General features: G+C 37.1%; 1 protein-coding gene and 1 pseudogene across 1 annotated transcript; one reads left to right on the forward strand and one right to left on the reverse strand.

Moving 5' to 3' along the window:
• Positions 1-7,316: 7,316 nt before the first annotated feature.
• On the reverse strand, positions 7,317-31,497 carry LOC129904928 (mitogen-activated protein kinase homolog NTF4-like). The gene is made up of 6 exons (XM_055980340.1): positions 31,149-31,497; positions 30,872-31,001; positions 30,228-30,365; positions 28,149-28,481; positions 27,469-27,649; positions 7,317-7,812 (listed from the first exon to the last, which is right to left on the reverse strand). Exons 1-6 carry the CDS (start codon positions 31,379-31,381, stop codon positions 7,637-7,639), a joined length of 1,191 nt encoding a protein of 396 aa, XP_055836315.1. The 5' UTR covers positions 31,382-31,497; the 3' UTR covers positions 7,317-7,636.
• Positions 31,498-61,552: 30,055 nt separating this feature from the next.
• Positions 61,553-61,672, forward strand: LOC129871792 (5S ribosomal RNA; annotated as a pseudogene).
• Positions 61,673-72,089: the final 10,417 nt, after the last annotated feature.

The following is a 72,089-nucleotide window of genomic DNA, read 5'->3' on the forward strand; positions in this document are numbered from 1 at the left end:
CTATATCACATGACTTAAGGGTGATGAAAAGAGTGAAGTTTCTTAAACATCTCGTAGCCTCATATTCATAGATGTGGTGCACTTCACACTGATAAATAAGACTCTACTTAATGCAGTTTGTCAGACATCCTAGGGAACTTGAACCTAATACTCTGATACCAAGTTTGTGTGAGGCCTCAAAATTTGAAAATTTGAGTTGTAAAAATGAAACCTAAGAAAACTTGGCCTGAAGCTCGCTAAATGGAACTAGTGACTCACCAATTATACTTTGGTGACTCGCCCAAGGGGAAAATTACTTGCCAAACCTGACTGAAATATTGACTTAGGAGAAAAGACTGATTGGTAAAATGAGAAAAACCTCAGTGACTCACCAAGTGGGTTAGAAGAACAAGGATACCCCCCAAAAAAAATGTGCAGAAAATTTGGAATGAAAAAAGAATTTAAGTGAGGGAAATGATCACATCGACTACTCGACGAACGAACTTAGCGAGCTGAATGATCTTGCAGAAAACATCAGACTCCTAATCAAAAGGCAAGGCAAGTTGGCGAGTAGAGAAAGTAAAGGGAGACTCACCGAATAGGTCGGCGAGCCAAGTCTTGTTACCAAAATATTCAGAGGTTTTTGATCATATTACTAAGGAACATTGGTGAGAAAGCCAGGAGGTCAGCAACTCACCAATTGAGAAGGTGAGCTCGAATGACCTTGCAAAACAGGACCTCGATAATTTTAAGTATGGATATTTCATCCTTTTTGGATCGTTTAATTTTGAGACTACGTCGTCTAAAGCCTATTCCTAAAAACTACCCAAACCCTTCAAATTTCCCCCATTCCATCTCCAATCACTACTTACAATATTTCTCTCTCTAAAATACTCTCCCACGGATCAATCTTTAGGTCAAGGCTAGGGCTTAAGTATTCAAGTCTCCTTTTCAAGATTTATAACTTGGTTTAACAAGGTATGTTGGAAATTCATCCATGGATCATTTCCATCCATGGAGACTAAAGACTTTCTCTCTTTTTAAATTGATTTCAATCCAATAATTTAAGAGTTTTCATGAGAATGCATTGGGTCAATTCAATTATGATTTCCTTCTGTAGTAATAATTCAATTGTGCTTGATTCAAGTTCAATTACATGTCTTTAATTGTGTTTTTCATAGACCCATGTATTATTCTATCTTTAAGTATGAATTTATGAAGCTATTACCATAAATTGGTGAAGTATATATATGAAAGATTATGATGATGATGAATTATGATTTCAATGATGTTTAAACTAAGTATAAAGGTTGTGAAAAGTTTCCTTACACACTCATGTTAAAGATAGTGAATGATTTTCTCACCAACTCACGGATTCATAAAGGTGAAAGGTTTTCTTGTATGAATCATCATATTCATGAGCTACTCTTATGATTATTTTATGATGAGGATTGGTATTTACTATAGCTTTTCTTAATGATGCTAATGACTATATTTTCATGAATTTTATTGGGATATTGACTAAGCACCGAGAGGACTTTGAGGTGGGACTTAGTCCAAAAGCTCAAGTAGCAATCCAAGGATACTCTAATAGCAACCTCTAGTCCCTAACTACGTTTTCCGTATAGAATTACCCTTATGGCATAGCTAGTAGATCCACAATTAGCTCAAGTTAAAGATATTCTCACCGAGTCTACCTTGACAAGTAGCCTCTCTCTTCTTGATATGGGAGTTACATCAGATTTCATGTTATAGCTTGCATGGTCTTAAGTGTCGGTTGACGGTTATATCCCATAAATAAATGATATTTTCTTCTTATGAGCCCTTATGATGATTTTAAAGGATGCATTGACCACATGTTTGATTTATGATTCCTATTATTAGGGTTTTTAAATAATTATTGGTCTTGCATCACATGTTTTTATACTCATCATGTTTTCATGTTTACCTTATGCATATTTCTCACATACTTAGTGCATTTAATGTACTAATGCATACTTTTTCCAACATTGTATCATAATGTAGAATTCGACGATCATCACACTCATCCTCCCATTTGTGGCTAGAGTTCCATGTAGATTTATTCCTCTAAATCTCCATATAAGAAGGTTGTTTTAACATCCATTTGATGGATTTCAAGATCGTACACTGTGGCTAATGCTATTAACATTTGAATTAATGTAATTCTAGTTACTGGTGAGTATATATCAAAGTAATTAAAATTCTCACTTTGTCTAAATCCTTTGACAACAAATCTTATTACATATTTGTCAATATCATATTTCATTTTTTTTTGAAAATTCATTTGGAACCTAATGACTTATTTTCGAGAAGAATATCAATTGATTCCCACATATAATTATTCATTATGGATTCAATCTCACTATTGACTATCTCTTTCTAATATTGTGCTTTCGAAGAAGTCATTGCTTCTTTGACAGTTTGAGTTTCAGATTTTAATAAAAATGTTAGAAATTTTGGTCCAAAGGAAGTAGAGATAATTTGAAGTTTGCTACATCTTGAATTTTTCTTGTTATGATCATTTTCCTTTGTTTCTTCCCAAGATCGTTTATATCCTTCGTTAGATGACTCACATTTTATTTTATGCAGATATATAATTTTGAATGATTCAGCATTATCTGAATCAATTACAGTATTAATATGAATGTCAAGATTTTCTTATTTATGAACCAGCAATCAATATGCTTTACTATTCATAGCATATCTTATGAACACACAATCCACTATTTTTTTCTTATTTCTACCTTTAAATTTATGAACTTGCATCTTAACCAAACACCCGTACATTTTCGAGTAATCAAGATTAGGCTTTCTTCTTTTCCATTTTTGTAGGAATAGATTATGTTTTATTATGGGAAATTGATTGAGTATTCAACTAGCCATAAGGATAATTTCACCAAAAATTTCTGGTGTAAACCAAAACTTATCAACAAGGCATTCATTATTTCTTTAAGTGCTGTATTTTTTCTTTCCATCATTTCATTTGATTGTGGCGAGTAAGAGGCAATTATTTGATGAATAATACCATATTTCAAACATATTTTTTTAAAAGGAGATTCATATTCTCTGCCCATATCACTCCTTATCATTTTGATCTTTTTGTTAAATTATATTTCGACTTCACTTTTGTATTGTTTGAATGCTCTAATTTTTTTATCTTTACTACTAAGTAAATAGACATAGCAGTATTGCATACTATCATCAATAAAAGGTAGAAAATACTTTTCCACCGCTAGATGGTGTTGACTTCATGTCACATATATCTGTGGAAATTAAGTCTAAGGGATTTGAAATCATTTCAACTAACTTATAAGGATATTTAACACACTTAGATTCAACACAATTTTGACATTTTGATTGTTTACTTTCAAACTTCAGCAATAATTCAAATTACTCATTTTGTGCAAGATTTTATAATTGACTATTCTAAACATGAATGTCATAAATTATTTGACTCAAACAAGTAAGAAGAAGATGGAAGTTTAGTATTATCAATAGCCATTACATGCAGTTTGAAAAAGCCCTTAGTGAGGTAGTCTTTTTCTACATACATCTCATTCTTACTAATTATAACTTTGTCAGAAATAAAAACGCACATAAATAGGTTCTTGACTACAAGACCAAGAGAAACTAACTTCTTTCTAATTTCAGGAACATGACAAGCATTGTTCAGTCACCACTTGCCAGAGGTCATCTTCATAAATACCTTTTCATAGCCTTCAACCATTGTTGTTGTAGGATTTCCCCTGAAAATAGTCTCATCGGGTGCAACAGAAGCATATGCTACAAAGGCTTTTCTAACAATATAACATGTTGGATGGCTCCAGAATCAATCCACCACTTCTTGGAACTCCCTACTAAGTTGCATTCAGACAACATAGTACGTAAGTCTTCAACGTCCCCATTTATTTCAACCATGTTGACTTGAACTTTTTTTTCCTTCTTGGGTTCACGATATTCCATAGTCTTGTGTCCTGCTTTCCCATAGTTGTGGCAGTCTTCTTTAAAAATTTTCTTGATTGGATAATTCTTTGGTCTAGAGGGTTCCTTTATCTTTTTTAGATTAGTTGACCAGCCTCACCAATGTTTGCTTCAATAATTGTTGAGTTTTCTCTTCCTTTCTTCTCAACAACCTTGTTATCTTTCTCGATCCTTAGTCGAATAATGAGATCTTCGAGTGTCATTTCCTTGCCCTTATTTTTTAAATAATTTTTGAAGTCCTTCCATAAGGGAGGCAACTTCTCAATCATTGCTTCCACTTGAAAGGCGTCATTCATAACTAGACCTACATAAAAAGTGATGTAATTATTAACAGCATACTTAATACTTTTAACAAAGAAGATCATGAATAATCACTTGTAGTTCCTGAACCTGAGTGACAACAAATTTTCGACCAACCATCTTGAATTCTAGAAACTTAGCAACAATAAACGTTTTCAACCCAATATATTATGTTTTGTACTTTTTCTGTAAAGCATCCCAGAGATCAACGACCTCATATTATTGCACACACTATATAGATGATCCTCCAGCCCACTTAGTATATAGTTTTAGCATAAAAAATCAGAGTACGTTCAGGGTTCTGTCACCAAGAAATGTTCATTATTCAGAGTTGATTCCGACATAACTGGAACATCTTCTTTAATGAACCTTTGTAGGCTTAATGTAGTCAATCAAGTCAAAAAATATTTTATGCTGCCAAAAACTTTTTTGATTTTTCTGTCGGTGCCAGTGTTGGTGGAGAGAGATCGGAGGGGGTTGTATTACTAGTAGTGCCAACCATAGGAGTACTTTATGTTCCTGTCATATCTTTTATAGAAAAAATAAAAATATTTATCACTTGGTGAATATTTTATTTCTTCGAACCAAATAAACTTTTCTTTTTTCTAAAACAAAATTATCAACTAGTAAAGATTTTATATCTTCGAACCAAATAATCTTTACTTTTCAAGAACAGATTTACTATTCGATGAAGTTTTTATATTTTTCGAATCGAATACTAAATTGGATTAGAAAAACCATAAGCTTTTTAGTTTCCAAACCCAGAAAAATAGATGAACACAGAAGAGGAAAAATGTAAATTCCTTAAGCTTGATGGTTACTGTGTTCAACAAGAATATCAAAAGAACAAAATAACTGAAAATTAGAATATACTAAACGTAGTAAACAAATATATGACACCACAAAATTCACTATGTGTCCTTAAGTAGTTTAATCCCCGCACTATACCCGAGGTTGTGGATTATTTCCTCTCAGGATAAAACATATATACCTATAAAAAAAAGTAGCAGCACCTCAAAATTCAGTAACTTCAGCGAATTAAAAAAATAGCAACAAAATCACACAATGACTCGACTTTATTTTTTGAAAAGTGAGATAATCCTCTATATTTATAGCCAACAATATGGGTTGAATATGTGCGAACTCACCTGGTATCTTTTGGGAAAGGAGATGTTTATTCCAAAGAAACATGTTCTTTATGAAAATATTCTTTGAATTTTAAATTAATTTTGCGAATTAACTAACAAATAATTTATAAATTAATTAATTAATAATCTGAAAATTAATTAACAAATAATTTTACGATAAATTGTTTAGGAAAAGGAAAATTAATTAATGAGAATATTAAGTAAATTTTGTCTAAAAAAGTATCAATTAAATCATTTGTCAAAGACCAATTTGAGACGACGACGATGGCGCAAGGAGCCACTCTTTTCTTAATCATTTAAAAGATAAATGAAGTGTTTCTTAATATAAGAACAATATTTTTTCCTCTATTCTATCAATGAGGGACAAATGACTTTTCATTTTCTCTTCATTTGATTCCCCACATTTTCTAATTCACATTACACCCACATTTCTCAATGCATACCTTACACAAAACCCAACATTTATTGCATAAAAAGAACAGGATGCAGGCTATCGAAGAGAGAAGCCCAACGAATGTCAGATACAAAGCCATATTTGCGTTTCGATAACTCTATAAATAGAGTAGCAATTTCTAATTCAGAAACACATCAAAAAGTATGGAGAGAAAGCAATAGAGAGTAATCCACCGACTATGTTCTATAGTTTGTGAGAAAAAATCGAGTGGAGTAATATTATAGTGAGTTGTATGAAATAGAAAAGTATTGTTACTTTTAAAAGTGCAGTAATCTCTTGAGATTATCAAGTATAATAAGCTGAATTATATTGCTCCTTTTGGGTATTATATTTTTTGTCCGTCAAAGAAAAAAACAAATTATGGTGTCATCGTTACTCTCGTATTCTTGCTACTAAGCGTGAGTATTATCTCTGGTTGAGATTATTATTTCCAACACATATTACACTTGTTGTACCCCTATTTGCAAGTATGAACTTGAGATGATGCAGAGAGTTCGTGAGAAATTTGGATATCAACTGTTGTTTCAATATTGAGTTGTCAGCTAGTTCATGATAGCTTAGAGTCATTTCTATTTTGTATTCCAAATAGATGATGTATTATTCATACTAGAGTTGTATCTGATCTTATTCCTAGTAGTTCACGACTATGAACTGGTTCTTGGGGTGAGTATATTAGCTTATTTATCCTTTTAATAGATATCGCGGAAAAAAACTGCAAGCCCATTTTTGTTGTTTCCTACAAAATAGCATCTGTTGGAAAGTGGCTGCGGTGAAGTGAGTTTAGCTGTTAATGAAGATGGAGGAGTCTGGTTTTTTTTTTTAAATACAGGTGGTAGATATGAAATGTTGACTAAGAAAGACTGGCGTTTGTGATGGAAAAATTGTGGACCTGGGTGGTGAAAATTGTCGATTCAGAACTGGTTGTTGCAAAGAGGGTCATCCAGATGACAGTTGGCGAAACTTCTAAAATCAGCAAAAAGTATTTTTGGTAAGAAGCAATCAGTGTTTAATCACTTATTTTCTGTCAAAAGCTTGATCAAATAGGATATCAGTCAAAATTGATCACCTCCTTGGAGGAGCGGGGTTGGGGGGAGATCAAGGATTATTAACTAGTCAGAGTTCTGGTTGCAGCAACCGAAGGTGCTCTTCACTATGGTAGCTATAGATGTCAAATGGGAGCTGATTGGTTGGAGCGTAGATGTAGACTCTGGTGGTGATAATTGAATTGGAGCTGACTGATTGAGGCATAGATAGTGACTGATCAGTGGTGGAATTCGTTGGAAATGGTAGTTTTTGAGTGGTAACTGGTAAATAGAGAGTAACAAAAAAAGGAACTCACAAACAAGTGTGAAACCATAAAAAGTTAAGACTTTTTAAACCTGCATGTACAATTAAGTGTCAATTTAGGAAGTTGCATCAAGTACAAAATAATATGGAACAAAAACAAAGCATGAAATTGATCGACTATTGGCAAAGAAATAAGAATGTCAATGACGATAGGATTACATCTGATACAGACATCGTCCACCAGAGTTTCATTTCAGTCAAAATAAAACAGAGACCATACAAGCGATCCACCTCATAAGATACATCAAACAACTCTTCATGCATAAATCAGCTTTATAACTAAGCGTTTGCATAAGAAAATCATCCATGTTCCCGGACGGAATGCACACATATATACATGGAGGGATAAATTGTCAGTTACACATAACATGTAGATCAGACCCGGCAATAATCTACCAGCGATTATTCACATCCGCTGGTATTCAGGATTAAATGCAATAGACTCCCTGTAAATCAGCTCCTTCATCTGTTCCTCCGTAAGGGCATGTTGTTCAAAATCGAAGCTAAAAGGAGTCGTGCAAATGGGCTCGTCACTAATATCATGGAGCGATGTTAGGTAAGGATGTGCAAGAGCGTCTTCAACTGAAAAGAACAAAGTACAGAAAAGGGATCAGTACTTGGACCAAATAGATATATAAGTATTAAAGAGAAGACTTGTAGGATGCAGAAAGACCATCTAATTGCAGCAGGGCAGCAATTTGTAAGCATGGAAAGAAAACAATTACTATTAACCAATGAAAAGAGCTAAACACTGAATTCTAGCAAAATGTGTTATTCAAACTCCTGCACATAATTTGAAAGCAATACCGGTATATTAATATAAAGTACAATTTCAATTCATACAGGCCGAGAAATCGACTCAGTATCCAGTATCCACCATCCACTATCCACTAAAGAAGCGGTGGTAGCACTTCTCCTAAGAAACTTTAGCATTTACACCCATATATAGCCCAAAACTATGTTGCTCGGACTCTTCAATAATGTTGAGGTGTGTGCATTGAATCCTCCAAAAGTAGTACATTTTTAGAGGATCCAACACAAATGCGGCAACTACTTCGGAGAGTCCGAGCAACATTGGCCCAAAATGAAAAAAGTATAATAACATCTTTCCCTTTCTTATGTTATATGAAGTCTCATAAGATCATCCAACACATTCTTGCACTTAATATAACAGTATGGAACCTCGGAAGATGTAGTCTAGTAGGTGCAACAACAGGACGTATCTTGGTGCGATTCTAGCATTTGCCACATGATGTTGCGAGATTAATGTATGCTAAACAAAGGTAGCTTGTGTGGCTTGCAACACTGTGCATTGAACCTTTTGTCTTTTTTAAAGGTTATTGCTGCCCAATAAAATCACTTGAAATTTCGTTTAGTAGGCATAACTCTGTGCAAAGATCCCCACAAGTTTAAAAGCTCAGTCTGCTTTCTTCTATTCAACAGGACACATTTTCTAGCTGATTATTAACACATCATGATGTTCACCATTTCTGTTCAATAGCAACAACAAAAAGTAATTACTTGTAGATCGTTTGAAACAGGGCCGTAGGTAAGCCTTTGCAACCTCCATTATCACAGAGCTTTAATGACTGAAATGCAGGTTCCAGACATCAGATTTTTCTTTTATTTAATTGCATAAATAAGGTCCAACGGTTACATTAAACTGACAACAAAACATGCAATTCACTATCTGTGTTATCATAATTCTTTAGTTTCCTTTTAAGTAAATAGCAGGGCTCTCGCCCTCTTTGCATCCAAACACGTAACCACCAGGAAGCATGTTTTCCAATAGCCTAGATAGGACAAACATTTCCACACAAACAGAAAACACCATGCACAACTTTCAAGTAAAAATGGCCAAAAAAACCGACATACCACATTTGAAGTAGGGGTGCTCTTTTTTCCACAAAAAAAAAAAAATTGCAGAATAAATTTCCAAATGAAACATATAGGAGAAAAGGATGGTCATGAATTATGGCAGCTAGCCTTCCACAAAAATATTATTTCATCTGTTTGGCTGTGATAGGTGCCAAGGGCATTTTTGCGTTCACTTGTAACAGAAAGAGTTGTTTCCTTTGAAGTTCTACTCTCCTCTCACTTTATATACTATGATCATTGTTAACCATGTCAGTTTCTAGAGAGAAATTTGTTCTCAGTTCAGAGATCATCTTAGTTTCATTTTCCCCCCTTCCAAGCCATGTGCTATATCACTCAGCAATATATGGAGTAGCAATTCATCACATGCCCAACTATTTTAAGTTTTGCTTTTTTCCTTATGACTGTATTTTTTATTTTTCATGTTTGATCAAGTTTTCCTTTCAACTATATTAAGTGCAAACTTGCACAGAGAAGTTGGAACTCATGACATACTCAACTATTTTCTATAGGATGCAGGGGGGTGCAAATGATACAAATAAGTATATAGGAAAAAACCAAAATCTAAAAGTAACCCTTTAGAGAGAATTTTAGAAATATGCTTAATGAGTCCGTATTGTAACTTCCTTTCCTCCCTACATCATCTCCAGTACGGTTATGATTAACAATTAGAATTTTCCATTTCTTTTACTGCAGTAATAACTTTTTCCTTCAACTTATACTCCCCCCCCCCCCAACACACACACACCAGTACTTCACACTCATATAGAGCAGCCTTGACTTATGACCTATCCCCCACACAACCCAAACTTCTACCCTCATATTACATAGTATGGGTGACAACACTAGAGGAGTAGGAAGTCTAATTGATGTATATTATTTCTTAACTTGTGTATAGTTTCTCTTTTACTTGTTTTCTTTATTTTCAACTCCATATTCTTGAATCCGAAAGTTATCATTCGATATCAGAACTCGAATTAGTGCTATTTTTTTTACATTTAGAATCTGTTTGGATGTACTTATTTTAAGCAACTTATAAGTTGAAAATTGCTTACAAGTTAAAAAAAAAATAGGTGCAACACAACTTCTTTTTTTTTACTTATAGGCTGTTTTCAACTTATAAGCTGCTTAAAATAAATCCATCCAAACAAATTGAATTATTTATTGGGGCTTATTTTAAGCACAAAATGACTTTAAATTGGCCAGTCAAACACTCAAAAAAGTTGAAAGCAGCTTATAAGTCAATCCAAACGGGCTCTTACACTGTCTAGGATTTGATTTTCTATATCAGAAATTTTAAAAAAAAAATTCTAAAATCCCAAAATAGAGAAACCATTTACATTCCTCATTCTTCAGTATTATTAGTTGTTATTGGTTTAAACCTCTCTGAAACTTGCTGAAATTCTATTCTGAGTTCTATTGAGTAAATTGACTGTTTGTCTCTATTTTTGTGTTGAAATCTTACTGGAAGTTCTGATTTGAGCAAGTGCTGAAAATCCACCATTGTCGGAAGCTCAACGAGCTGCTTTTTTTTTTTTAAGATAATGGTTAAAAGCACATCAACTATCACTTTTTTCGCTAATTTCGATCCCTAACTACTTGTTCCTTGTACCTACCTTAACTATAACCAGGGGTCGTTTGGTTTGAATACAAGTTATGATGAATTAATTATGACAGGATAAGTTATGATGTAATTAGTTATGATGGATAAGTTGTGATGGGATTATTTCTTTTTGAGTGTTTAGTTTGTCGAATTCAAAATAATATGCATTATATAAATTTTAAGAATAAATTATTTATTTACAAAAATACCCTTTATGAATGTGAAAAGTGATGTATAAAAAGGATTTAAAGGGATATTTTTGTCATTTACCTACTTTATCCCGGGATAAGTTATCCTGGGATTACTATACCACCCAAGAAGAGGGATATTTTATCCCGATATTAATTATTAATTTCGAAATAAGTTATCCCGGACTTGCCAACCAAACGACAAATTGAGTGACACTATAGTTTAATTCCAGGACTATTTGATATTATCCTTCATACCAAACGACCCCTATATGTATTAAAACCTAAGTTGCAGGAACTCTTCACTTTCGATGCCTCACCCATGTTGGATTCTCCAAAAAATACAGTTTTGGAGGGTCCGAGCAACATAGATTAAAACACACCTAGATGAAATGTTGATGGTGTGTGGTACACTCTTTTTATGTTAAAAAAGGGGTGCCATGTGACTCCACATGGAAATATATTTCCATCTATGCAGAAATAAAAGAATTAGAAATAGGTTAAAAACTTAGGGCCATCTGTTAAAATCAAAATTGGGTCTCGTCCTTCTCCGATCGTGGTTCCTCCATGGTTCGTGCCTCTAAACCCTTCTCCCCGTCTTGTTTTTTTTCCCATTAAGCTCAAATTCAATCTTAGCTTCTAGGTTAGTTACTGATTTTGTAAAAAAGGAGCTAGGATTCTTCTCGTCTAAGAATAATGACTGATTTTTGTATATAATTTTATGACTCCTTGTGTGATTCTTATCACTGCAGGCTGCAACAACAACATACCCAGTGTAATCCCACTAAATGGGGTACAGGGAGGGTAGAGTGTATGCAGACCTTACCACTACCTTGAGAAAGCAGAGGAAAAGGACAACAAAATCTGGTAAAGAAAAAAGAAGAATTTGATTAAGGAAGAAGTGAAGGAGAAAGGTTGATAAATGAAAAAGTGAGAGAAAATCTGATTAAAGAAAAGAAATGAAGAAAAAGTGCAGAGAAATGAAGAAGGGCGAGACGAGAGGGATTTAAATGAATTAAATGGAAACAACAACAACAATATACCCAGTGAAATCCCACAAGTGGGGTCTGGGGAGGATAGGATGTACGCAGACCTTACCACTACCTCATGGAGGTAGAGAGGCTGTTTTCGAAAGACCCTCGGCTTAAAAGTCTCAGTTCCATGTATGAGAGAAAAATAATATATATAGCATAATAAAAAAAATGTAAAATTTACAAGACAAGAACAATAACTATAGCAAAGTACTGCGATAATCAAAGGTCATAGCAACACAAGTATAAAGGCATGCCTAGACCTACGACCACCCTAAACCGACACACGGCAAGACACCATTCTATCCCTACTGGCCTTCTACCCTAATCCGCGACCTCCACTCTAATCTATCTAAGGTCATGTCCTTAGTGATATGGAGTAGCGCCACATTTTGTCTTATCACCTCTCTCTAATACTTTTTCGGTTCGCCCCTACTCCTCCGCATAGCCCCCAAATCTAACCGCTCGCACCTCCTAATTGGGGCGTCAACACCCCTCTTCTGCACATGCCCAAACCATCTCAGTCTCGCTTCTCTCATCTTGTCGACCACAGATGTCACTCTCACCTTCTCCCGAATAACCTCATTCCTGAAGTATGTACACACATTCATCTCAGCATCCTCATCTCCGCAACATGCATTTTCTGAACATGAAAGTTCTTTATTGGCCAGCACTCCACTCCATATAACAACGCTGGTCTAACCACCATTCTGTAGAACTTACCTTTAAGTTTAGGTGGTACTTTCTTATCACACAGAACTCCAGAGGCTAGCCTCCACTTCAACCATGTTGCCCCAATGCGGTGCGTGACATCATCATCGATGTCCCCACTACACTGGATGATGGATCCAAGATATTTAAAGCTTTCTGTCTTGGGGATAGGTTGGGTGGCAACATTTCCCTACCCTCTTCATCCATCGCAACACTAAATTTGCACTCCAAGTATTCTGTTTTGGTCCTACTCAATCTGAACCCTTTGGACTCCGGCGTTTGTCTCCAAACCTCTAACCTATCATTAACTCCGTCCCAAGTCTCATCAATCAAAACTATGTCGTCCGCAAATAGCATACACCATGAAACCTCCTCCTGAATAGACCGTGTCAGCTCATCCATCACCAAGGCAAAAAGAAAAGGGCTCAGCACAGATCCCTAATGTAGTCCAACATCAACAAGAAAATGCTCTAAGTCACCTCCCACCGTCCTAATCCGAGTCTTGGCTCCAGCACACATGTCCATTATCGCCCTAATATACACCATCGGTACACCTTTAGCCACCAGACACCTCCAGAGAATATCCCTCGAAACTTTGTCATAAGCCTTTTCAAGGTCAATGAACACCCATATAGAGATCCTTTTTTCTTTCTCTAAATTTCTCCACCAGTCTCCGCATAAGATGAATTGCTTCAGTAGTCGACCGCCCCGGCATAAATCCGAACTGGTTCTCTGAGATTGACATTCCTCTCCTCACCCTCATCTCCACCGCTCTCTCCCAAATCTTCATAGCGTGGCTTAATAGTTTGATACCCCTGTAATTATTACAGTTTTGGATATCACTCTTGTACTTGTACAATGGAACCATAATACTCCACCTCCATTCATCAGGCATCTTAGTCGTCTTTAAAATAACATTAAACAACTTAGTCAACCACTCCAAACCTGCCTTGTCAGTGCTCTTCCAAAAATCCATCGGAATCTCATCGGGCCCGGTCGCTCTTCCCCTCCTCACCCTGCTAACAGCACGTCTAACCTCATCAACCTTAAAACACCTGTAGTACCCAAAGTCTCGAAGACTATGAAAGTACGCTAAATCACCCAATACAATGTCTCTGTCTCCTTTTTCATTTAGGAGTCTGTGGAAGTAAGTTTGTCATCTTTGCTTAATAGAGGTTTCATCGACTAGCACTTCACCTTTCTCGTCCTTGATGCACTTTACTAGATCCAGATCGCGTGCTTTTCTCTCTCTCACTTTGGCGAGCCTAAACAATCTATTATCCCCACCTTTTTCCCTTAACTCGACATACAAGCGTTCAAAAGCTGCCGTCTTAGCACTGGTAACCGCCGACTTCACTTCCATCTTTGCCTTCTTATAGATATCTTTAAGCATATTCTTCTCCTCATCTACGAACTCCAACCACTCCGTATATGCAACCTTCTTGGCTTTCACTTTGCCTTGTACTTCTCCATTCCACCACCAATCTCCTTGACGACCACCAAAGATTCCTTTCGATACCCCAAGAACCTCGATAGCTGCTTTTCTAATGCAACCAACTGTCATGTCCCATATGTTGTTCACATCCCTGCTACTACTCCAGGCCCCTAAACCATTCAACTTCTCCCTCATCTCCCGAGAAAAGGCGGGAGCTAGGCCCCCCATCTAATCCTCAATCGATCATAAAGAATCTTCTTTCTCCTATCCCTCTTAATTTCCAAGTCCATCACCAAAAGCTTATGTTGGGTGGTAATATTTTCACTCAGAATAACCTTGTAATACTTACAAAGGCTGAATTAAATGGAAAATAGGAAAAAAAATATTAAAAACAATCTGCTTAATGTGCCACATGGCACAATTGTTTTCAAACATCTGGCCTAGTCAACTTTGAGTTGTGTTTTACTACATAGATAGTGATAGTTTAGGCAGGTAAAGGGAAAAACAAATAGTTGGGGTGTGAATTCGCGAAAAAGTGATAGTTGGAGGTGTGTTTTGAACCATTATCTCTTCTTTTTAGATCTGAAATCTGAGCCAATACTCAAGTGGGTGAGGTCCTAAGGGGTTGGAAATTGATTTATTAGTTTGAATCTGGAATTTAAGGTCAAATAGAGTTCGATTGAGAACTGGTTTGGTCAAAATTTATAAGCTGTCCTGACACGAAGACACCCTGGACACCCTTGAGTTCGTGTCTGATTGTCCGAACTAACCACTAGGCTTTGCTTGGAGTGTCGTTGTGAAGTTGTAGTAAAGATTTGAACTTGTTTGGTTGAAAACTGATCGAGAATCAAATTTTCTGGTGTTTAAGACCGAAGAACAAGTTGCAAATTTTGGGTTCGAACTCAACGCTGGAAGAAAACCAAGCTAAGAAAGTGTGTCCATGCTCAGAATTTGTTGCCACGGTTGTGATTACAAGTTCAGTCATCTCTTATTTCATCTTCTTATTCAAAGATTCCATTTGGGATTTCTAATTTGAATGTCTGGGGTTTTCTAAACAGTTTTGAGAATGTTTTGGTTGAAATTCAGAATTCTCAGCTAGTCCTATTACCTCTAACCAGCAAGCTACCTCTAAAACACTACGGAAAAAGAGAGCTAGAAAGAAGAAACAAGAAAAGAAGCAAGAAGCTGCAGCCCCTACCCCTCCAACCACTGCTGATACAGGTGGAAAAGATAACAATGGTGAGGTGTTTTCAAACTCTTGCTCACAGTATGTACTCTTAGATCAAACCACACCAATAAGGAGCCCTGATTTTAGTTGTGAAGACCCTCTTACTCTTACCCCTTTGAATATTCAGCCAGCTCCTTTTATGCAACCTGAAAATGCCACCAACATCCTATGCACTAACAATGAGGCTCAAACTTCAACTCCTGATAGTGATGATGAATATGGGGTTATTCATTCGGAGGATGAATATGACCAAGACTTTCAAGGTGAGGTTGAACTTGAGAATGAAGAAGAGACTGCTGAACAGACCAATAGTATAGCTGCACCATCCAAGACCACTACTAAGGTCACGAATGATGAGATGAACCAGCTAGCTAATGAGCAAGGCCTATCACCTAGAGGCATTCATCACAATCCAAAATTAACAACTATTCATGCTCCTATTAGCAGACCAAACACTAGGCTCCACAACCTTAGATCCCATCAATGATTAACACAATTGTTTGGAATGCTAGAGGTATCAATACCAAAGGAGTCATAGACAGACTAAAGTCGCTCAAACATATCCATCAAACGTCCATCATTTCCATCCTAGAACCTTTTTCCAACAATGCTCATCTCCAAACCTTTAGAATCAACCTTGGTATGGATAAGTCCGTTTGCAATCCTAATGGCAAGATTTGGATCTTCTGGACTCAAGATGTTGATTGTAAAGTTATTGATGTTGACGACCAACAGATCACTTGCGAGATAAAACACGTAGAGCATCAAAATGCATTTCTCACGACTTTTGTTTATGGAAAATGCAAAGATACTCTTAGAAGACCGCTTTGGGATAGGCTCCTGCACCACGCTTCCACTAACCTTCCTTGGTGCACAGTTGGGGACTTCAATGTCATCACCTCCATTAATGAGAAACTAGGTGGAATCCCTTACAACATGCAAAAAAGCTTCGAGTTTATAAGCGTTATTGAAGCATGTGGCCTAACGGATTTGGGGTATCATGGCTCAGACTACACTTGGTGTAATCAACGAGATATGCATAACAGAATATGGAAGCGACTCAATAGAGCTATGGTGTCCGATAATTGGTTAGCCGCTATGCCTCACACTTCAGTCACCCATCTTCCCTCTACTGGTTCTGACCATAACCCTTTACTAATAGAGATGAATGCTAGGCAGGATTCCGCTATTAAATATTTTAAATTCTTGAATTGTTGGGTGGATAACCCTACTTTTCTCGAAACTGTAGAGTCCTGTTGGGACAGACCCCTGACTGGGAATCCAATGTGGTCCTTCCACCAAAAACTGAAAAGGCTTTCCTCCACCCTTAGTAAATGGTCGCGAGTGGAATTTGGCGACATTTTTGCCAAGGTTAAGGAATATGAAGAATGGGTGAAAAGTGCCGAAGAAAATCTGATAGTGTCCAATAATGAAGAGAACGGGATGCAATTGCATGCTCTCAACGCCGAATACATCAGATTTCTTAAAATTGAAGAGAACATTCTCAAACAAAAAACTCAACTACATTGGTTCAAGGATGAAGATGCTAACACCAAGTATTTCCATGCTTTAATCAGTGGTAGGAGAAGGAGATTGTTCATTCACAAGGTTACCAACGAAGAAGGGGATTGGATTCAAGGCGACGAACACATTGCTAGAGCAGCATGCGATCATTTTCAGAAAATATTCACAAGTGATGAATCTCGGATTCCGAAGAACATCTTGAATTACGTTCCTAGAATGATCACAAATGCTCAGAATGAAAGCCTTCAAGCCATGCCTACCATTGAAGAGTTGAAACAGGTAGTCTTCTCCATGAATCCTAACTCTGCAGCTGGTCCGGACAGTATGAATGGAAAATTCTTCCAAGCTTGCTGGGAGATTATTTCGGAGGACCTGCTAGCAGTGGTTACTTCTTTCTTCGGAGGGTATGCTATGCCTAAGTTCTTTTCTCATGCTTGTTTGGTCTTGCTCCCAAAGGTAGATCACCCCAACACACTCTCTGACTACAGACCCATTAGTCTCAGTAACTTCACCAATAAGATCATATCAAAACTCATTTGCCTCAGGCTTACTCCGATTCTCCCCGATCTTATTTCTCTCAATCAGTCCGGATTTGTAAAAGGAAGAAGCATCTCCGAAAATATCATGCTAGCACAGGAGATTATCCACGATATCCGAAAGCCTGTTATTGGCGACAACGTGGTTATCAAGTTAGACATGGCCAAAGCATATGATAGAGTCTCCTGGTCCTATACTTGTCTAGTACTGAGAAGGATGGGCTTCGGTGAGACCTTTATTGATATGATTTGGCGAATCATGTCTAACAATTGGTACTCCGTTATCGTTAATGGGTCTAGACATGGTTTTTTCCACTCCACCAGAGGGCTCAAACGGGGTGATCCTCTTTCTCCCGCCTTATTCATTTTGGGAGCGGAGGTGCTGTCCAGAATGTTGAATAGTCTTCATAATTACCACTTCTACCGTGGTTTTCATATGGAGAAAAGAAGCCCACAGATTAATCATTTGAGTTTTGCGGATGATGTTATCATCTTTTCCTCCGGAAGGAAGGAAATTCTCCAGATTATCATGAAGACCTTGACTCTGTATGAAAAGACATCGGGGCAGCTTATAAACAAGAATAAGAGCCACTTCATGATGCATCCCAATGCACTCCAACACAATGTGGAAACGGTGAAACAGGTTACGGATTTCACTCAGAAGCATAGTCCCATCACCTACTTAGGATGCCCGCTGTACATTGGTAGGCAGAGAGTCATGTACTACACAAACATGGTCTCTAAGGTTGTCAACAGAATTAGAGGGTGGCACTCCAAAATCCTCAGCTACGGCGGTAGAGCTACACTCGTGAAATACGTACTTCAGTCGCTCCCCATTCACCTTCTTTCGGCCATTACTCCCCCCCGTACTACTCTCAAACAGATTGAGAGAGTCACCGCTGATTTTTTCTGAGGGTGGAAGGATAACAAGAAAAAATACCATTGGGCTTCATGGAAGAAACTTTGTTACCCTTATGACGAAGGAGGTATTGGGTTGAGGAGAACTACAGATGTGTGCAAATCTCTCCAGTTAAAGCAATGGTGGATCTTTAGAGCTAAACCAACATTGTGGGGTGATTTCCTTAGAGCCAAATACTGTCAGAGAGCGAATCCCATCATCAAAAAATTCCATACTGGCCAGTCGCTTGTGTGGAAACACATGATGCACAACAAACACATTGCCGAACCTCACATTCAATGTAGACTTCACTCGGGTTCGTGCTGTTTTTGGTGGGACGATTGGCTAGGTATCGGACCCTTAGCCAACTATAGACAGGAGTTGGGAAGAGCAAACAATGCGAGGGTGGCTGATTTTCGTATAGAGGGCCAATGGAACATCGATATGCTAAATCAGTTGGCACCAGCGCAGCTCGTTCCTCTCATTACTTCTTCCACACTTCAGCTGCAAGGAAACACACCGGATCAGGCCATTTGGAAGTTGAATACCAATGGGAACTTCACATGTTCCTCGGCATGGCAGCTTGTGAGGGAACACCGGACCAAGACACTTTCCGACCACTACACTTGGCACAAAAACATCCCCTTTAAATGCTCCTTTTTGTTGTGGAGGGCTTTTAGAGGCAAGCTGCCAACGGAGAAAAAGATCACTGCATTTGACTATTTTCCACACCATGCTATTGCTGCCACAGTCCAGGTCCGGACACCATAGAGCACATTTTCAGCACTGGCCATTTCGCTAGGAATATTTGGCACTACTTCTCAGATTCCCTAGGCATAAGGCATGAAGCCACACCCCTCAAACCTCTTGTTATGAGCTGGTGGCTTCGCAAGTACCGCACAGAAGCTCACAAACTTATCCTCCATTCCACCCCAATATTTATATGTTGGAATTTGTGGAAGAATAGGTGCGCGAGCAAATACGGGGGGAAGAGTTCTAGCTTGGCGAGAGTGAAATTTGCAGTTCTCAAGGACATCTCAAATCTTCTTAGAGTCGCATACCCCTATATCCATTGGCCCTCGAACTGGATCCACACCATCTCTTGCATAGATAAGTGTACTCATGAGATGAAGATCACCCAAGTCTCGTGGATTAAGCCACAACTCGATTTCGTCAAGCTGAACACTGACGGCAGTGCGTTGGGTAATCCGGGGGCAATTGGGGGGGGGTGGCATCTTAAGAGATCACATAGGTAAATTCATATTCGCCTACGCCATACCGTTAGGGGAGGGAACCAACAATCAAGCTGAACTAGATGCGGCAGTTTATGGGCTTAAATGGTGCATTCAACAGGGTTTTCAGCACGTTATCCTAGAAGTTGACTCGGAGTTGCTCACTAAATGGATCAATCATCAGACTAAACCTCCGTGGAGCCTTCACCAGGTAACTCAGGACCTTGTTGGTATTTCCAAATTATTTGTTCGCTTTTCTTGCAGGCATGTATACAGGGAGGCAAACTTCACTGCGGATGCTCTCTCCAAGCACAGTCACACTCTTACCACTTCAGGCCACTACACCACCCTCCAGCAGCTACCTCGTGGTACTCGAGGTTACTACATGCTAGATAGAGTCCGCCTGCCCAGCTTCAGACGGAGGAAGACCAAACGGATTAAAAAGCCTCCATGATCTACTATTTTGTGTTGCATCCTTGGATTGAGCACCCAATTACAGTGTTTGTGATTTTTCATATTATATCTTAGCCATGTTATTTGATGTTCCTCGTCTACGCTAATTTTGTTGTATATATAGCATTTATGAGGATTCGTCTCCAGTTTTATTTACATTTTTCCTTTATTTTATGTAAAGGGAGAGTCTCCCTTATTTATGTTTTCCTAGCTTCTTTGTATCGAGAGGAGTCATTTCCTTTAGGTGCATAGTTTCTAGGTTTTCTTCTCATGTGCTTGTATCGGGGATGAGTTGGTTGCCCTTAGTAGGATGGTCGGCTTATGAACCACCATAGGATTGGAAGTTAGATTTATGTCCCCCTCCGTGTATTTTTCTGTTTTTATGTATAATACAGCTTGGGGGTGAGCGGCTCAACCCCTGGCCGCGCACGAGAGGTGGGAGCCTCGTGTAGGGTCTGTTCCCTTAAAAAAAAATTATTATCTTATAATTTCTGTTCGAAATTCAGGGAAAGAGGATGAAAGACCCCGAAAGTTGGAAGGCCAACGTTTGTTTAAGAAAGGTTGCAGAAAATCATCTGGTGCAGACTTCTACAAGACGACCTACAGGCCGTAGGAAGGCAGTCGTAAAAGGACCAGCACTTGGGATAAAACTTGGAATCTGATACGAGTCAACGGCCCGTAGAAAGTTTGACGAGCCGTATGAAAGGTTCTGAGAAATAAAATTTCACTAAGTGTCCGATCAATCCACGAGGATGTCCTACGGACCGTATAAGTTTCTACGATCCGTAGGGTTGACATGTAGAAAGTGATCAGAGACTTGGTTTTTGGGTTTTGGAAAAGTTGACAGGACGAACGGGTGTTACGACCTGTAGAAGGTTCGACGAGCCATAAACCTCACTCGTAGGATGGATCCTGAGATTTGGAAATTTGGCTAAGTGTTGGGGTGTTTGACGAACCGTTTCGACGACCCGTACCTCATTCGACCATCTATAGACTTGACTCATAGGGTTAAAGGTGCAATTTCCAATAGCCCAAGTTTTTGGTACACTACTTCTACGACCCATTCCTACGATCCGTCGACGGACCTACGACCTGTAGGTCCCTCCTATAGGTCCCTCCGACAGAAATTAATGAGGGTCATTTTGGGTATTTCCTACCTCAATGTTATAAAAAGTGAGCGCCATTCGCCAAAGGCGCAAAGGCGAGGCGAGGCGAAGCATTCTCGCCTATTAAAGCCATGGCGAGGTGCAATTCAGAAAGGAGAGACGAGGCACAAAAATGGCGACATGCGAGTAGCGAGGCAAGGCGCGATAGGCGTCGTCTTTTTGATTTTTTGTTAAAAAAGCCCTGATTTAATAATTAAAAAGAAAATTAGGGTTTATTTGTAGTTTTGGGTTTGCAACTGTGAAAAATATTATTGAATTGTGTAAGAATATTACATAAAGACCCTATTTATAGACACTATAAACCAATCTTTTTCCAAGTAGGATACTATAAACTATTCCTATTTCTATTCTTATTCTAAGTAGGATTGTGTACACCTATTCCTATTATAACACTCCCCCTCAAGCTAGTGCATACAAATCATATGTACCTAGCTTGTTACAAATATAATTAATACGAAGACCGGTGAAGGACTTGATGAAGATATCTACAAGTTGATCATTTGACTTCACAAACTCTGTAACAATATCTCCTAAGAGTATCTTTTCTTTGACAAAGTGACAATCAACCTCAATGTGCTTAGTTCTCTCATAAAACACTGGATTTGATACAATATGAAGAGTAGCTTGATTATCACACACAAGTTCCATATGGCCGGTTTCTCAAAATTTTAGTTCTGTCAGTAATCGTTTGATCCAAACTAGCTCACAAGTTGCCACAGCCATTGCGCGATATTCTGCTTCTGCACTAGATTGAGCAACCACACTCTGTTTCTTACTCTTCCATGACACCAAATTACCTCCTACTAAAACACAATACCCGGATGTAGAACGTCTATTAGAGGGTGATCCTGCCCAATCAGCATTTGTATATCCGGTGATATGCTCATGGTCGTGATCCTCAAAGAGTAGTCCTTTATCAGGATGTTTGGTGATATATTCAAGATTAACGCTACTCAAGAACCATACAAGATAGGCTCGCATCAAGGTGAAAGGACTTCTCGAGGGAATCCCATGCTTCGTAGAGGTCGTCGATAGTGACAGAGTGCTCTTTGTAGCGATCTAGGTCGAAGCTCCAGCAAGATACAGAAAGGTCAACAATTAGAGACAGTTTGAGGAGGAAGAAGTTTTATAGGGTATCAAGCTCTGTCCTAGTGACAAGGCATCAGGACCCGATGAGCTTCTACAAAGAATTTTGCAGCGCCTTGAAAGAAGACATCTTGAACACTATGCAGCACTTCCATGAGTTCCAAGATTTTGAAAAGAGTATCAATGCCACTTATCTGGCACTTATCCCAAAGAAAAGTGGAGCTACATCACTAAAATGAACGATCGACTGCATAAGATCTTGAATAAAGCATTGATAGCTTTGCAGAGGAGAAAAACTTTGATTCTTAAAAAAGTATATATACTTTTTTATTTCCCTTGAAGCCAGGTCTTTCTTCTCTTCTTCAAAGCCTGGAGCTGGACTTCTTTTTTCTGACTCAATTCACGATTTAATCACACTAAGCTAGAGCCCGGGACTTCAGACCAAGTCTAATCAGTGGATGTGCAAAATCATAGCTAAAGTGCTAGCTGAAAGGCTCAAACAGGTGGTACACAAGCTGATGAACAAGCACCAGATGGCATTTATTAAGGGCAGAGAGATCATGTATGCTGCCTTAATAACCAGTGAATGTGGGGACACAAGGTTGAGAGGAGAGGAAGCAGGTATCATATGCAAACTTGATTGGGAAAGGCATATGATCATTTAAATTAGGGGTTCCTTCTAAACATCTTAAGACAGATAGGGCTTGGAGATAAATGGTTAAAATGGATAGGTTTTTGTATTAAAACTGTCTGGTTCTCCATTCACTAAAATGGAGAATCTGTGGGGGGTTTTCCATCGAAAAGGGGTTTGAGGCAGGATACCCCCTTTCTCCTTTCCTATTCATACTAACCATGGAGGGGCTAGCATGCTGAGGGTGGCTACTCAAAACAGATGGATAAGGGGATATGAAGTTAGGAGCAGGATAGGTGTGAGTATGGAGATTTGCCAATTGATTTATGTTGATGACAGTGTGATTTTCTGTGAGGCAAAAGAAGACCAAATCAGATATATCAAAGTGATACTTGTGATCCTGGAAGTTGTTTCTGGTTTTGAGGGTCAATTGGAGAAAAACGGTTTATTCCTATCAAGGAAGTAACACAGATGCAAAGATTGGCTAACATCCTAGGGTGTAAGATTGAGCAATTCCCAACAACTTACTTGGGAATGCCTCTGGGCAGCAAACATAAAGATTACTGATGTGGGATGGGATAATCCAGAGGTCAGAGAAGAAGTTAATAATATGGAACTCTCAACACTTGTCACTTGGGGGAAGACACACATTAATAAATGTAGTGTTGGACTCCCTCCCCACTTATGTCATGTCTCTACTTCCCCTACCCGCAAAGTTGTTGAAGAAACTGGACAAACTTAGAAGAGAATTTTTGTGGTTTGGAAACAAAGAAGGGAAGGGGTACTACCTAGTTAACTGGAAAACAGTGCAGCTACCTAAGCTCTTAAGTGGTCTTGGAGTTAGAAATCTTAGAATCCACAATGATTGCCTCTTGATGAAATGGTTGAGATATGTGGAAGAAGAACAAGCTCTTTGGAGAGAAGTTATACATCACAAGTATGACTAGGATTCCCAATAGTGTACCAATGAGGTCACTATACCAAATGGAGTTTCAGCATGAAGAACAATAAGATCTTTCTGCACCAAACCAGCAGGACACATCAAACTCAAAATAGAAAATGGAGCTAAAATTCTATTCTGGAAAGATGTTTGGGAAGACGGAGGCATTATATGCAATCTTTCCCTGACTTATTTTCTTTCTACAGCAATCCTGATATCACTCTAGCTGAGAGTTGGTCAAATGGTTGGGACATATCTTTCAGGAGGCATTTGAATGATTGGGAAATATAGGGTGGCTGTTACATGTGAGCAGTGAGTTTAGAGGTTTTGTTGCAAGGCCAGACACAGTCTCATGGAAACACTTTGAGAATGGAAGGTTCATAATTAACAAGCTCTATAAGGAAGGAACTGGGAACTCAGCAAGGCCCCAGACTGGCTAGATGGAAACATATCCGTACAAGCCAAGTACCAACCAAAGTCAAATGAGTTGTATAACTGATAACTAAGAGGGCTAGTCTGACTCGGGAGGTACTGCAGAGGAAAGGTGTACAACTAGTATCAAGGTGTTTTCTATGCAATGAGACCAACAACCATATTTTTTTACATTGTAGAGTCACAGATCAACAATAGTCTCTGATTTTAGGCTCACAGGTAACAGTTGGACAACGCTAGAGCATACTGCTGAGTTACTGGATCAAAAGAGGAGGAAGCAAAAGCCAAAAGAAGTGGTGGAGAATGATTCCAGCTTGCATATGGTGGTCAATATGGAAGGAAAGAAATGGAAGATGCTATGAGAACAAATCAAACTCCATACTAAAAGTTAAAGAAAAATATACATATTTGCATTTTTGGTGTAAACGGGGTTGTATAGAGGAGATAAAGCAACTACTCCCTCCGTTTCAAAAAGAATGGCCTAGTTTGACTTGACACGGAGTTTAAGAAAACAAAGAAGACTTTTCCATCTTGTAGTCCTAAACTAAAGTTATGTCAAATGTACCAAAATACCCTTTATTCTTGTGGCTTTAAACATGCCACGTGGAAAGTTGAAATTAAAGTTTTACCAAAAAAGAAAAGAGGTCATTCTTTTTGGAACAAACTAAAAAGTAAAGAGGTCATTCTTTTTTAAATGGAGGGAGTAGTATATATGCTAGGATCCTTGTAATTAGCCTTTCTAGTCTCTCTGCAAACTAATTTTTGGAGGTCTCCTGCATATTCTTAGTGCTGAGGAATACAACATTACCAATTTATTTTTAAAAAAAAACCTTCTCAGTAAGTTGACCAAATCCAATATGGATCCCACACGCACACCCATGTCATGTCGACACAGGTGCTACGGGGATTGAAGAGTCCACGCAATGGCATGTCAAGCCATGCACCGAGCGAGTGAGGACTATTCTGACGACTTCTGAAGTTAATCATCTATTCATATGGCTAGCCATGTAATCTTGACCCATATAGATTTGGTTATTTTGGTGTTGCCAGAACAATGTTTTACTCTCTTTCGCCTCGTGTTTTTGGCAGCATATGTTTTGTTCATAACTTGATCCTTAGAAAGATAAATTAGCGCATCATGCTCTCAAATGTGTCTTCCTTGGTTATTCTCAAGTTCAAAAAAGGTATCATTGCTACTCACCTAATCTTTGTTGGTACCTTATGTCACTCGAGGTCATATTTTTTAGTCTCAGCCTTTACATCTTATTTGATCATCCTAATTTTCTATGAGGTTTTACATAAATAAACTTTTGAGAAATCTACAATTATTTCTATATCTCCGGCCACCAATCCTAACTTCCCATCGTTCACATCTAGCATCAAGCCCAGATGATTCATGTCCTATGCCAAACCCTGTGCCTACTGCAAACTTGTCTCCTCTTAATCAACCAATCTACTTCAAAAAGGTATGCAATTCGCTCGTAATACCAATCCCCACTATATCTTTTTAAGTTATTTTCATCTGTCATCACCCTATTATGTCTTTGTATCATCTTTGTCTTTTGTTTCCATTCCTAAATCTACGAGTGAAGCATTATCTCATCAAGGATGAAGTGGTACTTGGGAGCTTGTTCCCCTTTCTTCACAAATCTATTGTTGGTTGTCATTAGGTTTATGTAGTCAAAGTTGGTTCGAACGATCAAGTTAATTGGCTAAGGCCCACCTTGGTCCCAAGAGGTATACTTAGATATTTAGGCTTGATTATAGCGATACTTTCTCTCTTGGGGCTAAGCTTTTGGCCTAAAAGTAAGTGCTTATAAGTATCTTTCCCAAACACCACAAAAAGTTTTTAAAAAAAATGAAAGCAAAAGCACTTAAAATATGTCAATCTAAATGCTTTCTAAGAATGATCAATTAAAAGCTTGACATTAATTTTATAAGCTTAAATGTGACGGCTCTTATTTTGGTGAATTAACTTACTTTCTTGGATTCTTTGTGAAGGTTCATCATTAAAGGAACTACAAGGAAGAAAGATGTCTAAATTCACCAACTTGGCATACAACGAGGTTAAATGTTCCCATACTTTTTTAAGCTAAGATTGGTTTGTTTGATTGGTTAGTACTTATTTATATCTTTTCCAAAGGCATGGAGGTATATTGCTTAATCTTCAACTCCAATGATAGCAACTTAGTAATGCTTAGTGATATTTGGAGCTAGTCTTGGGAACAAGGTTCTTTAAAAGTAGGTGATGGTAGAAAGATAAGATTTTGGTAAGACTCATGGCTTGGCCATACCCCTCTCATGAACAGATTCCCTTTCCATTTTAGATATGCATCCAACCAACATTCTATATTAGCCAAACGTCAGTCACATCAAGGGTGGTTCATTCCATTTAGGAGAAACCTCAATGATTGGGAAAATGATCATTTTTTGCTTTTGATGAATCAGCTAAACCCTCTCCCTCCTCTGATCTCAACCTGATTTCCTCATCTGGAAACACTCCCACAATGGAATCCTCTCTACTGCTTTGCAGACTTGATTAACCCCTCCCGACCATGTCTCCTAGGCCTTGGAAGATTTCATAGAAGAATCTGGCTCCATATAAGATCAAACATTTATCTTAAATCATAGCTCATGGAAGGTGCCGCCTCATCATTGACAACCTTCAAATGAGAGACATCATTCTTTGTAACTGATGCTATCTTTGTGAAGAGGAGGCAGAAGAAGTCAATTGCCTATTCTTAGATTGCAAGTTTACCCAACAGATTTAGCATCTCTTTTTAGTCATTTGGGGCTTGAAATGGTGTATGACAAAAAAAATCGTGGACTCACAATTCCTATGGTGATTTGGTGGGTCGTATTGCGAGAGAGGAATGCTAGAGTTTTTCAAGACAAGAAGGGAAACATTATTAATTTTAAGCTCAAGAGTATAGCCTTGCTTAGTTTTTGGTTCAACAAAGCTCCAAATTATGTTTTAGAGCCAGAGGTGATTGTTGAATTCTTTTAGGTCTTTACATACATTGTAAAATTCTCTTTCGGATGTAATTTTCATCCACACTTCTTTAATGCTGTTTTTTTTGGTATACATCAATAAAATACATACTTGAAATAGATTTTGTTTTCCTCCATTGACGAGAAAAAGAAGAAGAATTGATTGATCTCTTGCAAGAAAACAAGTGAACACTTGTACACATTAAGGAAATAGTGTAAGATGCAGGCAGAGAATTGATTAATGCAGCTAGGAGAGAAACTTGTCTGAAATTTCACACCTGTTATTCTCCTTCTCGGATCAAATGTCAACATTTTCTCGACAAGATCAATAGCAGCTGGATTTACATGTGGGAACTTCTCAGTAAATGATTGTCGATGGTAAAGAGGAAGTTGTCGTATGTATCGTTTTGCATTCTCATTTGAGAACTCCATTTCAGCCTCTGAAGGAGTGCCAATCAACTGCAAGAAGTTTCGGTCATAAGAATAATTTAAGTAAAAGTAATTACATATATAAATTTGTGTATAATGTAAGATACTAAAAAAGATTTGGGTCATTACTATGAAAAACTATATATTCATAATACAAAATAATCATGCATTGATCATCTTATTAATAACTGAAGAGGAAAGAGAGTGGCAGGTTAATTTATTTTCCTTCTTAAAATTAAATACTACATGTGTGCATAACACTTGCTGAGAAGAAAACATCGTCAATCACTTGTAATTCCTGACGTTTAGAGAAGCAGTGGTTCAAAAATAAAACTACACTCTGTCTAAGCCTTCTCCTTCACGTTTCCTAGATCTACAACTTGATGTTTCTTTTTCTTTTAGATGGATTTGCACAAAAGAGCTAGAACCAAAAAGGTGAAACAGGAAAAATGAGATAAAAGAACAAAACCTTTGTAAACTCATTTCTTTAGTGGAAGGGGGGAAGGGGTAGATAGTGAACAACAGATACCTCCATAATAAGACGCAGCTGGTGTACATGATCTCTGCCAGGAAACAGGGGTTTTCTGTCCATCAATTCCATGAAGATGCAACCCACTGACCATACATCAATTGCTGCAGTATAGTCGGATGAATTCAACAACAGTTCAGGTGGACGATACCATCTTGTCACAACATATTCGGTCATAAAGTCAGTTTCAGAAGTGACACGAGCTAGCCCAAAATCACATATCTTTAAATCACAGTTGGCATTCAAGAGAAGATTGCTAGGCTTTAAGTCTCTGTGCAAAACATTTGCAGAATGTATGTATTTCAACCCACGGAGGATCTGATACAAGAAATACTGCAGCCAAATGGAGAAGTATTTAGTTTTAGTCAGACAAATTATAATGCATTATAATCTCAACAACAACATACCCATTGTAATCCCACGAGTGGGCGGATATGCATTATAATCTAAGTAGCACAATATGCACTATTAATATTAGGGGTGTTCATGACAATTTCAAAAAAATATTTGGGGTGTTCATGAAAAACAAAAAAATCAAATCAAATCGAAAATCAAACCAAACGGACATATTATTATACTTGGTTTGGTTTGGTTTCCAATTTCAAAAAACCGACAATACTATGTTTGGTTTTGCTTTTAAAAAATATAACCGAACCAAATAACTTTTTATACAAATTGTATTCATGGTCTTTGTTCAAGGCTTTTCTTCTACTATATTGAAGTTGTGAAGTAAAAGAGAAAATAAGAGAGAACTCAGCTTGAGTATTCCTTCAAGCTATTGGGTTTAAATAGCTATGTTTACATGTTCTAAAAAGGAAAGGAAATCAATACCTAATCACAATAGGAGTAAATTAAGCTACTTACTATAATTATACATATTCTAGAATATTCACAAGGATTTTAACCCTCACCCTAAAGCCAGTGCACATAAATAATATTATACCAAGTTTGTTACATATATAACTTGTTTTGAGATCGGCTAGGGACTTGGTGAATGTGTCTACAAGTTGATCATTTGACCCCACGATCTTTGTGATGAAGTCTCCTAAGAGCACCTTCTTTCTGACAAATGACAGTTAGTCTCTGTGTGTTTGGTCCTCTTGTGAAACATTGGATTTGATGCAATGTGACGAGCAATCTCATTATCGGACAAGTTTCATTCTTTAATCTATCCAAATTGAAACTCCTTCAATAGTTGTATTGATCGATGAGACATGCGGCAGAGTTAACGATAGACTGGATGTATGGAGACAAACCCTAGAGTCTATAAGGGTTTTTGGCTGAGTAGGACTAAAACAGAGTACATAAAGTCCAAGCTCAGTGTCGCACCACAGAAGGTGGATGGAGAAGTGAGGATTGATACTCAAGTCATCTATAATCTCAAAAACTCAATCATTCCCAACTTAAGATCTCAAATCCTCGATATAACCCCGAATCTCATTCTATCAATTCTCCTAGACCAAATTTCATATTCCAGAGCTGATAGAATTGATGGAATTTCATTTCGAGGCTCGAGTATCCGAATGACATCGAATACCACTAATTGACAAATTAAGTCTTAAAAACTCAAACATTTCCAAAAACCTTTACATTTCATAGAATTTCATAAAACCAACTTTGAATATTAATCAAACATGACTTGGGAAAACTAACGAGAGGGGTAAAATAGTTATTTTATAAAATTTACCAAATATTAATTTCAGGTTCATCACAATTTTCCATTGATTGAGTTTACATATAATAATCACTACCATTTTATCATTCAGATGGCTCCATTTAAGGCCTTGTATGGTAGGAGGTGAAGGTATCCTATTGGTTGGTTTGAAATGGGTGAATTTTCCATTATAGGTCCTGAGTTGTTAGGCCAGTCAGAACAATTCTTCCAAACAAGTGGTGTGTTTTTAACAACTAAAAATGGTGAAAATGATTTGAAACATGACATTTTTTTTTATCCATTCATTTTCTAAACAGAAGAAGGAAGGAGAAAAAAAAACAAGCTTTGAGAAACACATCATGTACTCACACTTTAGTAGTGTTTTTAAATTGTATTCTGAAGAAAATAAATGTTCTAATTCGAACCTGGCAATGCTCCTCAGATAAACCCTGATTCGAGCGAACAATTTGATGGAGATCAGTATCCATAAGCTCATACGCAATATAAACATCATTAAAGGCTTCTCTCTGTGGTGGTGGAATTATATCTCTGATCGCAACAATCTGCATTGGCAGATGTCACATTAGCCAACAGCAAAAACCTGTACAGACTCATTTTCCTTTCTAAATAGCCTCCTCAAATATCCTCAAAAAGCATCCTCAAATATCTAGAGAACATGTATATCCAAATAGATACAATTCCGAGAGACAAAAATACAATTTGTCCTCTATATATTAGATGTAAACATCTCAGTATATATGCATGAACGCCATCAAACATGTTTGGTACCATGGCATTAAACAAAGAAACAAATTATCTGTCTTACCATTTTTAGAAAAGAAAACAAAATTATCTATGCCCTTCTTTCAGCAAAAAGTCAATGCAATATTCTGTTCACATTAATTAAGTTAATACATTGAGCTAATTAAATTCATGCAACTGATTACACTCAAGACCTACTCTTTCTACTATCTAGATTCATATGAAAAATAAACTAATACAGTTAATCATACTCAGATTAAATTAACCCCCAAAAGAATTTTCAGACTCGCAGAAATGACTCACTAACGTTTTCATGATCCATATGCCGAACAAGCTTGATCTCTCTCAAAGTCCTCTTGGCATCAATCTTGTTATCAAAAGCATTAGCAATTTTCTTAATCGCTACATGCTCATTTGTCTCCGAGTTCAAAGCAGAACTACACACAATCAATCAAAAAAAAATCATTAATCAAGGAAAAAACCCCAAAAAAAATACGTTACAAGTACTAAATTGAGAAATAGTCAAGAAGGGGAAGGGTATTTGAAATTGGTAGAAAGTAATCAAAAGAGAAAAAAAAACTCACCAAACGATGCCATAAGCACCTTTACCAATAGGCATAATAGGAGGCTTATACTTAGCAGTAACTTCAAATATATTACCAAAGATGTTGTATTGAATGAATCTGCCACCATGGCTCAACGTCGCCGGAATATTATCGATCCCGGGCACCGGTTGCGGCGGCGGAGGTGGTTGCTGATGATGGTCTGCCGCCGCATCCGACATCATCGTGTCCGTTTGCTGAGCTGAACCATCCATATTTTGGGGATAAACAAAAAATAGTAGTACTAATGAATCCTAGAATCAAGGGTTAGTATTTGTAAATTGTGTGAATTTGTTTATGTTGGGAAAAGTGGAATTGAAGGAAGTCAAAAAAAAAAAAAAAAAATGACGACCACGTGGAATTTCATTATTCCCAATGAACTTTTTTATTTTACTTTTTGTCTTCTTTTTACTTGTTTTATGAGTAAATTCCAACTTTGGTTTTTACAACAACTAGTCCAATAAAAATATTAGACTTATTTTATTTATATATAAATAAAATCCATCATAAAAAGGGATTATTTCTGTGTATGAGTTTTTTATATTACTCTTTACTTTTGTTCACGGTAATTTAGTGGGTAAACTTTTGCCTCAAAAGATATTGGCAACTTACATAAATATATTATATTAAAGAAATATCTATCCAATAATATTTTTTTTCATTAGGATCTTATAATATAATTTTAATACATATTAGCAAGAATAATTTATAAAACTCATATAATATAAGTTTTATTCATAAATAATATATTTATCATATATTTTAATATATTTATATTACATTGTGTCAATTTCTTATATTTTAAAATATTTATAATATATTTATATTGAATGCATAATTCACTTTTAATACATGACAAATATATCATAATATTACTATTTATTGCTATAAATGATAATAAATAAAAAAATATCGCTAAAATCAGTAATTATTTATTAAAACGTATTTTCTTTAATAATTTTTTCAAAGATATTAGGGATGAATTGTTATTTTTTACGAAATAATTTGATTCATTCTGCCAATGGGGTCAACTTAAAAGTACATAATTTTATTGCCCCCAATTATAAAGTCAAATCTCCTTATGACGATCATTTATTATATCAGTATTTTACTATAATAATCTAATTTTTTATAAGTTCAATTTTTTATATTATATTTTACTTTCTTTATAATAACATCTTACTTATAACCTCAAAAATCAGTTATTATAGCACTACGATCTTTATCAAACTTTCCTTCGTAACAAACATATTCAAATATTATAAGAAATAGGTTATGTATAACATAACGTATTAAAATATGTATGATATTCTCCTCAGGCAATAACTTCACAAGAAACGATGATTGATATTTACTTTTTTTTATACTTAATATTCTTTTTAATTTTACATACTTTTATTTATAATAATTAAATGAGATCCAAATGATAAATATCAATTTATATATATAATAACACCTTATTATAACCACCGTGAAACTTTCAGACAAATATATTGCTTCAATAGGGGTAAAAGCATTCATAAATTATTTCCTGATGGTATGAAAATTAAATCGGTGCTTCATAATAATATTTAGATATTTAATGAAAGTGCCTTCCAAGCTCCTGGGTATTAATTGAAAATGCCTAGATGGTAGAAGTTTTTTAAGAAGAGATGCAGAATATCGGCCCCACAACATGCACATTTATATATGAGATAATGAGATGACATAATAGTCTTTTTTGGAGCATTTTTAAGGTCCTTAAACTTGGCTATATTTATCAAAATGTATGAAGACAAATCATGAAATAAACTGAAGAATCGTGAGCAAAAGTTACTCTAGAAACACTATGCTGCACAAAGTGGAAATATAATATTTAATTATGATCTTTTTGTCCAAATAATAGGCACATTCAACTTCAATAACACAAAGTACAATCACCACCAATATGAAATACCGTCTAAATAACCAAACTACCCTCAAATTCACTGTAATTCTCCTACGCACACATGTTGACGTGAAGCATGTCAATTGTGGCTTATATATAAGGCTAGGAGAATAGTGCCCGTGCAAGGCTCAGGCGAATATTTGTCTTGAAATGTAAATGAAGAAGGCATTGTAAACAATAAATTTTCGAGCCGAAAAAAACAAATAATCAAGACCAGAAAATTATAGTAACAAAGTGTAATATTTAATTTCAAAATGTAGTGCGCGTTACAATTTCTATACTAATCCTCTGATTCTTCAAATAATATAAAATATGTTGAATTTGAATTTGCTTTAGAGTCAAGGGCTTAAATAGCTTGATCTTGAATCTTCTTCTTCCAATTTGGATTTGAATTATTCGTCACGAACACTTGTATGGTTATGATGAATAATAAATATGAACAAGTAACTTGATTTTGAACTTTTTGATATTTTCCTTCGTTCTTGATCTTGAACTTGAGCTTGAATTTGATTACGTGAACTTTGTAGTTTTGTAGAAAATTTGTGGCATTTGATCTACGAGCTCTCTTCTTGCTTTTTGTTCTTCAAAAAAAAACTCTGAGAATAATGAAGACCCCTATTTATAGTTGTAGGGAGTGGTATGAGGGTGTGATTTGATTGGTTGGTTTGAACTGACCAATCAGATTTCTTTGGTGAAGAGTTTTAATTTGATTGGTCAGAACATGTCACACATACATGTGGCATTATTCTAGTAGCTCATTTAATTTGACTTAGATTGCCACATAACTTCGACACGTGGCATAATTTTAGTGGCTTATTTAATTTGACTTGGATTGCCATATAATTTTGGCACATGACATGATTCTAATGACTCATTTAATTTGACTTGGATTGCCATATAATTTTGACACGTGGTGTGATTTTAGTGGCTCATTTAATTTGACTTGGATTACCACATAACTTTGACACATGGTGTGTTTTTAGTGGATCATTTATTTGACTTGGATTGCCACATCATTTGGACTATTTTCTTGAATTTAATATAGTCCAAATTAATTTACGGATTTAAATTCAATATAATTTTAATGTTTACAGGCATCATTACATTTAATATTAACATTAACTGTTTTGCGGAAATGTTATACAGAAAAAGCAAATATTAACATTGCAGTTGTATGAAAGTTTCTGAAGTTGGATTTTCAAATTGAGATGTCACGACCCAAAAACTGAGGTCATGATGGCACACATCTCAAAACCCAATCTGATGTGTAACTCTAAAAATAAAACTCATACAAGACTCCCAAAGGGGAAAGTGATGCCACGATTTAAATAAAAAAGAAAAAAAAATAAAGAAATTATCCCAAAACCTGGTGTCATAAGTATAAAGAGCATCTAATACAAGGTTCGAATCTGAAGATACAACATAAGTCTCTGAATGATACAAAAGACTGAAAAATAAAGATAGACTAGTGACGATCCGAATTCTAGGACCTCACCATTAATCTGAGAATACACAATCCGCTAGAATATTAACTGCCACGTGGGGTACCCCGACTAGTATCTGCATCAAAAAGGGACACAGAAGTAGGGGTGAGTACAATTCACATGTACTCAGTAGGTTTTAGCTGACTGAGTATAAGGAATTAATCAAACCTATGAAATAAACTAAGGAACGCTTCCACCTGCATACAGAAAAGTCCCACTTCGGCATCGGTGCTGCCAGTTTATATATATATTGGCGCGAGTAAAGTAAACCCATAATAACAGCTCATAATCACAATTAATCAGATAATTCAAGCAGCACAGATATCAATGCAATGCAATGCAATATGATGATGCAATGATGTGGTGGTACGGTGGAATCAAGACTATCGCACAGCCTGTCGTATACACCTGCCGAGCTGTGCTACCAAGCAGGACCCATGGGGGTCTCGCAGACCATATACCTCAATCACAATATCTCATTATCCTTGCCACCTCCTCGTGGTCAAGGGATCACAATGCATCAACTACCCTGCCGGAAAACTGCCTCGGTCAGGGACTCAAGATACAAAGGTTAGGATCACAATGCATCCACTACCCTGCCGGAAAACTGCCTCGGTCAGGGACTCAAGATACAAAGGTTGGGATCACAATGTATCCACTACCCTGCCGGAAAACTGCCTCGGTCAGGGACTCAAGATACAAAGGTTGGGATCACAATGCATCCACTACCCTGCCGGAAAACTGCCTCGGTCAAGGACTCAAGATACAAAGGTTTAAAGGTGTTTCATTTTCTTTCTCAAAAAGAATTTCCATATTTCTCAACTTCCCATGTTTCATGATATGATGAATGAGGATGAATGCATCAAAACACATATGCATGGAAGTAATAATCAACTCACATGTGGTATAAGGTTCAAAGTTCTCAAAACTTAACCTACACATGATATTCACCCTCAATAAATAGTAACGGGAAGAACACACTTTCATTTAAATATTCACCCCTTTCTCAACAATATTTCAATACTCAAGTATGCTCAAAACCCCCAACTCAATCTCTCAGGCGGCATCACAAGTCAAATAATATACTCAAGCCTCTCTCTTAGGCAAATCATAATTCACATGCTCTCAAAGCAAATAAGATAACAAATAAGGCCCCCACACGGGCTATGTAATACAAATAAACCCCGTCACGACAACACATTAATAAATAAGCCTCCACACGGACATCACAATATATATAACATTCTCAAATCATACTACAACCCCATCCCAAAGTCTATAACATATGAATGACTAATTACCCCATCTCAATCTCAAAGAAAGATAGCCAAACCTACATCAATTGCCGAAGCCGCACTCGAATACCTCCACCGGACAAGCAACTCTCGAATTCAGCGCCCGGAATGACAACCCACTATCAACAATGAAACATACACATCACAAGGAGTCCAATGACACCCATATTGATAGGTTTTGGAACCGGGGGTAAAATGGTCCAAAAATTAACTATTTTCGAAAAGGGTCAAATCTGGAAATTTATTGAACAATCCCATTCTATTGGTAATAAGGAACTCATGGTTGAAAAACCCATAAAAATAGAGCTCAAAACGAGTTGGAAATCACAATTTTCCTTAAATTCGGATTAGGGAAGAAACAAAGATTTTTGGGGTTTGAAACTAAAATTTAAGAGTTAAAATCGTCAAAAACTTAATGAAAAAGGAAGGTTTTAGGTCAAAAATCACTTACCCAACACTTTGCCTCAAAAATCTCTTCTCAAATCACCTCAAGGAGTTCAAGAACTCAAACAAATGATGAAAAATATTGAAATGGGAAGAAAGGGGCATTTTTTGCCCAAAAAGTTACTGTTCACGCGTGTTTTGTACAAATTTTCGAAAATCACCCTCAAGGTCATTACATTATCCACCACTAAAAAGGATATTCGTCCTCGAACATAAGATAAAATAAAGTACCTGGGGTCTCAAAAAGCTGAGGGTACCGAGCCTGCATATCAGACTTTAACTCCCAAGTCGCCTCCTCAGCAGGCCGATGCTGCCACTGCACCTTGACCGAAGCGACCTCCTTGGTCCTGAGTCTACGAAGCCGCCTATCTAGAATAACTGTCGGCTCCTCCTCATAAGTCAAATTCGGACTCAACTCTAGCGCATCATAAGAAATCACATGAGACTCATCCGGTATGTACTTGCGAAGCATGGAAACATGAAACACCGGATGGACAGCTGACAATTTAGGGGGTAAGGCCAACTTATACGCCACTCCACCTACTCTCCTCAGGATTTCAAACGGGCCAACAAACCTTGGGCTAAGCTTGCCCTTCTTTCCGAACCTCATCACACCCTTCATGGGCGATATTTTAAGCCACACGCAATCACCCACCATGAACTCTAAGGGACGAACCCTCCTATCAGCATAACTCTTCTGACGACTCTGAGCTGTCAATAGTCGACCCTGAATCAAACGTACCCGCTCCACAGCATCCCTAAGTAAGTCAGTATCCAATGCATCAACCGCAATAGAATCAAACCATCCAATGGGTGATCGACACCTACGACCATACAATGCCTCAAATGGTGCCATTTGAATGCTGGAGTGATAACTGTTATTATAGGCAAACTCTGCTAAGGGCAAGTGTTGGTCCCATCGGGCACCAAAATCAATCACACAGGCCCTAAGCATATCCTCCAACACCTGAATAGTCCGCTCGGACTGACCATCGGCTTGGGGATGAAATGCTGAACTCATCTCTAGCCGCGTACCCAAACCACGCTGTAATGCCTTCCAAAAGTGAGAGATGAACACTGAACCCCGATCCGATACAATAGAGATAGGCACCCCATGCAGCCTAACAATCTCACGAAGATAGATCCTAGCTAACTGATCCGCATTGTAGCTAGTCTTCACCGGAAGGAAATGAGCTGATTTGGTCAATCGATCCACAATCACCCAGACAGAGTCATACTTACCCAATGCCATGGGTAATCCAGACACGAAGTCCATAGTGATACGCTCCCATTTCCACTCAGGAATGGGCATCCTTTGCATAGGACCACCCGATTTCTGATGCTCATACTTCACTTGTTGGCAATTTAAACACTTAGCCACAAAATCAATAATGTCTCTCTTCATGCCACACCATTAATAGTGTTGTTTCAAGTCATGAAACATCTTTGCCACTCCCGGGTGAATCGAATACTTGGAACAATGAGCCTCCTCCAATATCATACGTACCCATTCACTAACCTTGGGCACACAAATGCGACCATTAATCCTCAAAACTCCTTCCGAATCAAGAGAGGCTGATTTTGCTTCACCACTTAACACTTTGTCTCGAATGGCCCTCAACTTTTCATCTTCAAACTGGTGTGTACGAATCTGGTCCATCAAAGTAGACCTAGCCTCCACCAAGGCCAAAATACCATGATGTGTAGAAATATCAAGTCGGACCAACTGTCTAGCCAATGACTGAACCTCCAATGCCAAAGGCCTCTCCACAGCCTTAAGAAAGGCCAAACTACCCATGCTAGATGCTTTGCGACTCAGGGCATCCGCTACCACATTAGCTTTTCTCGGATGATAAAGTATGGTAATGTCATAGTCTTTCAATAACTCTAACCACCTACGCTGCCGCATGTTCAGATTCGGCTGAGAAAAGATATACTTAAGGCTACGGTGGTCAGTATAGACCTCGCAATGCACTCCATAGAGATAATGCCTCCACAACTTCAGAACAAACACCACCGCTGCTAACTCTAAGTCGTGGGTAGGATAGTTCTTCTCATGTACCTTCAACTGTCGAGAAGCATAAGCTATAACTCTACCTTTTTGCATCAATACACCACCCAAACCGACTCCCGAAGCATCACAAAACACAATAAATGCCACGCCCTCCTCGGGTAAGGCTAGAATAGGTGCTGAAGTCAATAATTCCTTGAGCTTTTGAAAGCTCGCCTCACACTCATCAGTCCACTGAAATGTCACGGTCTTTTGAGTTAGCCTAGTCAATGGGGGCTGCAATAGAAGAGAATCCTTGAATAAACCGACGATAGTAGCCTGCCAACCCAATAAAACTCCGAATCTCGGTAACCGAAGTAGGCCTAACCCAATCACGAACCGCTGCAACTTTGGCTGGATCAACCATAATACCATCCTTGGTCACTATATGACCCAAGAATGTCACGGACTCAAGCCAAAACTCACATTTGGAGAATTTTGCATACAACTTCTCCTCTCTCAATCTCTGAAGGACTGTCCTCAGGTGCCTAACATGATCCGCCTCATTCTTGGAATAAACCAAGATGTCATCAATAAACACGATCACAAACGAGTCCAAATAAGGTCGAAATACCCGGTTCATCAACTCCATAAAAGCAGCTGGGGCATTAGTCAACCCGAAGGACATAACCACAAACTCATAATGCCCATAACGAGTCCTGAATGCAGTCTTCGGGATATCAGATTCCCGAACTCTCAACTGATGGTAACCCGACCTCAAATCAATCTTTGATAACACCGATGCACCTTGAAGCTGGTCAAATAAATCATCAATGTGAGGGAGAGGATACTTGTTCTTGATAGTGACTTTGTTCAACTGTCGATAGTCAATACACATCCTTATAGTACCATCTTTCTTCTTCACAAATAAAACCGGTGCACCCCACGGTGATACACTAGGTCTAATAAACCCTTTCTTCAACAAATCTTCCAATTGTTCTTTCAACTCTTTCAATTCTGCCGGAGCCATCCGATAAGAAGAAATAGAGATGGGTTTAGTGTCATGCTCCAAATCAATCACAAAATCGATATCACGGTCAGGAGGAACTCCCGGCAAGTCTGTAGGAAATACATCCATAAACTCTCTCACCACCCTCGTAGTCTCTATATGAGATGACTCCGTGGTGAGATCATGTACATGAGCCAAATAAGACAAACAACCCTTATCCATCAAGCGACGAGTACGAATATAAGATATCACCCCCTTAGGATACGAACTCGGATTACCCTTCCATACTAAGCTAGGTAAATCGGGATAAGCTAAGGTCACGGTCTTTGCATAACAATCTAATATAGCATGATAAGGAGATAACCAGTCCATACCCAATATCACATCAAAATCAAGCATGTCTAGTAAAATCAAGTCTGCACGGGTCTCTCTACCCGAAAATATCACCAAACATCCCTTGTATACCCGATCCACTACTAAAGATTCACCTATTGGGGTAGAAATAGTAATAGGCACAATAAGGGACTCACTCACATAATCAATACCCACATCGAAATAAATCGACACATAAGAATAGGTAGACCCTGGGTCAAATAATACTGACGTAAAATGATGGCAAACCAGAACAATACATGTAATAACCACATCAGAGGCCTCTGCCTCAAATTTACCTAGTATAGCATAGCATAATTAATGGTCACCCTTAGCTTGTGAACTACTACAACCACCACCTCGAGTACTCCATAAAGCACCTCAAACAACTAAAACTGGTGTATTGCAGACAACTTGTGACCCTGGCTAAATAGAAGAAGAATCACATATTTGCCCCTTATTCAAACTCACCATCACAAAACAACCTAAGTAAACTACTCCCAACTCATCATAGGAGGACCGACAGGTCTATGAGCAAGAACAGACCTCTATCACTTCTTAGCCATTCCCGCAATTATAAAAAGAAATAAGACATTCCATGTGCCTTCAAGATACCCAATTTTGAACAACCTGTCCTGACACTTGGTCAAAAAGATATAAGCCTTCTCAACAGTGATAACCTCAAACTTGGGAGACAATACCCTGACGAATCTCTCCAAATCTCTTTTGCTCCTAAGTAAACATAGCAATGCTAGAAGACATAGGTGGAACCACAGATCTCAAAGGAATCCAAAGTGGGCTAATTAGATATCTAAAATTTGAAATCTAACTATCAAAGTCTAACCGACCATCTTCCATACTTTTTTTTTTGTTGCTCCACATCTTCATACTCATAATCAGGCTCGAATAGGCATCACTAAATCATCCTTAAGCAAGAGCCGATATTTCGAACCCGACAGTTACTTTTAATGCGGAAGGAATAGATCAGAGGTAAATAACACTTGATATGAATAAATCGCACGAAGGGAGTAAAAAGAAAGAAATTCTCCTATTAAGTATCTTGTAGCCTCTCGAAGATAAGTACGGACGTCTACGTACCGATCCGCAAGACTCTACTAGACACCCTGCTCTTTAACTTATAAGACCGGTGAACCTAGTGCTCTGATACCAATTGTCACGACCCAAAAACTGAGGTCATGATGACACACATCTCAAAACCCAATCTGATGTGTAACTCTAAAAATAAAACTCATACAAGACTCCCAAAGGGGAAAGTGATGCCACGATTTAAATAAAAAAGAAAAAAAAATAAAGAAATTATCCCAAAACCTGGTGTCATAAGTATAAAGAGCATCTAATACAAGGTTCGAATCTGAAGATACAACATAAGTCTCTGAATGATACAAAAGACTGAAAAATAAAGATAGACTAGTGACGATCCGAATTCTAGGACCTCACCACTAATCTGAGAATACACAATCCGCTAGAATATTAACTGCCACGTGGGGTACCCCGACTAGTATCTGCATCAAAAAGGGACACAGAAGTAGGGGTGAGTACAATTCACATGTACTCAGTAGGTTTTAGCTGACTGAGTATAAGGAATTAATCAAACCTATGAAATAAACTAAGGAACGCTTCCACCTGCATACAGAAAAGTCCCACTTCGGCATCGGTGCTGCCAGTTTATATATATATTGGCGCGAGTAAAGTAAACCCATAATAACAGCTCATAATCACAATTAATCAGATAATTCAAGCAGCACAGATATCAATGCAATGCAATGCAATATGATGATGCAATGATGTGGTGGTACGGTGGAATCAAGACTATCGCACAGCCTGTCGTATACACCTGCCGAGCTGTGCTACCAAGCAGGACCCATGGGGGTCTCGCAGACCATATACCTCAATCACAATATCTCATTATCCTTGCCACCTCCTCGTGGTCAAGGGATCACAATGCATCAACTACCCTGCCGGAAAACTGCCTCGGTCAGGGACTCAAGATACAAAGGTTAGGATCACAATGCATCCACTACCCTGCCGGAAAACTGCCTCGGTCAGGGACTCAAGATACAAAGGTTGGGATCACAATGTATCCACTACCCTGCCGGAAAACTGCCTCGGTCAGGGACTCAAGATACAAAGGTTGGGATCACAATGCATCCACTACCCTGCCGGAAAACTGCCTCGGTCAAGGACTCAAGATACAAAGGTTTAAAGGTGTTTCATTTTCTTTCTCAAAAAGAATTTCCATATTTCTCAACTTCCCATGTTTCATGATATGATGAATGAGGATGAATGCATCAAAACACATATGCATGGAAGTAATAATCAACTCACATGTGGTATAAGGTTCAAAGTTCTCAAAACTTAACCTACACATGATATTCACCCTCAATAAATAGTAACGGGAAGAACACACTTTCATTTAAATATTCACCCCTTTCTCAACAATATTTCAATACTCAAGTATGCTCAAAACCCCCAACTCAATCTCTCAGGCGGCATCACAAGTCAAATAATATACTCAAGCCTCTCTCTTAGGCAAATCATAATTCACATGCTCTCAAAGCAAATAAGATAACAAATAAGGCCCCCACACGGGCTATGTAATACAAATAAACCCCGTCACGACAACACATTAATAAATAAGCCTCCACACGGACATCACAATATATATAACATCTCAATCATACTACAACCCCATCCCAAAGTCTATAACATATGAATGACTAATTACCCCATCTCAATCTCAAAGAAGATAGCCAAACCTACATCAATTGCCGAAGCCCGCACTCGAATACCTCCACCGGACAAGCAACTCTCGAATTCCAGCGCCCGGAATGACAACCACTATCAACAATGAAACATACACATCACAAGGAGTCCAATGACACCCATATTGATAGGTTTTGGAACCGGGGTAAAATGGTCCAAAAAATTAACTATTTTCGAAAAGGGTCAAATCTGGAAATTTATTGAACAATCCTATTCTATTGGTAATAAGGAACTCATGGTTGAAAAACCCATAAAAATAGAGCTCAAAACGAGTTGGAAATCACAATTTTTCCTTAAATTCGGATTAGGGAAGAAACAAAGATTTTTGGGGTTTGAAACTAAAATTTAAGAGTTAAAATCGTCAAAAACTTAATGAAAAAGGAAGGTTTTAGGTCAAAAATCACTTACCCAACACTTTGCCTCAAAAATCTCTTCTCAAATCACCTCAAGGAGTTCAAGAACTCAAACAAATGATGAAAAATATTGAAATGGGAAGAAAGGGGCATTTTTTGCCCAAAAAGTTACTGTTCACGCGTGTTTTGTACAAATTTTCGAAAATCACCCTCAAGGTCATTACATGAGATCTCAAAATTTGGTTGTTCCATATAAGTTTTTCATTATCTGTGGAGGAAAAATAGAAGAATTAAATTGATATAACATAGATTTTGTGTATCTGTTTACTATGAGTAGAGAGATAGTAACGTTTGCCTACCCCTTTACTATGAGTACAGAGATTCTAGAAGCATTATATGTACAAAGTCAAAAGTTTGAACTTTCTTTTTTCTGTGAAGTAACAATTGTGAAAAAATTATGATTACGAAGGAATATAAAAGTAAATATTGAATCTCTGTTGAAGGGCTCCGAGAGTAATGAGCGATACCTTTTTTTATCTCCACAAAAGTCAAAAGTAATTGGCAAAAACATCAGATAACCTATGAAAAAAACTATATAAGTATTAACCTATAAAAAAACTATATTAGTATTTAGACTGTGTTGAATGCTTTTAGCATAGACAGTTCAAATAAAACAGCAAGATAACGAAAAAATACCTTTTAACCGAAGTTCTATGAAATTGGACAAATAAAAGCTATCACAATGAAACACAGAAACTGCAATGACCAAAAAAGACTAAAGACAAGAAAATAATTCAGTATTAGTAGCAAACAAGACCAACAAAGAGGTACAAAAAAGTAAAAAATTACTCCAATCTAAACAGTAAGAGCAGTCATGATTGTGATTACATAATAACTATCCGCCTGATCATGATTATCTCAGATCAGTTAAAAAATCGAGCATTTGTTTGCTTAGTTGATGCACAATTTATTTTGGACCAAATAACCGAACAAAGCCTAACAAAATAATTATGATAATTACTATTACGGGAAGAGTCGCAATGTTGACATCGTAGTTGATAGGCGATAGACCAATATACATATAGAGACCTTAAAATAAGTATATTAAGCTCAACATGATAGCCTAATTTTACGATATTAAAATACTGCCTTTTAAAGAAGAAAAACAAAACAACTTTAACTACTATCGCCAGCAAAGTTGGAAGATTTTATCTTATTGTCCCACTTCACCCCTATGCCAGGGAAAGGACATAGATCAGAAAATAATATTTTAAAAACGAAAATCTGAACAATACTTCTTAATCTTTAGCATTAATTACTTATTCTCCAAATTATTTTTCGAGACTCAATACTAAAGATCAATCAATAAAAACAGTGTGGTAAAATAAAAATAAAAATTATTATTTTCTTAATGAGTATGCTAAATGTAAATGTGTCAAGTAAAAATAAACGGATGGAGTTTTCCCTATTGAAAGACTTATTATATGATTGAGTCAAAAATTAATGATCTGCTAGAACTTTTTATCATCTCTAAACACAGACTGAGCAACAACTTTTAATTTCCGCGCTATCCCAGAGTTTAGTTTAACAAGCACTCCCTTCCTAGTATTATCAACAACATAAAAGTTTCCATCCTTCATAATAACATCATCATACGGCAAAGATGATTCATCAACAATAGACCACTTGGTATCACCAGATCTATACATCACCAATTTCCCAAAAACATGAATTATGATCACTACTTTTCTTTTCATACAAACTTTTCAAATAAAATACATGCAATTTTTTTTAATCTTACATTCCCACCTCACCTCTAACCCCTATATCAGAGAAAGAAGACAGATTAAAAAATCAAACTTCAACAACAAAAATTTGAATGATATTTTTGTCGAAGAAATATTTAATCAAACACAATCAATAATATATTCTTTCTTTGTACAATCAAAAGCAAAGGTTGATTTAAAAATTTGAATTAATACACATAGGTATCTTAAATTCAGAATAAAATTTTACAAAAAATAACAAAAAACAGTTTCCTAGAAATTGATTCAAATACAAAAAGAAGAAAAGAGGAATAAATGACCTTTAGTTATTTTTTTTTGTGGAGTGGTTGGCTCCAGTTTCAGTTTGTTTGAAGCAGGTTGTTCTGTAACGTGCGGCAGTTGCACTTCATGTTTCCTTTTGCCTTCTTCTTGAACATCGACGGTACTTGGAGATGAAAGAGAATGAGCAAAAATTTGTTTTTTCAATGCATGATTGAATGTATCATTTTATTGTTGTCATGTGTGAAGTACGGGCAAATACTTTTTTTTCTCGGACACAAAATAGTTTTTTGCTGATGTTTGTCTGGATATTTTTCATAGACGGATAGTTTTCCTAGGAGGAAACAAAATCTCAAAAGATACAACAATAATCAGAACAAATCACAGTGTTACTACGAAGGTGTAAAAAAATATTTTTTCATTTCTCTGCAGCTATAGTCCTCTTATATTTTGAGACTTTAGATAAATCTAGGCTTGTCTGATATAGTACATATTATTACATGGCATTGATGAGCTTTTTCTCTTACTCAAAATTGGAGGGGATACTAAAAAATTCCCCTAATAGTAACTATCAATTACAACACACAACATGCAAATATATACTTCATCCACTCCCTTTTATTTGTCAACTATATTAAAACAAAATTTTCCTTATATTAATCCATTTTAGCAAATCAATAGAGATTTTATAATTCTCTCACTAGATAATTATATAGAGTAGGAATAGTCAATTTTGAATTTCAAAAACATAGTTAATATAGAAAATTAGTACAAGCACATACACGTTCATTTGTATTCCTCCTATTGTATGTCTAGCATTCATAAATTTTTTAATCTATGTGGGTCTTCACCATACTATAAGCAACCAAAAATGTTTGCATCAGAAAAATCGTTGACATTTAATGCCAAAGAATGATTAGAAATAGTACTGTATCAGAAGCTCTTTTGTAAATCCCTTCTGCAGTAAGGGACAATAATTTTTCTGCCTCTTCATCCATCATCATACCAATTATTAAATCAGAGTTATCTTCGAGATGTACCTCAAATCTGCACCTATAGGAGCATATGTTTAAAACAGAATGATTAGTTATTTCGAATAACAAGTTGAGGGAGTTAGTGTAAATGTATGAAAAAATGCAGATTATAAAGTACCTAGGCATAAGCATGCTTTGGTCACAGTTCACACAACAAATTTCTCTTATAGTTGGGCAGCGCACGTCTTGTCCACAGTTTGAACACACCAACGCATACAAGCTTTTAAGGTTAGTGGAGAAGCATATTATAGTTTTGATGGAAAGTGTGCGCCCCTGTATTAGTGTCACGATCCAACCTAGAGCCTAATAGCAACACGATGATCGAAACCCTGAACGACTCCAACCAAGCCTCAATTTTTCTTTCGAGGGGTACACCGAACAAATCATCAGGAAACCATCGGAGAAACTCATTAACTATAGGGACTGACTCAAGAATAGGAGTTTCCGAATCAACATCCCTAACCCGCACTATATGATAAATGCACCCTTTGGAAATCATTTTTCGGGCCTTAAGACATGAAATAAATTGACCCTTAACCATCGAATCACCACCCTTCCATTCAAGAATAGGCTTATTACAAAATTGAAATTTGACCCTATGGGTTCTACAATCAATAGATGTGTAAGAGGCATGTAACCAATCCATACGGAGAATAATGCCAAAATCGATCATGTCTAATTCAACAAGATCGCAAGAGATAACTTTATGCAAGATCGCAAGGGATAACTTTATGCAAAATCGACATGGAAAAATTTCTATAAACTCTTTTGGCTAACACCGAATTACCAACTGGAGTATAAAACAAAAAAGAATCTAATAACACTTCGAAGCACATATCGAATCTCATAGCAAGGTAAGGGGTAACAAAAGACAAATTGGCACCAGGATCAAATAATGCATAAACATTAAAGTTAAAACCTGTAACATACCCGTGACTACATTGGTAGTCTCATCCACATCTTTCCTAGCATGAAGAACATATAATCGATTGTTGCGTTGGCCACCCTTTTGTTGTGCTTGGGCGTCTTATTGTACTTGGCCTCCTTGAGGACGACTTTCCCCGCCTTTGTTGGCGACATAAGGGCAGTCGAATTGCTTGTGGCCCACCTTGCCATATCCATAGCAAGCACCCATTCCATCAAACACCATCCTCCATGATTCTTCCCACATTTACCATATTTGGGAAATGAAGGGCTACTAGCATTCACACCTCTTTCTTGAACTTTAGGATATGACACCCTATCTTTAACAAACTTCTTTCCTGATCCTTGGTCTTGTTGAGAACGGCCACTACCATCGGTCGTAGTATTTGAGAACCCACCTTCATACTAGGCCCTCTTGGAGTCTTTCATTCTCATCTCTTTGAGTTTCTCTCCCTCAATTTGTTTAAAAAAAGTCATGAGCCGAGATATGTCCATCTCCTTAACAAGTATAGCAGTACGACATTCCTTGACAACCAAATCGGACACCCCCGGCATGAATTGGCTTATTTGAGCATGAGGATCGGCAACCAATGAAGGGGCATACTTGGATAGCTTAGTACACTAGAGAGCATAGTCCCTCATACCCATGTTGCTTTGCCTAAACTTTATGAAATCCAACACCTTTGCCTCCCTTAACTCAAGGGGGAAGAAGCGATCAAGAAAAGCAAGCTTGAAGGCTTCCCAATCAATAAGACCTTCATCAACCCTCTCTATCTTCCATTGAGTATACCAAACTTGAGCAACACTTTTGAGTTGGTAGGTCGCCAACTCAGCTTTCTGTTTTGAAGTCACACTCATAATTCTCACTATCTTATACACCTCATTAATGAATTCTTGTGGATCCTCATAAACTTTTGAACCATAGAATTCGGAAGGATTCATTCTTTCAAAGTCCCTCACTCTAAAGGACAGAGTAGGAGAATTAGGAGGAGCTGCAACCCCTTGGTTGGCCACTAATTGGGCCTCATTAGCATTGATCCCTCTTTGCATAGGTGCTCTTCTTGGAGACATTTCTGAAAATCGAAAAGGATAATCGTTAAGGAAAGGAAGTCTTAGAGTGGACTCTATAGGACGACATAGATAATGAAAAAAGTGAGGATTTCCTATGGCCTCTTATTCATAGATGTGGCTCGCTTCACAACCATGAATAAGACTCTACTTGATGCGGTATGTTGGACTCCTTGGGATACTCCTAAACCTTGTGCTCTGATACCAAGTTTGTCACTACCCGACCTAGGGCCTAGTCGCAACACAATGATCGAAATCCTGAAAGGCTCCAACCAAGCCTCTTAACATACCATTAAGCATGCATAAGGTAAAGTAAATGTGGAAATATCATAGAAAGAGTCTAAATCATGAATCATAAAAGAGGAACGTAACTTGACTACATAGACTCTATAACATTTGTCCAACAATTCCTTTACTACTTTAAGATGAGCGGGGTCTAAGACATGTCCCTAGCTCAACCTCAATACAAATATAACAAAGTCTTTGAAAAAATAACAATTCATAACTAGTCCTCGATAGATGAGGACTCACCAAAACTCCGCCGATGAGAAAACTCAACTAGCCACGTGTAGGAATATTATCCTCAACCCTTACATTATGAGATAATGTAAGGAACAATATGCATTAGTACATTTGAATATACTAAGTATGTGGTCATGCCATGTAATATAAATTATAGGATGCAGTGATCAAAGAATGTACATGATAAAGAGGATAAGTAAAAAAGGGCAGCCCGGTGCATTAAAGCTCCCGCTATGCGTGGGGTCCGGGGAAGGGCCTGACCACAAGGGTCTATTGTACGCAGCCTTGCCTTGCATTTCTGCTAGAGGCTATTTCCAAGGCTTGAACCCGTGACCTCCTGGTCACATGGCAGCAACTTTACAAGAGGATAAGTAAAGTGATGAGAAAATCATAATGATCAAAGCATTTAAAAGACATAGTTGAAATCATAAAAAAACATAAGAAAAATATACATTTGTGGGATAGGAACCATAACCGACAATAAGACCATGCGAGCTATAACATGGAATCCCAATGTCTTCCTATACAACGGAAAAAGGGAAATCTACTTGCCATGGTAGACTCTACCCTGCTAGATGGATAATGTACATACACTCTATGTAGATCCACTAGCTAAGCCATTAAGGCAATCCTACGGTGACACATGGTTATGAGATAAGAGACTTTATATAAGGACCCCATAGGTCGATCCCCCACCTCAAATCATCATTCGGTGCTAAGTCAAATCTTGCGGAATGCATAACATAATAATCATACTTAACATATATCATAAACTTGTTCATAACCTTCATAATTCACAGAATAACTCATTTTTCATATCGTACTTGCAATGTGAGTATAGGCTTTTCAACATCGTAATATCATACTTGCATAATTCATGTCATTAGGTTTCTAGGCCACCGAATAAGGATCCTAAGTCACCTTTTTTCATAACTTTCATAAAATTCATAACTTGAACATAATTGTAATTCATGATCATAATTCATGCTTGAATTTAGAGTAAAACTTATATACATATTCAATTCAGTGAAAACCATGAAAATACTTTGAAATCATTAAACTTCATAATCATACTTCATGCATATCATTATTAAAAAATAGCTTCATACATGGGCATTCATAATTCAACTTGAAATCATGCTATTAATGTAAAGTCATACTTATGATGATCATTGATAACAATTAAAAATGTAATTGAAATATCTCGACATAATTCATCAAAATTAGAGTTTAAAGGTAATAAAATTTCATGAGATTTTTGAGGAAAACCTTGGGACTCCATGGGTGAAAGGAACCCACGGATCAATCCCTATATACCTTGGTAAAAATCGATGTCACGATCTAATTTCTCGAGTCATGATAGCACCTACTATAACCCCACCAGTAGGTAAGCCAACCCGTAACCCAGAACGACAAGTAATGAGTTTGAGGGCAGAAACTAAACAAGAATAGGAAATTCTAAGATAAACAGAAGATGCAAATCAAAACACACACACACACATACACACACATATATATATATATACATACACAACTAAAGATTTCTCCCAGAGTCTGGAGGTCATAAGTACAGAGCTAATACAAAATAAAAGATGAGTACAAGTCCCAAAAGTGGGCCATAATATATACAACAACAGGCTAATCTCAAAAAGGCAAAAGACGAGTCATCCTTGCTAAAGGAGACAAAAATGATCCCAAATGTCCAATGCTCACCCTAGTCTCTGAAACTAACTTCAACAAGCTCGATCTATCCGCGATGGTGACTGGTTCTTGGTCCTGCATCACGAAAGTAGATGCAGAGTGTAGTTAGAGTACCAAAACAATGATACCCAGTAGGCATCATAAGTCGACTGAGCGGAAAAGACAAAAACAATATGAAAAAGTTGAATAAGACTAAATAGAAGTCATAATAAGCAGTCTTTAGCTAAATATCCATAAGAACTAGAAGACACAATCTAAGAGAACTACAACTAATTGGGCCCCCACAAGTCCAGCCGAGACATTCGTGCGCAAGTTTAAATGAAAATTCGGATGAACCCCCCATAAGCCCATCGGATACACAGATTAGCTACCACTACCTAGAATTAGGAACTAAAAAACTACAATGCCTAGAATCGAAGCATCATATCATTTCCAAACCCAGACTCTCCAAGAATCAATGAACCAAAAATTCTATAGGGATCGAGGTTGGGACTAGGACCCAAATGCTCGCTTGAATTTTTAATATGGTTAAGGTCGGGATTGAAACCCGGATGCTTGCCCGAATTCTCAATATGGTCAAGGACGGGACTGGAGCCTGGATGCTTGCCATAATATATCAGTACAATTGAGGCCGGGACTAAGATCGGATGCTTCCCAATGGAATTTCAAAATGGAGGCTAGGAATGGGTCCCAGATGATCACATATAATTTATTTGATGGTGCCGAATATTCTCCTTTCCAACTGAATGCTAATAACTAACGAGAATCTCCTCCCTAATGAATCAACTAATATATCGCCAAGGCTTAAGCCGGAACTGAAACAAAACAGTCACAAAATCTAGTATCACCATCGCATCTCTAAAGTCGCAATCATAGGGAGTTATGGATAAGGCTGTTCATAAGAGCAACGTTACCACCTAGCTAAGACCCAACTACCCGACACTATTCCTCTATGCTATTCTAGAATCTTAGCCCACCGGATCGACATCGGGGCATCTAAAGCAAGTTTCAACAACCTATACTAAGGTTAACATGCTCTACAATGCCAAATATATAAAATTTATGCCACTTAAAGTACTAACATTCATTAGAGAAATCACATGCTTTTAATTACCCAAAATGCAAGATAAAAGCCTAAAACATGCTTTCTAACACCTAAGATATATAGATAAGCTACCTCACCCAAATTTCATTAATCTCAATATGATTTCACACATTCCAGCTCAATCTAAAGAAAGGAAAGTCGTAGCCTACCCGTTGGCCGATCGGACGCGCTCTAACTCAAGGAATTTGAGATTTCCCTTTTTGAATGGCTTTGGAACGCTGCGACACTGTCAAAAACAAAATCACAATGTCGTTACGATCGTTTAGACACTAAATTCACAATTTTTAGAGATATACCAATTTCAGGATCTAAAATGGGAAATATGGGACCCGCATCCAAAATTCTGGAATTGAGCTCAAAAACTGGTCCAAAATAGCACCTCAAGCTCAAAAATGAAATTGAAACACAAACCGGGGTTGAAAAACAACACGAATTGAGCACGCATCAAAATTCCCATATTTCAAGCTAAAAGAAACAAATATGACAACATCTAGAAATAGTAATTTATCAAAAATGAAGCTCTCATAACCCAAATCATACTACAATGTTCCTTGCGGAAATATCCATAATTTAGCCTCAAAAAACACTAAAAACGGATCTAAAATGACCAAGAAACAATACCCCAAAATTCATCAAAAATTCAACTCAAAAATGATAAAGACAGTAGATAAATTCGCGAATTTACCTCACACGAAGCTCCTAATCAAGTTTCCAAGCTCACCAATGGATTTCTCTAGCAATTTCCTTGATCTTAGGCCCTTGGATCACCAAATTTGGTGAGAATTAGAGGAGAATTAAATGTTTGAAGATTGCAAGTATGACTGAGTTTGTCCTTTGTCTTTTATTAAAAGACCAAGGATATGACCTTCCCGAACGCGACCTAAGTGGCCCGTGAACGCAGAGGTCAGGCAAGTTGATCTTCACAAATGCGTCCAGACGAAGGCAAAAGAGACATACCTATGTGAATACGGCCCAGACCCCGCAAAAGCGGAGAACAAAAACCTGGTCCTCCGCGAATGCGGCCAAGGGCCCGTGATCATGGAGAATAATTTCTCCTGCACTAGATATCAACTGAAATGCTAATTCCAAGTTCAAATACTCTGATGGGGTGCTCGAAATTCATTTAGAATCCCATGCGCGAACATGAGATATATCTCCAACCAAATTCGACATTTTAGACTCAATGGTACAGTCTAAATTTTTGTACGAGGTTGTTACGACTAAACGTGGATCCCATATCCAAATTCCATTTCGAGCCTAATTCCAGAATGGGCCTCGAGATTACATCGGAAGCCTTGAAAAGTAAACGAAGAGTCATTCTAGATCAAACTCGATATTCTAAAACTGACCGCGCCGTCATAATTTTCATCCTAGCGCATTTTATAAGAATGTTGACAAATGTCAATCATGAGCCAAATTTCAAAGACAAAAGCGCCAAATGGCCCCAAACTAGTACTGATTGCCTCGATACTGATACCGACCATGCTACTAGCCTAATTTGTACATTTCAGATCTGATGGAACCATGCAAATTTCGTTATGAGGTCATTTACCTGAAGATATGACTGAAATTAACTTTTTAAGTTATAAAAGCTCCAAAATAGGGAAACGGGCCTAAAATCCAAACGAACAACCAAGTAACCGAGCTACCGGTGCCAGCAGGTCATAAATGACCTAGAGTTGCTATAAGAATACTCTAAAAAATAAAATAGAAGCAATATTAGCAAAATTTTCTGGAGGGTCATTACAATCGACTTAGAATTGAAAAAGAAACCTTGATGAACTTGAAACCCTAGTTTAAATTTGTAGGAGAGTCTTGAGAGAGAATTTAGAGTCTCGCCTTAGTGAAATTTTGATGAATGAATTGAATAGGAGGGTAATTTGAAGAATTAGGTATATAAAACTTTGAACTTGGCCATAAAAGTGTCTGGGTTCACTGAACAAAATTTGGAAAAGACACGAATACCCTTTATTAAAACTAAACTTTGGACTTACGAGTTGGTCTCTATGACTCGTCTTCAAGTCTACGACTCGTAGACTTGAGTCAACGTGCAGCTCCTGAATTTCCTGGGATTTTGGGAGCCTTTGAAGTTGTGTCTACAAATTACGAGTCATCGACTCGACTTGTCCTATAGGTCTAAAAACCTGCAAATTTGAGGGTCTCTAAAATTTTGGTTTGAGTCATTGTTACGACTCATCCTGATGAGTCATAGGACCTTTCTGAAGTTTTACCTTGAACAAGCATGAAGGCTCCCTTTACGACTCATGTCTACGAGTCGTAGGAACCTCTACGATTCGTAGAGTGACTCATGGTTTGAAATCAATCCACATTTTGTAAATTTCTCCTTTATTTCAAATTTTCAACTTTTGGGGTCTTACAATTGGGAAGAAAATTAGGGCGGACATTATTATAGTAATGTACAACTGAGTTAAAAGGGTAGTGTTTTACTAACATCCTATTGTGAGTCAACGTTTGCAATAGGCACTGTTTCTTCATCCACTGGAATGGAAATGAGAAAGTCTGATCTGGATGTACTTCTCAAAGTAAAGGAAGTAAGCATTCCTTGGTCTTGGTGACCTTCACATAATTCAAATGATAGTTTTTGAGGATATTAAGGCATAGTAAAAGATAATAAGAGTATATAGGGAAGTAATGTAGTACCATTGTTGTAGTTGTCGACGTTGTGGCTAAGCTGGATCAATTTGAATTATTGTGTTGAATTTTTTTGTTAATGATACACCTTTGTCAATTATATAATGCAGTAATAAGCTACTCAAAAGTCAATAAAGCAGTACTATCAAAGGAGCTCTTTTATATGTGAATTGATTTTGATTAGGAATATCAACAATCAAACCACTTTACGAAATTTAGAGTGAGAACTTTAGATCCCTGAAGAACAACAACATATGCTATAGTCAGTGCATATTGGCATTTTTTTGTTCTTTATTTATTAATTAAAGTAGTTACCTCGTCACAAAAATATATATAGCTTATAGGCAGTGGCGTAGTTCACTTATCTACAGCCTTATCTGAATCTCTAATTTGGGTGCAGGTCTTATTGAAAGAAATGGTACAGGCAAAACAATTTTTCTTAGGTACATGACCATGCACGCTATTGATGGTATTCCCAGGAACTGGCAGATATAGCATGTTGAGCAAGAAGTGGTATGGAGAGTCTCCAACTTCTGGAAGAAGAGGCGTGTCTGCTTGAATTACAGGTTAATAATAGTTCACTGGTTAAGCTTTTATTTCATATTATACTGTTTATAGAGTTACCAACACAAATTAAGGGACACCAAAACTATACAATAACTCTCAAGATTAAAATAAATACAAACATCTAACCTACTAAATTGGTCACATCTTGTTAAGGCGTGTTAAAGTTGTGTTATTTCTTCACAGAAATTGAGAAGTTAGCCAAAAAGAGGAATCAGACACTCATAACGAAAAATAGCACACTACTAATCATGTCTAAGAAGCTAGGAAAACAATCTTGTAAGGTGTACCTTTTGTTACTTCTACTTCCATATAGGAAAATGGATACTATCAAATATGTTGATTTTATTGGAACTTATAAGACAATTTTCCATTTTAAAATGAATGCAGCAACAAACGCAAATGTAACCGGAGCAAGTAAAATAAAATATAGATACACAAAAAATATATCTGAAACTGGAAATTTTGAATATACAGAAACGAAAGTTTCCCATGTTGATGAGTGAAGATAGCTAATGAAGTTCCGATGAATTCCACTCTCATAATTCTATCTGTTTGAAACTCATAGTATCCGTAACTAATTATAATCATATTCATAATGAAAAAAGATGTATCAAGTTAAATCCCCATAAATCGAACAATCGAGTACCTTAGTATCTAATCCCTGATGATTCAGATTGAATCACCAATATTTATGTCTGAGATTCTAATATTTCAGTTGTCAATTGATAGAAACCCTCAATTTCAAAAGTTATGTTTATACCACAAAAAAATATCAGAATAGTTGTTGGCCTGTTAAGGGATTCACAAGTAAACAAAGCTAGTAAACAAAGCTAGTAAACAAAGGTAGGTCACTGTATTTTTTAGGTAAGCAAAGGAAGTTAGGTAAAATCAGAGGAGTAGAAACTATAACCATAATACTACAACTATCTAATACTATGAACTACCTATATGAACATGCAAAAAGGAAATCTGAAGAAAGAGGGACATGTATGTGCTCAGGTACAAATTCTTTAACAGACTTTTGAACTCTAAGGTTAGTGCGAGGCAAACCGACAATATATCTATTGAAACTTTGGTCTAAAGGAATAGCCAGTGGTTTGAAAGGTTCATCAAGTGTGGTTGGAATTTGGTCTTTATTAACCTTAACAAAGCTAACAAAGGTACAAAACCAAGTGAAGAATTGATAAATTGAGTAAATAAAGTCAGAATTGTAGGTTGTTCTTCTCCGGAGCAAAGAAATATTTGCAGGTGTAACAAACGACAGTTTACATTTAATAGAAAATCCAATAACATTCATAAAGGAAAAATTGGCCAAAAAACAAATCCATTATATTCCGTGTATGTTAGTGTAAACGAAATGTGTAAAATGATAAATGATTAGATGAAAATTAAAAGGAAAAAAGGCTTAGGATTATTGCTAATATTAGCCTTTTGCAGTTTACCATTATACTTTGGCGTTGCAACACGTCGTGCAAGGATTACAAGATATTGATGGAATTGGTGCAAGAGTTTTTTTACCTTCGTCTTCTATAATTGCCTCTTCCCATATAGTGAAGGCAAGAGTTTGTTTACTGCAAAAACAATAATTTTTTATTAATATACTTATTAATAAAGTAAGTAATAAAATTAAGTAAACGAATATACTTACAACATATCGATAATAATGAGTTCTTTTAACATTTTTTCCTTACTCGCAACATATCAACAATTGTGAGTATGTCGATTGACAATAGTGTAGAAGGTTGGTCCATATATATTTGTAGTGTAATTTGACAATCTATATTAGAGTTCAATTGAATTACAAAAGGAACAGAGCAAACATACTAAATTCAATTTTTCTCATATTTGTTATCGTTGCCTGAAGGACGTGACGTTTAATATCTTGAAGCGATGTTACATTAAGCTTTGTAGGCAGTGGTAGTGCATCCACATCATCTTTCTTAAGTGTATTAATGATGTTACACCCCGCACTCTCGAGCTCGGAACGTCTTCTTAAGTTCCTTAGACACTATCATGCGAGTCGGATAAACTACGACACTATCAAACAACTCTAAGGAAAGAAGATTGTGATACCTCGTGAGAAGGAAGGTGGAAAATGGAGTCATGAGAATCCGAAAGGAATTGGAGGCCAAGTAATGAGTCGTAGGACTCGATTTACCTACGTAAGCCACTAAGTTAAGAGTCTTATACACTTAAATTGCTTAAGTATATATCAATCTTACGTAGTGCGGATTACATCGGCTCTTAAGACAAGACGAGATTACGAACCTACGGGGGAGAGGAGAAGGCGACACGTGGCAGCAAAAGGAGGTGCCACATGACAGTCTAGGGAAGTGCCACATGGCAGAAGGTGACCCACCTGCTTGGGGTCAAGTAGGTGACCCACCTACTTGGGGGTGGTCCCCACCAAGGACACGTGGAAGCCTTGGAGGCTAAGGGTGGATCCGTGGCCCAATAAGGGATTGACACGTGTCACCCTTAGGGGCTGACATGTGTCACTTCCTAAGGAACTATATATATATGTGTTAATGACTCTTAAGTCATTTGGAGTCCAAAAACATCAGCCAAACATAGAGAGAAAACGTGAGAGAAAGAGAGTACACAACAGCAGCCACAAATTGGAAGAAATTAAGGTAAGTTCTTCACTTTTCTTCCGTGAATTAATTATCCACGGTATTTCCTAAGCACGTGGAGGTGTATATATGTATTTTACGATGTCTAAGGAATTAATTCTTCAGCTTGAAACTTGAGAGGAAGTTGAAAGAACAAAGAGGGAAAACGTTAAAAACTAGTTAACAAACCCATTTTTGGAGGGGACAGTTGTTAGTAATATTGGTATAACTTCCTGTGTGTAGCTTCGTTTTGGGTGATTCAATATGTTTTGGAAAGGTATTTCATATTTCTATAACTTTCATTTAGACTTTCAAATCCATTTTTGCTTTTAGATTCTCGAAAAAGGATGATGAAGTGTAGAGGAGGTACTGCCCAGATTTTGGTTTTGGAAATCTTACACGGATTGCTGTTGGTGTTTTAGGCATATCGTTTTGTAAAAAATAGATGTAGGGGTGATTCGAAATTTTATGTGACCCAAAGACACATGTCTATAACTTTCATGAAGGACGTAAATCCTGTTTCCCTCCATTACCCCTTCGAAACGAAGCGACAAGGTAAAACAGTAAGCTGTCCAGAATTCACGTTTTGATAGTTTTGAGTGAGTTGTTGCTGCAGGGGTATAATGTATTGTTGAAGGGTATAAATGCATTCTAAAAGGGATGTTGATGCTGCTGGTTGCAGCCACACGACCCCTCGTTGCGTATAATGAAAGGTGTTACAAAATAAAGGCTAGACGCCCTATTGTGATATCGTATTTTCGAATAAGTCGTTTGGAGTTTATGTTGTATATTATTGGTGTGAATTGCTGCAGGTTGTTGTTGTTGCTTGGCTGTAGGTCTTAGGGACCTAATTGGAAATTTGGATAGGGCACATTATAGGGGAGGTGCTGCCCAATTTTCATCGACGCCTTAGCGAATAACAGAACTAATCGGGAAAACGACTAAGGAAATAGATTCCATTAATACTAAGGTGTAACCTAGGGTGATGGAAAGTAAAAGGGGTTGATATTCATATTACTTTCATGTTGAATAGGTTCAAAGGACGGCGAGGCAAGCAGGATAAGGAATAATTCAGACAAGGTATGTGAAGCTTTCTTTTGGTGTATTTTTGGAATAAGTATGTAGAGCTATTCTTCTTTTCTTTTGGAATGTCTTATATGTAAGATATAAATGATATGTATATGAAATTTGGGATTCAATCCATTCGTAAAGCCCTGAGTATGAGTCGAGACTCTTTCTTACTTCTTGATATTAGAACTCCTGCAGTAACTGAGTCATTGCCTTTAAGTCTTCTATGTGATGAAAACTAGTACATGTAAAGCCTATCTCTTCTATCCTTTGGAATGACTTAATTTTAAGTGAAATGATATATGATATAGATTTGGAGAAAATTCCAATTATGAGCTCTGAGTATAATTCGTGACTTGTAGTCACTTCTGACCATTAAAAGCCTGAAAGTAGTCAAACTATTATTCTCGAGCCTGCTATATAGTGAATAGTAAGTGGAGATACAAGCTCCTTTTCTTGAAGGCTCTGAAACAATCAATGTCTCTGATTGCATAACTGTGTCTCTAATTGCATAACTGTGTCTCTGATTGCATAACCGTGTCTCTGATTGCATAAACCATGTTTCTGATTGCATAAGCTATGTAGCATTGTCTTGATGCATGTCTGTGATTCCTGATGCCCCAATTGATGTAACCCCTAATGACATCTAAAGGGCACTTCGGATGAGTACCTTCCTGGTCTTCAGGTGACGGTTCACTTGAGTGTTTCATTGAGTCTCAGAGGGTGACTTAGTTGCATATAGTTTCTCATTACTCTACTCGTGCATGCTGTAACCCTTATTTCTTCGCATCCCACGATGGGCCGGATATTATGTCGGGCACAGCTTTAATACTTCTTTCACCGCGTCCCGGGCCGGATGTGTATAGTTCCACGCACGAGGAGACGATGCCGTACGTGAGGTGTGATATATGTTATATGTTATGATAATACGATTATTCACCGAGTCTCGGGATAGCTGTAATATGATAGTATATGTGGCGAAATAAGGAAGGAACACCGAGTCCCTCCTTAGAGGGCTGGGTACGGTATGTGTATTATGATGGTACGCTATAGACGTACACCACTCCATTCACCGATTCCCTCACTAAAGGGGATGGATACTTTATGTAGGCATGCATATGAGATTAGAGTGATACATTTGCGACCCCGAGTCCCGTAGTGAACCGGATATAATACGATGACATACATGATAAGATTATACCGTATACGATGATATGATACCGTATACGATGATATGATACCGTATACAATGATATGATACCGTATGCGATGATATGATGAAATAAAATACATGGTGATACGATGACATGCGAATATGAGAAAATGCTTATGACACCGAGTTCACTAGAGGGCCGGGCACAACATCTGATGATGTGTATGATTTATGTGTCCTAAGGTGCAGGTACAGTAATTCGTTAAGTTGTTATACTTGTCTCCTGCATCCCTATTTCAGTTATGGCCTCAGTTACGAAGTGTTATGCTTTATATACTCAGTACATATATCGTACTGACCCTCCTTTTCTCGGGGGGCTGCGTTTTATGCCCGCAGGTACAGATGTTCATTCTAGAGATTCGTCAGCTTAGGAGTTCCTCTCTGCTATGTCAGAAGTGCTTCAACTGTTCTGGAGCCTAATTTTTGATACTGGTTACTTAATGTATATATTTGTACATTCAGGGGTACGGCGGGGGCCCTGTCCCGCCATATGTTGCTGTTACTATTCCTAGAGGTCTGTAGACATATGGATGTGGGTTGTTTGTGAGTTCGTTTCGATTGTGCCTATACGGCATGTTGTGAATGTTTTTTTGTTATAGCAGCCTTGTCGGCTTGCATGCCCTTATGTGTTATGAGACGAGTGAAGGAGGCCATACGTACGCGAAAAAGTTTTAACTCATTGGGGTTTTCTGTGAGTAGTATCACCTTGTTTATGGTTCAATTTGACTACAACTGATAGGTGGGTATACGGAGGTCCAGGTTGTACCCCAGTCGCGGCCTACAGGGTTGGGTCGTGATAGAAGTGGTATAAGAGCAGTTCGTCCTTAGAATGTCTACAGACCGTGTCTAGTAGAGTTTTGTTTATCGGTGTGTTGTGCACCATATCTATAGACAGGAGGCTACAGGATATTTAGGATGTTACTTTCTTTCATATCTAAGATCGCGCGATAGAGCCGAGCTATAGGAAATGAAATTCCTCATACTAACCTGCGATTTTCGCAGGAAGACAACGCCGATAGAAGAAAGTAACTGACAATATTGGATGTTACGAAGAACGCAGGTAAGCAAAGGCACGAAGGACCTATGTCAGGTAAGGTGTTGCAATACAATTGATATATAAAGTTGGAAAATGAAAGGAAAATTATACAGGAAAGTGCAACAGGTGCAGTTCGAGGGGACATACGAGGTAAGTCTATTTTCATACTGCTAATTGTGGGCGCCCTGTGTGGCTGCGATCTGAAATGATATGATATATATGTGTGCCCTGGGTGGCTGCGATATGATACGATACGAATATATATCTGTGTGCCCTGTGAGGCATTGTTGGTATTTTCTGTGTGGAGGTGTTGAGATAGTAAGAAATGTAGAGGAAACTCTGCCCAAATTTTCTTAGAAATAAAAAGAGAATGAGATGCAGGGTTGTAGTATGTCTTGAATGGTTGTTCTCACAACAATGATGAGATTTGACTAAACGAGTATGGCTGACCTCGAGAAATAAGTTAATTGCTGAATTAATGGCAATAGAAACTAGGAGGTTGATACTGGAATAGTAGAATAAAGTTAGAAAGGACCTATAAGCCAAAGAAGATGACTCAGAGAGGACTGATGGATCAGGATAAAACGATATAGTAAGACATCGCCTGAATTGATACATAGGGATAAACTATGACAAGTTATAGTTGAAAGATTTGCAGAACAACTACTGCATTACGAGGTTATTAGAAGAATAAGCTGTATTCACGGGAATAAAGTTAGTATAATAACGAATCTTGAAACACGAGTCATTAAAGTATAAGTATACTCGAGTGGGGAATTGGCACCAATTATGAGCCCTTGCTAATTACTGATTGGGATGAATGGAATGTGGCTTTGAATGCACTGCTACATTACGGATACTACTCGAGTATCAATCGTTAGATGAGATTCGATATGATATATTCTAAATACTAAAGCACCCTACGGTTGTGCTAGGGTTTCTTATAAAAGCAACCTAACGTATGGAAGATTTAACAGAACATGTAGATATGGTGCAACACGTTAAATATGTTGGAGTAGAATCATTCGCGTGTGAATAGCTGAAAATAAATGGAGGATGACATGGGTACACCCTAAAAGGGGGGAAGTGGACAACAGAAGTACAAGCGTAAGAGAAAATCAACTGACGCTATCGTATGTAAATGGGAACACTTAAACTTCAAATGAGACCCCATAAGGGATGGACGCGATCATACCCGCACTAATGCACCGAATTCCGTCAAAACTTCGAAGTTAAGCGTGCTTGGGTAAGAGTAGCACTGGGATGGGTGACCCCTTGGGAAGTGAAAAAGGGAACGAAACAAGTATGACAAAAGGAGATTATAAAGGCGTGTTAGTACAATGACACATATAGAACAGAGTAAGCCAAGAGCAGAAAAGATTACGACTGAAATACAACGCACCTCGTGAAAATGGCACAAGAATAGTGGTGCAGCTTACGAACATTGGCATACTAAGAGCGAGGTCAAATGATTACTCGATAAAAGGAAGTCAGTAATAGCAATGTGATTGCCATATTTAGAATCTATTAAAGAAAAGTGTAAGATGGTTCGAGGCAAAACTATTAAGATATAACCGGTATTAAAGACAAAAGCCATAGCGGAGCCCTGACCTCGATCGAAGGAGGTAAGCTGCTAGTATATCGACACTAAAGCATTTTCTGAATGGCTCTACGTACCTACACACGTTTGTGTAAGAATTACAGTATAACGTGTGGTAATAAAACTGGAAGAAAGATCTGAGTAAAGGAGCAAGATAGCATACCTAAGGTGTTACAAATTGAATTAAGAGGAGTTGTATAATGGCTTAAACGAAGAGGAGCATCAGAGGTTTGATAGCCTGTTACGGGGGATGGAAATCCCGACTCGGAGATGGAAGGCGATTAATGTAGGTTATAGTGCAGGCTGACCTCGCACTCTACGAAAGTATAAGTTCATATGGGTTATGGTAGATAAGCTGACAAAATTAACCCATTTTCTTCCAATTAGGAAGGTATATTCATGCCCGCAGGTACAACTGTTCATTCTGGAGATCCGTCAGCTTAGGAGTTCCTCTCAGCTATGTCGGAAGTGCTTCACTGTTCTGGAGCCTAATTTTTGATACTGGTCATTTAATGTATATATTTGTACATTCAGGGGTACGGTGGGGGCCCTGTCCCGCCATATGTTGCTGTTACTATTCCTAGAGGTCTGTAGACATATGGATGTGGGTTGTTTGTGAGTTCGTTTCGATTGTGCCTATACGGCATGTTGTGAATGTTTTTTTGTTATAGCAGCCTTGTCGGCTTGCATGCCCTTATGTGTTATGAGACGAGTGAAGGAGGCCATACGTACGCGAAAAAGTTTTAACTCATTGGGGTTTTCTGTGAGTAGTATCACCTTGTTAATGATTCAATTTGACTACAACTGATAGGTGGGTATACGGGGGTCCAGGTCGGACCCCAGTCGCGGCCTATGGGGTTGGGTCGTGACAAATGATGCTCTTTTTATCCAAAATCCAGTCAAATGCATACACGAGTTTTTCATATTTCAAATATGGTGGTTGTATTCGTGCTCCTGTTATGCGGTAGGTGTGGTAAAGCTTCATCCTTTTTTGATAACGGGGAATGTCATCGCCATAGACAATGGGCTTTACCTGATCTTCCTATAGGCAGGGAGTATCAGAATGTTGGCATTCTTGACAACATTTAGAAGGCAAAATACGAAGACAAATAGATTTGAAGAAACTGGATCCCAAAAGATGCAGCAATAATGAGAACAAATCATAGAATCACCAGGAAGGTGTCAATAACCATTTTCTTGTTCTATCAAGAGTTTTATATTTTGGAACTTTAAGCAAATTCAGGCTAGTCTGATGTACTACATATTAGCATATGACACTGATGAGCTTTTGCTCTTAGCCAAAATTGGTGAAGTAGCAGTAGCTTGATTTCTGTGCACTTTCTTCAAAAAGACTAAAGGACTATTAAGGTAAGGCATACCAAAAAAATTTCATAACCAGTTGATACTATATGGTAAGTATCAATTACAACACACAACATGAAAACAAATTTCCCAGTTTACTTGTCCATTTTAGCGAATCAAGAGAAATTTTATAATTCTTTCTATTATTGCTCTTATAATTAAGTAATTCTATAGAGTAATAGTAGTGAATTTAGATTTCAAAAGCATAGTTAATATGGAAAAATAATACTATAATCACCTAATAGTAATAATTTCTTAAAGAAAATGCTAAGTCAAAAGTTGTTAGGTAAAAGGGAATGAAGGGAGTGTTAATCAAGCATATACATATCTATATGGTAGATTTAACCCTAAGGTAAGAGTATAAATGTACAATATCTGTATATCCAATAGAAAACCTTTCTTGTTCTCTAACGCTTTAATTTGCATCCCTTTATTGCTAATTCAATTTTTTTAAATTTATGTGGACCTTCGCCCTTTCTTTTCAAAAGCAGACTATCCTCTCTCGCCTTTTTAAACGACCATACTAGAACTACGCCCCACCTTTTAGATGACCATATTAGAGTAAAGTTTCCAACATAAATCACTAACTTGTTCAGCCGTTCAAAAGAATTAATAAGCGGCAAAGTTGTAACACCCCTAAAACATTGTATGTGGTGTTTTAATTCTCGACGAAAACGATACTGCTTTTGTATTTTGAGCATAACTTTTCATATATTACTCTAAATTAGGTGATTCAAATTTCTAAATAACTCCAACGGTATTACCTACAACTTTCATGAAGACCATATCTTAAAATTCGGAGGATTCGTAGGTCAAATAAATTAATTTTTGTAAGACATGGTGCTGTGACGAAATGGAGTATTTGTAGAAGAAAAATCATATCTCACGGTAGGCTGCTACAAATCAGTTGATTTTTGAACGAAATGAAATTATACTTGTAGATAGGGGTGCTCACGGTTCGGTTTGGATCGGTTTTTATTTAAAAAATAACCAAACCAATTGAGTCGGTTATTCAAATTGTCAAATCAAACCAAACCAAACTATATCGGTTTTTACTATTCGGTTTTTGTCGGTTTTTATCGGTTTTTTCGGTTTTTGTCGGTTTTTAAATCACCTTGTAGACACTAGTCACTATTTAAATTTAAACTTATTTGAAATAGTATTGCCAAGAATAGTCACTCCTAAAACTAAACGCAGGAGCATAATTATTCTTAGCAATGATGATATGAAGTCCACATTTTGTTTACTTTTACTTTGGGTCCAACCATGCAAGATGGACTCATTTCATTAGAAGTCCATCAAAATATTTTGACCCAATCTAGTATAATTCAAAAGCATGGCCAAGATCAAGAATATAAAAATTCAATATAAATTGTATTTTTTCATAAAAAAATTAAAATACACACACAAATATATACAAATTTAATTTTTAAAATATGTATATATAAAGTCGGTTTGGTTCGGTTTTTTCGATTTTTTTTAGACTTGAAACCAAAACCAAACCAAATATAGTCGGTTTTTAAATTTAAAAACCAAACCAAATCAAACCAAATAAATGTCGGTTTTTTTTCCGGTTTGATTTGGTTATCGATTTGGTTCGGTTTTTCGATTTTTCGTGTTCAGCCCTACTTGTAGATATACAATTCATACGAAGACACCAAATCCTAATTATGAAGTTATCTTGTTCAAACGCAACTCCAAAAAAGGGTATTCCGTTAAAAGAAGGTTCATCTCACCAACAATGGAAGGATCTAGATCAATTTGACATCACCCATGACATCAATAGTCCTCCATTCGACATCATCAATGAGATCACAATCCTCTATTAAATTTTTAAGATCATCCTTTGTAATTATTTTTATTTATTGTTAGGTCCCTCCTCCACACCTATAAATACCCACCTTATTTTCTCATTTATTAATCAAGCTTTCTTAAGCAACTCTTCTCTCTATAATTTTTTTTACTCATTCTTAAATATAATTTTAGTTTTTTGTAGTGTAGAAATACTATTTCGGTGATTCTTATATTCCGGATAGTACACAAAATGCTCCGGCGAGGAGAAAAAGCTAGGGGTTCAAGAGTGGTCATTGAGTTCTTCAATTCGGAGTAAAGCTTTGAATTCCAGGTATGTAAGACTATTCATAGCATTGAATTGAGTTCGTTCATGCGCCCAATATTTAAAGTCATCGTAATTGAGTTATAGTTGAGTTTTACCCTAATTTTTGAATTCTAAATGAGTTAATTCTTCTTCTATTGAGTTAGATATATTTATGCATTGAGATTATTATTATTTTTATCTCTCATATTATTGAAATTATTGTTCGTGACTACTTTTCCATGAACCCTAATTGATTTGGTGTTCATGAATATTTTTTTATGTATGTTTCAATTAAATATGTTGTCTTTTAATATTCATTGACAAAAGAAGTGATTTGAATTAATACTATATATGTATTTTATTAAGTTTTGAAAGAGCAAAAAAATTGAGTGTAAATGAATTTGATTCTTTGGGTTAAATGATGTTTTGAGTTAGATGTTTTGAAGTATAATGATTTGATGAAGAGATAATGATGATGATGCATTGAGATGAGTTTGATGTTTTAGATTAAAATATAATGAGACTAGATGATGAGGTTAATATGAGCACATATTTTGGGAGTAGTATTGAACACCGAGTTGGGTAAGAGTTTAATTGACTCAAACTCCATAACTACGTAGCCAACGTAGGATGGAGGCTATGCCTCTTAAGTTCTAAAAAGAGGAATTTGATGATTGGATCCAAGATGGTGATGTCCTTTACCCTGGCAATGTATTGGATGGATGTGGCAACGACATCACTTCGTTGTATCATCACTAGCTCATAAGTGATGGTTGTCGGTTAGAGAAACTCCCAACTGAGTAAGCATTGCTTATTATTATTAGTTTTAAACTTGCATTACATATTGATGTTGAAATGATGTGAAGTTCTGAGCTGAGTCTTCTTGGGAGGAGTTTCTTGATATCTGTCATTACTTTCCTATCATTTTACTACTCATACATTCCATGTACTAACATCATTTGACCTGTATCATTTTACGATGCAGATACATGTGTTAGAGATCTTCAACATGTGCATCATTGAAAATCATTACTTTTCAGCTATTTGGTGAGTCCTTCTTGTATTCGGAGGAACTCTTTATCTTTTTATTATTGTTGAGTATTATGTTCTTTTGAAGTGGCCATTGACATGTCATCTCTCTAACAGAAAGCCATTTTCCCTTTCGCAAAAAGTCAACTTGGACTTCTTTTCTAAGCGGGCACCGTCTGATAGTGTTAGATGTTTCATAGACAGAGTTTGATGATGTAATTTGAGTAGTTCTCCTTTGAAACTACTTCTTCTAAGAATTATTTCTTTCATTTGATGTTGATGATGGTGAGCCCACATAAGTATTTTTATTTTCACTTAAGTCTTGTGCTGATGAACGAATGAGTGATGAGACCAAGTGATTCTCTCGGAGGCCAAAGATGATTTCTGAGTATCGGCCACGCCCAGGGTACCCTCTCGGGGCATGAAAAAAGCAACCAATAATGTTTGCATTAGAAAATCATCGACATTTAATGTCAAAGACTATCTACCTTCATAAAAAAATACCAAAATGAACCCAAAAACGCAATCTATTAATATGAAGTATGTAAAGTATGTACCAGAAAGATGTACAAATATTTCACAACATAAACATCAACCAAAATGAGAATAGAAGTCTAAAAGGAGGAGAAATTAGGGTTGTACCCATTCATCTTGCGAGATCATGTTTAAATATTTGATTCTTTTTTCCTTACTTTCTCCTGGTCTGCATATATCCACAATTGCTTTTCAGAGTTATTTCATGTATATGAAGATTTTCTACCATTTTCCGATAAAATCAGGGGAAAACACAAGGTCAGTATACAGTAAATTATGATCAGAAAGAAAATAGAGTCGAATTGGCAGTGGAAAAACCTAGGCAATAACTTATATAATGTTATGGTTAGAGCTGTCAAAATGGACTGACCCAACCCAATTCAACCCAACTCTAAAGGGCTAGCGAGTTAAATGGGTTAGGACGGATTGACTCTTTTTACTAAAGAGCCTATAAAATAGCAGCCCAGTCCTAACCGGGCTACGGATTGGGACAGATTGTCCCTTCAATCAAAAGATGGACAACAATGGGCTCTTAGAAAGATTATCTAACATTGATGAACACAACACCAATACGTCAAAAATTCACATGTGCATGGGTTGCACACACTTTTGTGGAATACTTACAAAATAATATAATAGGCAAGATACAACAATCAATATTAATAGAATTCATTAGAACAACATACATTATATGATCATTTTTTTCATAACCTAGACAAGAAAGGAGAAAAGAAAACTTAGGCTTAAACACAAAAGTAAAAAAAGTCGTCATAGTAATAATAATTTCAATAGCCTAGTTGCTGAAGATTTGACAAAATAAAACACTACTTAAAATATATATAATAAATATTTTTAAAATTTACGATACACGGGCTGACCTTTAAGGCTCGCGGGTTGAGTCTATGAGGCTGGCAGGCCAAATAAGGTTGGACTAAAAAGCCTCATTTCTAAATGGCTTGAAAAAATTTAGTCCAACCCCAGTTAATTCAAGAGTTGGGTTGGGCCAGCCTCATGGCCAAGCCCATTTTGACAGCTCTACTTATGGTATTGTGTTGTCTATATAATGGAATAAATTAAGAGAATGCCTTTTCAATAATTTCGTTATATACTATATTGTAAGTAGAGTGATCATTATGACTGTCTTCGGTTGTTGGGGAAATTAATATTTTGACATTGTCAGAAATATTTGCTCGAGACAAAGCAACATAAAGTTGACCATGTGAAGATACAGGTTCACGCCAATAAATTCCAATAAAATCAAGTGTTTGACCTTGAGATTTATTTATAGTCATAGCAAAATATAGTCAAATTTGAAACTGTGTTCTTTTAAATGGAATGCGTAGTTTTGCATCTTGTGAAAATAATAATGATATTCGAGGAAGAAAAAGATGTTTTTCTTTAAAATCACCACTCGCGATGGTGATTTTGGCGCTAATTACTTGAGTTTTAAAATTAAGACAAATTAGTCATGTTATGTTGCATAAACCCTCCGAAGGATTTAAGTTGCGTAGAAGAATAACAGGGTAATTTTGTTTTAGAATTAGCTTATACGGAGGTAAACCAGGAGGATTTAGAGTATGCAAAACATCTTCATATTTGGTTTGATCCTTTGGTTCAATAGTTTCATCAATTTCAATAAATGTCATTGCATCATTTGGAAATTTATGAATGAACATTTTATTAATTTCAATAACAAAATTATTTTTTGTTGTTAACATAACACGAGATGTTATGGAGGACATATTTTCGTTGATCAAGTTTAAATTTGGTTGAATAGCGTTGAACAAAATATTTAATGAATCTTTCTCATTTATAAAGGAAATAAGAAAAGATTGTGGAATTTCAATGTTTTCCTATTCATTTGTATTTACTTTGCCATTTCCGATTTTTAGTATGTATTCACAAAGCGTAGTATTTGTTCTTGTACGCATATTTTGTACCAATTGATATTTTTCAAGCTGATTCCAAATGGTTGAATTTGACAAACTACTCATTAATAAAGTCTTCTTTTTACCCGTTTTGTACGATAGGTAAAGTTTGTCTAAAATCACCTCCAAAAACAACAACCTTTCCACCAAAAAGTGTTTTTATATTCATAATATTGCGTAAAAATAAGTCAAAAGTTTCAACAAGCTTTTTTTTTGCCATTGATACTTGATCCCATTCTATTAATTTTGCATCTCGAATTAAAAAAGCAAGTGAACTTTGTTTGCTAATGTTACAGGTGCAATTTTCATTTGTATTGATAGGATGTTTGAAACGAGAATGAGTAGTTCATCCTCCAGGAAGTACAGAAGCTACAACATCCGAAGTTGCAGTGCTAAAGCTATAAGTCCTTTAGATCTTACAATAGCTAATAAGGCACGATATAAGTAGATTTTTCCAATTCGTCCAGGTCCATCAATGAAGAAAGCTCCGGATTTGTTTGAAACTATTTGATTAAGAATAACATCATAGGTGTTTTCTAGTTCTTTATTTAGATATGTATAAAGCAATAAATCTTCGATACTAACTATTATATTGCTTTCCAAATAGATGTCTGTAGGTTCTTGCACTAGGTTTGAAGGCTGGAATGGGTAAAAATTTGTTTATATGAGTTTAAATTCATTTATGTTATGGCCCATTGAATGTAAAATATTATCAATGTGATGTAAAACTAAGTAACAAATGTTGTCTTTTTGTATGTTTGGTATACTTGTAAAATCTTCAGAGATAGGATATTCAAAAGTTTTCCATAATTCTCTTGGATTAGCAGGGTTAAAATGCACTATTAGTGTTACAAATAAGTGTCGTAAGCTATGTGAGATTTGATAATGAGCAGCTTCAGACATACATGCAATTAAGTTATTGTCACCGGCGAGTAAGCCCCTTTTTTCAGCAGCCTCCTTAAATGTGTGATAATATGCTCCATTAACAGTCTTTAGATATTCGTATATGTAATGACCTTCCAGGTCATTTTAGAAATAAAGCATTCATTTTGTTGTTTAGAGCCATGAGCCTAAAACCCACACGAATGACCAAGCGACCAAACAGTCAGTGCCAGCAAGTCATTTTAGCTCCATTTTCAATGATACTTAAGGCTAAATTGTGGGTTTTTATGCAAAGAACGTCGTAGTATGCTTGGTTTGGGTCTTGGGAGCTTTGTTTTTGATAAATTACTGTTTATAAATGCTTCCATAGTTGTTTCTTTTAGCTTGAAATGTGGAATTGTGTTGCATGTGTAGTTGTAGCTGATTCAAGCGTATGAATTGTGCTCTTTTTTGGAACACTAGCTTGGGGTAGCGTCTAGGACCTATTTTAGGGGTCAATTTCAAAATTTCAGATGCGGGTCCCATATTTCTTGTTTTGGACCCCGAAATTGACCCGTCTCCAAAAATTGTGAATTTAGTGTCTAAACGACCGTAATAATATTGTGATTCTATTTTTGACAGCGTGACAACGTTTCAAGATTGTTCATAAAGGGAAAGCTTAGTTTTTGTGAGTTGGAGCGCACAGGATAGGCCTATAGGTAGGCTATAATTTTCCTCTCTTTAGACCGAGCATGTTTAGGAACTTGTATACTGATTTGTATGAGCTTGGAGGGGTTCGGGCGTCGAGCATGCTAAATTACTAGAATTCATGTCCTAGGTGTTATTTTGGGAAAAGCTTTGGACATTTAAAGCATGACTCCATTTATTGTTGATTATCCCTACATTGTGGTGTATACTGTGTCTTTGGGTTATATATTTGGAAGTATGTTTGGCTTAGTCTAGGCATAAACTAGTGTTGCCTTAGACCTACGCGATTTTGGTGCCATTGGGCCTTGGAACTTCTTCGACGTCATTTTAGACAGCTTAGCTGCTTGTTGACTGATATAGCAGACTTGAGTCTGATAGTCTGAGCTTTATCTAGGTAGTAATAGAGCTTCAGAACCTTAACCTTCATAAGGTCTTATTCTTCTATCATGTACCGAATCGCTTGGTTCTTGGTTTTGGAAGTGTTTTTGACGATTCTGGTTGGATGTTGTTCGGGATGGAGTGATTCAATAATGGCGCTAAATTTGGAGGTACTCCCTGTGTTGCTCAGCTTGCCGCTAATCCTAATTCAGACCGAATCACCTCTGTTCATGGTTCAAGTCCTCAATTCACTCCCCCGAGGCAGGGTTCAAGGCTCTATCCTGGTATTATTGCCTCGATTCAAGTTGGTCGCTCCTCACTTAGCCGTGGTTCCAGACCTCCACCTTTATATAGCCTCAATTCAAGTCCATCGCTTCTCACTTAGCCGTGTTTCAAGCCCATTGCCTTTATATAGCCTTGGTTCAAGTTCATTGCTCCTAATTTAGCAGTGGATCGAGCCTATCACCTTTATATAGCCTCGATTTAAGTCCATCACTCCTTACTTGCTTTGGTTCAAATCTTTAACTACTATTACCCAGTTCAAGTCTGTGGTCTTTCTTACACATGGTTTAAATCCATGATTATCATCTCAACTTGGTTTAAGTCATTGGTTTCTTTCAAATCTTGGTTTGGGTCCTTGATCCTTTGATGAATTTTTTATTCAAGTCCTTATCTACTCCCAGCTTTGGGATAAAGTTTTAGGCTTTCAGGATAGTTTGGTTCAAGTCTGTGAAATTGGTGGCATTATTGGAACTTTACCAGATCTGTTCATTTTACTTCAATTATCTTTGCTCCTGTCGAGCTTATGGGAGCCCGTTCAGGTTGTTACCTTCAGACTTGTGCATGAGTGCCATCGAGTTTATGGGAGCCTAGTGGACTTAGCAATTTTCTCTTTCTTTGTATGTTGAGTACGCTCATGTACATACCTATATTTACTTCTTACCCGGCCTTTGGTTGTGATTATTTTCTCACATTTCAGGTTACTTTTTTTTTATCTTCCTCAGTCAACCTATGATGCCTATAGGGTACCTATTGTTATGGTACTCATACTATACTCTGCATCTATTTTTGTGATGCAGGTCCGAGTACTATCTATCGACGTTAATTTGAGTCAACTGCTGTCTTGATCGAAGGCGAGGGTGAGCACAAAGTATTTTGGAGTTACTCGTCTCCCTTTTTACATATATTTTGTTCGTCTTTTGCTTTTTAAGACAACCCTA

Source organism: Solanum dulcamara, chromosome 10 (genome assembly GCF_947179165.1).
Source record: "Solanum dulcamara chromosome 10, daSolDulc1.2, whole genome shotgun sequence".
Classification (NCBI taxonomy): domain Eukaryota; kingdom Viridiplantae; phylum Streptophyta; class Magnoliopsida; order Solanales; family Solanaceae; genus Solanum; species Solanum dulcamara.

What these genes read in the sequence shown, in the direction of transcription:
- LOC129904928 (XM_055980340.1), bottom strand. Translation starts at nt 31,381, where the DNA reads ATGGATGGTTCAGCTCAGCAAACGGACACGATGATGTCGGATGCGGCG. An exon ending in AGCTGCGTCTTATTATGGAG is followed by an intron (nt 27,650 to 28,148) that starts GTATCTGTTGTT and finishes AACTTCTTGCAG; the next exon opens with TTGATTGGCACTCCTTCAGA. An exon ending in TCCGAGAAGGAGAATAACAG is followed by an intron (nt 7,813 to 27,468) that starts GTGTGAAATTTC and finishes TGTTCTTTTCAG; the next exon opens with TTGAAGACGCTCTTGCACAT.